The sequence below is a fragment of the Podarcis raffonei genome, chromosome 8 (genome assembly GCF_027172205.1).
Source record: "Podarcis raffonei isolate rPodRaf1 chromosome 8, rPodRaf1.pri, whole genome shotgun sequence".
Lineage (NCBI taxonomy): Eukaryota > Metazoa > Chordata > Lepidosauria > Squamata > Lacertidae > Podarcis > Podarcis raffonei.
In genome coordinates this window covers 89,451,918-89,524,006 of record NC_070609.1, presented here as the reverse complement: position 1 = coordinate 89,524,006, position 72,089 = coordinate 89,451,918, and the positions used below count along the sequence as shown (strand labels likewise).

Genomic DNA, 72,089 nt, shown 5'->3' with positions numbered 1-72,089 from the left:
CTATGTTTCTTCCTTCCACCACTGCCTCCACCTTCCCCCCTTCCAGACTCTGCCTGACTGTGTGTGCCTCCTATTTCAGATAGATAGCTCTAGGACCATGATCTGCTGTCCCTCTGAAATCTGCCACTGAACTGCCCCACCTCAGCCAGCCTCGTCCTAGACGGAGATGCAGAAAAACAGCATCATGAATTATGGTCCAGGTAAGCGAAGTCTGTGCCATGGGATAGATTAATGCAGCAGGGAGGAAGACGCTTGGTGAGTTTGCGCATACAAGTCTACAAGTGTGATAAAAGTTCCACAGGTGCCTTTGAGAAGTTTGGTGGTGCTTTTTTAAAAAGCTACATTACTGGGGGAGATGAAACATTTATTCCCAGCAAAAATGGAAGCATTTCACACCTGCTGGGGCTCATTAAACATTTCCTGCACCTGAGTTAGCCTTTGGCACTCTCCCAGCGATGCCACAAATGATCCAGAGCAAGCACGAAGTTTGACTAACTGGAGCACACGTCTTGGATGCCTGCCAAGGGAAGCCTTTCATCCTCAAAGGAGAAATGTCTCCAAGGATGAGTCAGTAAAGACAGCAACTAAGCAACACAGACGAAAGAGAGAGAGAGAGAGAAAACCTACCAGCTTTGAACTGCTCTGAAGTCTGGGGGATAAGAAGTCACAAAAATGACATAAGTGGGTTATTCATGATTCTGAACTTGAAAGATGGAGTTTGATGTGTTATTTAGGACTGATGAAAAGGGGAGGACTGGAGCTCACTGGAAGAGACCCAGTTTGCACGCAGAAGTTCTCAGGCTCTACCCCCCAGAAATCTCTTGGGTAGTGTCTGGGAATATCCCCTGCCTTAAACCCCAGAGAGCCACTGCCAGCCAGTGTAGACAAAACTAACCTATATGGACCAAGGGCCTGATTCAGTGGCAGCTTCCTGAATTCCTAATTTGGGATGCTGGCATTATGTCCAAATGAGCTCAGCAGAGACACTGCAAAGTGACCATCATCGCCAACTGTTAAACAACTGGGAGAGGAGAGCTCAGAAAATGCCCTCTTATGACATTAGGGACTTAAAACCAAAGACCCTGAAGTCTGAGCTGGCACTGACGTTTCCCTTCAGATTATTTCATTTCATTTCATTTCATTTCATTTCATTTATATCTCATGCTTTCCTCCAAAAAGCTCAAGGTGGTGTGAACAGTTCTCCTCCTCATTTAATCCCCAGAATAACCCTGTGAGAGAGATGTGGCTGAGATGCAGTGACTTGCCCCCAAGAGCACTCAGTGAGCTTCATAGCCAAGTGGGGATTTGAACCCTGGTCTCCCAAGTCCTAGTCCGACACTCTAACCGCTACACCACACTGCCTTGCCCTTGAAGAGAAGACTGGGGCTGAAAAACCAAGGTAGAGTGTGTGTGCATGGAGGCTTGAGTTTTTAGAGGAGCACAATACCTGAGATTGCAGAATATCACTGCTTACATTTATATATACGTGTATGTTTCTTCTTCTTATTTGGCGATCACTTGTAGCTGAGTAAGATTGTCTTCCATAAACACGGTTTTAACAATGAGTCCATAAGTGGCTGTGGAGGCCAATTCTGGGTCCACACGTCCTTCCACTGCGGGGACATTGGTTCCCGGGTAGGAGTTGATCACGGTGTGGATTTGCCAAGCGTGCCTTCCTCTTACTTAGCATGTTTCTCCCTTGCGTCCTGAGTTTGAGTGTCTTCAAAGCCCATGACACCTTTGGTAAAGGCTGCTCTCTAATTGGAGCCCTTGCAGGCAAGTGTTTTCCAATTGTTGGTATTTATACTACATTTTTAAAAAATTGCCTTGAGACAGTCTTTAAACCTCTTTTGTTGACCACCAGCTTTATGCTTTCCATTTTTAAGTTCGGAAGATGATAATCAGGCATCCGCACAACATGACCAGTCCAACGAAGTTGATGTTGAAGAATCATTGCTTCAGCACTGGTGATCTTTGCTTCTTCCAGTGCACTGATATTAGTTTGCCTGTCTTCCCAAGTGATGTGTAAAATTGAGTGTATGTTTTATTTAATCAATGTACCACTTCATATTTCAACAAAAATCTTTCATCAGTTTATGCATCCCATTATATTGCAAGTTCGAAATCAGTTCGAAAGCACCTCTGGGTGCAAGTAGATAAATAGGGACCGCTTACCAGCGGGAAGGTAAACGGCGTTCTGTGTGCTGCGCTGGCTCGCCAGATGCAGCTTCGTCACGCTGGCCACGTGACCCGGAAGTGTCTGCGGACAGCGCTGGCTCCCGGCCTCTAGAGTGAGATGAGCGCACAACCCTAGAGTCTGGCAAGACTGGCCCGTACGGGCAGGGGTACCTTTACCTTTTTATATTGCAAGCAATATAAAAAATGCAATGCAAGTTCTGCTTTCAAAGCCAAACAAGGAAGGAGCAACAAAGAAACGGATGTGGAACAACTGAGGTTTCCTACTTCTATGTGGGATCATGAAAGACCACATGAAGAAGACTGTTGGGTCTCCTTGTGTTTGCATGGAGAAGAGTGGTCTGCTCATTTCCCCTCTGCCACAGGACACTTTGTTAATATGTGTTGTGTCATTAAACCCCCTTTGTTTTCAGGAGGAGGAAGAGGCAGATTTCCACATTGCAATGGGATTTTAACACATACACGCCACCGCGAGCAGGTCTTTGCCAGTGGTCAGTCTGTACCCAGAGGTCTGGGTGAGAGGCTCACAGTATTAATCTGAGTTTGATCAGTACCCCGGTGGGAGTCCCAGATTTAGCCTTCTCCGAGTTTCCAAAAGGAAAGGAAGAATGAAATATAAGTGAACACACGATGCACCTTCTTTCACTGAACAACTGCAACACTCTTGGGTGATGACTTCCAAGTGTGAATTGGCTGCTGCAGGTAGAATGGCCACATCCCTCCCCCTTCAAGGCTTTTCAGTGGAGCCAATTCATACCTGGAAGGCCTGCATCCTCATTGGTGGGCGCTAAGTGACAACTTGCAAGACTGAAGGAACCATCACAGATAGAATGAGCACACAGTGTGTGTATGCATATGACATTGCAAGCAGCAACTCTGACCGACTTGTATGCCTATCAGAATGAAGAACGCCCTATGGTGCACAGCCCTTAGAAAACTTGGCACTGAAATGACTTTGCATCTGCCTCAAATGATGTCTAGTCTTTCGATTTTCACCTCCTAGAGCTAATAATTGATGGTTTGAGTCCCTGGATAATTTCCTTTCCCTGTTCCATTATTCTTTAAATCACTCTTCCTAATTTCTCAAAATGCCTCTCATATTCTTTTTGGCTATAAATTACTCACCAACAAATTGAAACATGATTTTATTTTGCCGTCACCTTGCTTCAAGAAATGTCGCTGGCACGTTTAAAGACAGGAACTTTCTCAAGAGCATGGGCGTAGCTACAATTTTTGTTAGGGGGCGGCAGAACCTCAGATTTGTATTGATTTGTATTGATTTAAGGGGGCAGCTGCCCCCTGCCCCCTGGCTACACCCATGCTCAAGAGTTGGCTCTGCTGATGATCTGTGATTCACGAAATGCCTCTTTATCAGCATCCTCACGGCCACTCGTAATTATTCCTGCTCATTCAAAGAACATGGTCAAAGCCATGAAGTGCAAAGGTGGCCTTAACCCCTTAGCAACGCCTGGTAACAGAAAGCACTTGCTTCTTCATTTGCAAGCAGAACTGAACTGCCCTCTTCCTTCAGAACGATAGCTAGTTGGTGCTGAGTCTGTCCAGCACCTCAATCCTGCCCTGTAAGATTGAGATTGAGAGGAATCTCAATCCTTTCTCAGTCCTTACTCAATTTTACCCACTGAGAGTAATTTCACTCTAGTTTACCCATTGCCATGCCAACACTGCCTGCCTTAAGCTGCTCAACATGGGGCTTGTGTACTCTGAATGAGACAGTGGAAGAAAAGCGAAATTTATGTGTATAAATTATGTACATTGGGCACAGTTGCAAAATTTCTCTTCATTTGCATAATTAATTCACCCTTCACAACTTGGCATAATTTATTTTGGACTTTGCTGGTCCACAATAAATGGGCAAGGAGGTGTACAGGCCACCAAAGGCCCTTTCTGCTACCAAAAGGATTTCAACGTTCAGAAAAGGGCAACCAAAATGGTTGAAGGGATGAAGAAAGGTTGCAGCATTTGGGACTTTTTGTTGTTGTTTAGTCGTTTAGTCGTGTCCGACTCTTCGTGACCCCATGGACCAGAGAACGCCAGGCACCTCTGTCCTCCACTGCCTCCCGCAGTTTGGTCAAACTCATGCTGGTAACCTCAAAAACACTATCCAACCATCTCGTCCTCTGTCGCCCCCTTCTCCTTGTGCCCTCCATCTTTCCCAACATCAGGGTCTTTTCCAGGGAGTCTTCTCTTCTCATGAGGTGGCCAAAGTACTGGAGCCTCAGCTTCAGGATCTGTCCTTCCAGTGAGCACTCAGGGCTGATTTCCTTCAGAATGGAGAGGTTTGATCTTCTTGCAGTCCATGGGACTCTCAAGAGTCTCCTCCAGCACCATAATTCAAAAGCATCCATTCTTCGGCGATCAGCCTTCTTTATGGTCCAGCTCTCACTTTTTAGTGTAGAGAAAAACCGAGTAAGGGGTGCCATGATAGAGGCTTATAAAATTATGCATGGCAGGGGGAAAGTGGAGAGAGAAAAGGTTCTCTCTCTTTCTCGTAACGCTAGAACTCATGGGCATCCAATGAAGCTGAACATGAGAAGATTCAGGACAGGAAAAAGGAAGTCCTTCTTCACAGAGAGCTGGTTAAACTATGGAACTCAGGAGGCAGTGATGCCCACCAGCCTAGATGGCTTTGAAAGAGGATTAGACAAGTTCATGGAGGAAACGGCTATCAAAGGCCAGTAGCCATGATGGCTTTGTTTTGCTTCCAGAGTTGGAGGCTGTCATGGTCCGGTTCAAGGGCTGGGGACGTCGGGACCGGGGACAAGATGGCAGGGTGGGAGCAGGAATGGGAGTCCAGAAGCCAGGAGTCAGGAAGCCAAGGGTCCGAGGGTCAGAGAGCCAGGAGTCAAGAAGCCAAGGGTCCGAGGGTCATAAAATCAAGGGTCCGAGGATCAAGAAGCCAGGAGTCAGGAAGCCAAGGGTCCGAGGGTCAGAGAGCCAGGAGTCAAGAAGCCAAGGGTCCGAGGGTCATAAAATCAAGGGTCCGAGGATCAAGAAGCAAGGAGTCAAATGCAGCAAGGCAGGGAACGTGTTGCGGTGGCAAAAAGCTGAAGGGAAAAGCTGACCTTATATCCCTTCCCGGCTCTTGCCACCAGGTGCAGTGAGTTACCAATCGGCCTCACCTGTGAGGCCGCGTCTTGCCTCTTGAGAACAAACTTAGGAAGGCCCCAGTCCCGCAAAGTCCTAGTGGTCACAGGGCCTGCCTCCTGCACGCACACCTGACAGAGGCTGCAATGTGTCTGAAAGCCAGGTGCTGGAAATCGCAGGAGGGGGAGAGCTCTCATGCTCAGGTGCTGCTTGTGGGTTTTTCCACAGGCCATTGTGAGACCAGGATGCTAGACTAGATGAGCCATTGGTTCCAGAAGGTTCCTCTTACGTTCTTATGAAATGCAAGTTCTAATACCAAAGGGATGGCCAATATCGTGCCTGCAGATGCCCCTGCCAATATATCATTTTTGCCCAAGAAATATCTCAGTACCTATTCTGAGCAACTCCCCTATGAGGAAATTACAACATTTGGCACTTTTGAGTTAAGGTAGAGGCAAGCAGGTGGAGACATGCTGCCTCCCAGTGGCAACAGAGCTGCATTCATCGGGATGTGGATGGGGCAGAGTGAGGCTGTGGTGGCGTGACTCTTGCATTGCAGGAGGTTGGACTAGATGGCCCTTGGGTTCCCACCCAATTCTACGGTTCCATGATTCTGTAATGAAGATGGGGGGGGGGGAATCTTGGTTGCTCCTTCCTTGTGCTGCAGGCTACAGAAGAGCAAAGAAAGGTGTGCTTGTATCATGAAAGGTCAAGACAAGGGGCTTCCATGGGGGAATAATGCACCCTCTGCTCCTGGCCGCCCACATCCCAGCGCTGAGAAGAGACTCAAGATGCTGCTGCCTCCAAGTACTTGGCCTCCCTTTTGTTTTTGTGATGCAGGAGGGGGTGGGATCCCTGCCAAACGGAAGATGGGAAGGAGTCTCAGGGTCATTTGTCGCTCTCTGGTTGGTGATGAGGAAGCCTCCCCTGTTGTGAAGCAAAGATGTTTGTTTCTTCTTGAAGAAAGAAAGAGAAGCTGCTTAGAGACGGCTTTGTTTTTCTCTTAGCTGAGTTGAGCATTGACTCCCTTCAGCACAGAGATAACTTTGGCCTTTGGCTAATTAATAATAATAATAATAATAATAATAATAATAATAATAATAATAAATTTTATTTTAACCCTGCCCTCCCCGGCCAGAGCCGGGCTCAGGGCGGCTAACACCAATAAAAACACAGTAAAAACATAATAGGGGAAAAAGAGAGAGGGGGGAACCCCAATTTAAAATACAAGTTAAAATGCAATTTAAAATGCAGCCTCATTTTAAAGTAGCTGATAAATCAAGATCATAAAGGGAGGGAAACATAAGGGTCAGAAAAAGTCCAAACCAAAGGCCAGGCGGAACAGCTCTGTCTTGCAGGCCCTGCGAAAAGATGAAACAATCGACGGCCTTTTAAACTGGGTGGTGGGGTCATTGTGCTTTTGTATTGTAAGCCACCCTGTGATCTTCAGAGGAAGGGTGGTATAGAAATTCAATTAATTAATTAATTGTAACGACTTCAGTGTACAGTATGTGCGTTTATTTCCATGTCTTGTTTCCCCAGGCTTAAGAGGAATCTGTAGCGGCTGCAGAAACCCTGCATTTGCTGGCATGGAGGAAGGCAAGGTGTCAGTATTAAAGCAGCACCAAGCAATATTAAAATCTTATCCATCGCTCAGTCATTGCCAGGACTTCATTCATTGCCTGAAACCACTGAATGGTGGATGCAGGATAGTCTCTCAGAAAGCAAATAAGCAAAACAGTAATTTCCCCACCTATTTGGTGATGTCACAGCAAAAGGGAATTCCAACTAAGACAACAGCAAAGAATTTGCCCATTGCTAGCTTACTTACAGTCTTCTTAGCTGTGATTCTGACATTGCAGGAGGTTGAACTAGAAGACACTTTGGGATCTGTGAAACTCTAGTCCTTAGCATTTATTTTCTTGATCTGTGTTTCATTCCACTTGCAGATGTTTTAATCCTTTTCAGAGAAGATTTATTCCGTCCACAATTAAATCTCTTCCACTGACAGGATGGCTTATTCTGATAATTGGCTACAGCATACAGCAAATGACATGTCAGCCTTGGAAGGCAGGGTGTGGGGGGAATCAAATCTTGTGTTCTGATGCATTAAATTAATTCTAATATTTTCCTGAATGTCAGTTTGCTCTCGGGAGAGCTCACAAAGTCTATTCATGATTATAATGTTTAACTGAATTGCACATTTCCATTCTTTGAGACTACAAAGGACCACTATGACCCGCATTCTAACTAGCATACTTGATTTAACTTACATGATCTTGGGTTGCTATTATTTGCACATACCTGATTTCATTTTGAAATCCTTTCCAGAAGGCATATTTCAATAATCCTACTCCTTGGGTGGAAATATTCTTTAGTAACAGACAAAGGTGGGTGGGTGGTTTTTGTTTTTTGCTGTTTTTAATGGACAAACAAGCAATGAATTCTGAAACCTTTTGCGATGAACGTTGGATGGATTTGACATTTGTTACAAACCTGTAGTAGACACTTGCCAACCATCTCTGAAATGTTTCTCAAAATATGAATGCTCAGTATATCTTTAGCATTGCACCATAAGTACTTGTTGTCCATTATAGCTGTATTTCTTACAACAACCCGATTATGCAGAGGCAGGCAATGTGGACAGGAATTCCCATCATTCTTGGCTGGGGCAGAAAGGAGTTGTATTTAATTATTTATTCATTGCATTTACCCTATATCCCACCTATTGCTCCAATGAGCTCAAAGTGGCAGACATGGTTCTCCTCCCCCTCTTCCTCATTTAACCCTCACAACAACCCTGCGTGGTAGGTTAGGCTAAGAGACAGTGATAGGCTCATGATCACCCAGTGAGCTTCATGGCTGAGTGGGGATTTGAACCCTGGTCTCCCAGGTCCTAGTCTGACACTCTAACCACTACTCCACACTGGCTGTCCAACAACATTTGGAGGACACCCTGTTGGCTACCCCAATTGTAATTTGGGTGTCATCATTAGGGAAGTACCTGTGCTTCAGGCCCTTACTGTTGTAATATAGTCACTGACTTACACTTGTGTGCATGAAAGAGTTAACCTGAGCCCAGAGCTCAGGTACAAGTGGGTGTGCCTTGACAGGCTCTGCTCCCACCTCCTTTCTTTTCTCTCTTTGTGCCATGCAGCTTTGGCTCCCGGCTCAGCTGATTCTGCAGGTGAACTGAATCTTAGCTAACTCAAAGATTTCATTACCTTTTTTGTAAGAAAACAAAGTCCTTGTGTAGTCATTTAGAACCTTTTTCATCTTTGTCTTACGGCCAGCAGGTGGAGACCTGTTGGATGTAACGTCTGGAAACACTGCAAGTAAAATTTTCACTTATTTGGAAAGCTAAGTGCCTGTGATTTATTCTAGCCTAAGTATTTGGGGGGAATTTTGTTTAAAGGTGGATGCGGGCTGGTGTAAATCTAAGTTTTAATGTGTTTGGAGCAATTGCTGAGTAAGAATCTCTTCCAACTCTCTCTCTCTTACGTAATAGGAAACCATCCTTCAGTTCCTAGGTAGGATTGGTGTTTTTAAACTGCAGAATTTCTGGGTTTGGTGCAAAGAAATGGCACCCTTGTATCCTGCTGTGTTTCATTCCCCAGCAATAGTTTGTTTCCATTTCAGTATCATCGGTGTGTACAAAATGCACAGGCTAAGCAGGATCTGATTCTTGTTTCCTAGTGCCTTATTCTCACTGCCCTTCCTGGCTTGCCACTCGCCTATCCACATGGCTCCTTCACTGAGGGCAGCCAGAGAGTGAAGCATGAAAAGAAGCCACAGAGACTTGGCTTGCTAGGTGGTCCATGCTGCAGCCTATTCCACAGGGGTGTTAGGGGCAATTTTATGTGCCGGTGAGAACCCTGCTATCCTTGGAGGAAGGGCAGCATAAAAACCCAGCAAGCAGTAATAACAGACAGTTTAATAAGTAAAAGTTACCTTGCACTCCCCTCGGTATATAAAAAAGCACCTACACTGAGGGCATGACACTATGTGCATGTACTGAAATGAAGTTCGTTCAGCACTGAAGGACCACGAGTAAAGACAAGACAAAATGAAACAAATAAAGTAGTGACCTCCTCCTGCTCTTTCTCCAGCTGCAGAGGCAAGGAGGGAAGCTCTTGCAGGAAATCTTGAAAAGTAGCCCTTCATATTACAGAGACCTGTTATCAGACAATAATACAGTGGCAAAGATCTCTGTGGAAGCCACGTTATAAGATCAGTAAAATTAACGGGAGTTCCCATATGGTGGAAGTTATAAAGGGAGATAATTACTATCTGTAGTAGTGATGTATTAAAATGCTAATTGCTGTTGTCAGCAAGGTGGTTTTTTTTAATATAGAGGTCATAGTAAAGTCTCCAGTGTGTCTCCTTAATTATATAGAAAGGTAAGCAGTCATACCAAGACGACTGTATTTCTTTGCTATTGTTACATGCATTAGTGGCTGAAATGCTGCAATTCACTGAAAACAAGAACAGGAACAATGAGGGTCTCAGAAATGTTCATTGCAGTTGGATTAGCGGCTCTTCAAAGACTCTTACGACAATATTATATTCTAATGGTTTTTAAATAGTGTTTCAACTACAGATGATCGTTATCTGAATTTGGTTATCTTTGCAACAATGACATTTTTATTTTAAAGTTTCAATAAATAATATTTGTAGGTTGTTTATTTTAAGGATGTGTGGATATATTTTTTGGTTTTACACTTGTAAACAGCTTAGAAGTCTTTCTGGCAAGTAAGGGTATATCAAATTAATAAAATAAATAATAAATAATAAATCAGCCTCCATCCTTCAGCTCCAGCGCAAAAATTAGAAGCCTTCTTCTGGTAAATTTCTGATCTGAATCCACTGCATCATTGCAGAAGTATCATCTGCCAGGTACTTAGACTGCAACCCTCTGGGAGTAAGTCCCATTGAACTCAATTGTATTTACTTCTCGATAAACCTCCATAGGAGTAAAGGTAAAGGTACCCCTGCCCGTAGGGGCCAGTCTTGACAGACTCTAGGGTTGTGCGCTCATCTCACTCTATAGGCCGGGAGCCAGCGCTGTCCGCAGACACTTCCGGGTCACGTGGCCAGCTTGACATCGCTGCTCTGGCGAGCCAGAGCCGCACACGGAAACGCCGTTTACCTTCCCGCTAGTAAGCGGTCCCTATTTATCTACTTGCACCCGGGGGTGCTTTCGAACTGCTAGGTTGGCAGGCGCTGGGACCGAGCAACGGGAGCGCACCCCGCCGCGGGGATTCGAACCGCCGACCATGCGATCGGCAAGTCCTAGGAGCTGAGGTTTTACCCACAGCGCCGCCCGTTGCACTGTTAATAAACTGCACAGTGTCTCCCTAGACGGCATGCAAGGGAAAATGCTCCCAGAAGGATAATTTGCAAGTCAAATTTAGGAATTAACTCCATTTCCTACAAAATAAAATAACAAGCTAAAATAACAAGAAAAACTCTACATGGAGTTCAGAAACCAAAATTAATTTCTAAATGTTAGCATCTATGCAAAGGGCGATTAATGAGCTTGGGTACTTCAAAGCAGGTAGTATTTTTCTCGATGTAGAATTAATGAAGAGCAGATGGAAGCCCAAGCTTCCCTGTGGGTGGTGGGCAACGGAGAAAAGTGATTCCTCTGTGAGACACACGGAGTGCATGCTTGACAGCAAATCCTGCCTGCAGTCCAGGGATATGGAAATGAGCCTCCAAATCACAAACCCCACGTCACAACAAACTCTATCAATACTTGTCTAATATCTATATTAGCTGAGGGGGTGCCTTTCTGGGCTGGTGGGCACATTTGGAATCCTGAGAAAGTGCCACAGGCCACCAATCGCAAAATGGCTGAAATGGGCCCCATGGCATAAGACAAAATGGCTGCCACATCTCACAGAGCAGAAAGAGGGACAGAAACACAAAATGGCAAAAGCCTACCCCACCTCCCTACCCACCCATTCTCATTCTCTCCCCCCCCCTCGCCCCCCTAGTTATATCAGTGGAAGATCTATTTTCACTCTTTTAAGAGACATTTTTTTATTACTTTGATATGATCCACTCAAAGCTTCTCCAGAAACAATATCATTGAAGTTCTGACCCATCAAATATAACACAATTTGCAGTTGAGTTGATCATATTGGAATTCCTCATATGGGTTTGTCAACACTTTGTAAACAAGAACATCATACAGATATACTCCAAAACAGGAAGAGCACACAGGTCAGTTATCCCATCACTTCTTCATTTCACAGCAAAAAAAAGCTACAACAATTGTTGCAAATTTAAGTAGAAACACTTAGGCACGAACAAAGTGGCCCAGAAATTTGTACAATATGCACAAGAAATTACAGTGTGTTGAGAGAGATGGCAGATTTATTGTCCTGCCTCCGTGTTAAAAATAATGATCTTCTGCTCTCAAAAGACATCTCACTTCTTTGGAGGGATTTTGCACATGCACATTACTTTGCTTTTGCTGAAGAATAAAAAGCATGGATGGGTGGACACAATAGACTGAGGCTCTCTCTGTGGCATTAGATGGTTGGAGGTGATGAGCATATGAACCAGCTCTTAGGGTGTCTTCACAGAGGCAGTGCAGAGATCAGTTGTGAGGGAATGATAGCCAGAGAGGGTTCTTCCCCTCTGCCTTGCTTGTGGGCTCACCACAGGCATCTCTCTGTCTACTTTGGTGGGAAAGAGAATTAGATGGACCTTTGATGTGACCCAGCAGAGCTCTTCTGACGCTCACCCTGGCAGCAGTTCAGCAATTCTGTGGTCTGCAATTGGGCTATGAGCTTTTCACACCATTCTTGGGACTCCATCCTCATCTTTCTTTGCTGCATCAAAGCGAGGGAGATACTTGCGCCTGACATCAGGCTATTTACCCTGCTTTTTGCCTTGAACAGAACTGGGCTGCAGAAAGTTTCAGCACCAGCAAGCAATCCCTTAGCTCAATCAATTGTCAGTTTAAGGGACTGTCCTCACAGTACCTAAGGCAGCCTTCTCCAACCTGATGCCATCCAGATGTTTTGCACAACTGTAATAATAAAATGATATCACCAACCAACCCCAGCCAGCACAGCTGTGTTGGCTGGGGCTAATGGCAGAAGTAAGCCCAAACATCTGGAGGGCTCCAAACTGGAGAATGCTGTCATAGGGAAGTGATCCACTACATCTGTGCAAGGATCTACATAATAGTGGAGGGATCCTTTTGCCCCCTCCCTTTGAGCATGTGTGCATTACAGTCCCTGGGGCCATTATGGGAAATCAATATCCATATGCACTTCCTGTCTCTTCACATCAGGTTGCTGGATTTTCCATGACTTCACTGGAGATGTGTTGCTCTCCACGCATTTTTAAAAATTGTTCCACCTACATTTCCCCCCACACCCTCTGGGCTATACAATACATTCCATCTTGTGCCATTATCTAATCCCATCTTTACTTATACTCCTGCTTTCCACAGATTCTTCTTGTCTTAATCTTATTATGGGCTGAGGCTATGCACCTCTGTCCTATGATGCCAGCGCTGGATGTGTATGACAATGGCAGGCTCGTTTTGGTCCTTTGCCAGTTGGCAATAATCACAAGGGATATTTGCTGCAAAAAGGCATCCTTAATGATGCACATCTGGGACTCACAGCAGGGATGCTCTCCACCTGAGCTGTCTCTTGCAAATGGCAAAACTCCACGGAAGACACCTGCATGTCAGAGACAGTTTTGACAACTGGTGGGAGGAAGAGCTTTGCTGGAAGGGTTCCAAGGATGCAACAGGGGAGTGTGGCTTGTGTGTGCATACAGTATTTTAATGTTTTGCCATTTGGGGGATGCGGTTGAATCTTCTCTTTCTATAGAAAAAGGACCATATAATTGAGAAGCCTAGGCTGAATTGTCCCCCCCCCCCCATCAAACTAGTTTCCTATCCTATCTGTAGGAATTCCAGATTTCTCACGAGAGGAATGGGGCAGTGAAACAGTACATTTTTTCATGGTTTGGTTCGGCTCTCTATCCCCTAAACTGGTGCATATGTAAAAACATGCCCTGAGCATAGGAACCTAGATATCTGTAGGGTTTCAGTGCAACCTTTGGGGCCTTTAAAAGGAATTTGGCATACCTCCATAAATTAGGTGATGGGCCTTTGGACCCTCAGCCAACCCTACAGAGGGCACATGCATTCACGCTCACAGGCCACTCCCCACAGCCGATTCACGCAGGTCAGTTGAAGAGGGGGAGTTATCATCCCTCGAGAAGAGAGGACTGAGAGGTGAGACAATAGCCATCTTCCAATACCTGAAGGGCTGCCTCATGGAAGATGGGGCCAGCTTGTTTTCTGCTGTTCCAGAGGAGAGGACCTGAACCAGTGGATTCAAATGACAAGGAAGGAGATACCAACTCAACATCAGGGAGAACTTTCTGATGGTATGAGCTGTTTGCAGTGCTTTTTTCTCAGCTAGAGTGCACCAGCTAGAGTGCACTCAGGTGGGCGCTATTGCGGGTCAACACTCCTCCCATCTGCTTCTTGCCTTCACATACTTTTGAGAAGCCCAAAACAAGCATTTCAAGTCAAAATTGAAGCAGGCCAATGTGTGCATGTCTTTTTTTTAGATCTATGACTCTGCCTACTTCCTAGCCGCTCCTCAACATGATTGCTTAAGCTACAGGGCGGGGCCAATTTGCGTTTCTTTTTCTTCAATCCGTCTCCTGTATAGCAGGAGGTTGAAGGCCATCTGTCAGAGATTCATTACTCTTCCAAATCCACAATTCTATGAATTTATCAGATGGGGGATTGTTTTCCCATCAGGAGGCTGTGCTGAACAGAGAGGTTTAAACTTTTCTGCCACCACCCCAGCCTCCATACGGACTATATTCCTCCCCTGCTTTTTGCCACCACCAAAATCTGTAGGGTCTTTTGCTTCTGGAGCTGGATCAGGCCCCCAGACTTGGGGGTTATCCACCCCTGGTATAGGCACAAACCAATATGAAGAGTTGAGGGTCTTTTCCTAACCCAACATAAATGAAGTGGAAGAGAAGTGATCTTGGAAGTACATCAGATACACAAAGTTGTAGGGAGGCAATTTGGAACGCTGTGCTATTGGATCAAAAACTGCAAATTGAGAATCCTCAGATTTGTATATGGAAATCCCTAACTTTTCCATTAAGGATTTCAGATACTGCCTGGACTTTAACTCTCAAAGAAAGTGGGGGCAATGCTGCTCCCCTCACGTGGTCTTCCCATAGGGGTCTGCTTGGTCACAGTGAGAGCAGGATGCTGGACCAGGCAGGCCTTTCATAAGAACACATAAGATCCTGCTGGATCAGGCCAATAGCCCATCTCGTCCAGCATCCTGTTCTCACAGTGGTCAACCAGATTCCTGTGGGAAACTTGCAAGCAGGATTTGAGCATAAGAGCCCTCTCGCCTTCTGCAGTTTCCCCAAGTTCCTGTGGGAGAGAGTTCCATAGGTTAACTTTGCACTGCGTGAATAAGCCCTTTCTTCTGTCTGCCTTGAATCTTTCAAAGTCCATCTTCATGGGATGTCCATTAGCTCTAGTGTTGTGAGAGAGGCAGACAAACTTTTCTCTATCCACTTCCTCCACGCCAGACATAACTTTAGGAACTTATATTGCCACTTAACTTTTCTCTAAACTAAAAAGTCCAAACACTGCAACTTTTTTCTCATAGGGGAGTCACTCAACCCCCCTGACCACTTTCACCTGATCCAGCAGGACTCTTACATTCTTAAAACTTGTTTTTTTGAAATTCAACTTTTCCAAAATGGTACACATACTACAAACATGACATTTTCGCTCCTCCTTTTTCCTTCAAGGAGCTTTTCAGTCCCCTCCACTCTTCGCAATAGCAGCGACATGTGGTCTCCCTTCCAACTCCACAGTTCCATGATCTTATGGTTCTATGTATGGAGGCTGGAAGGGAGAGACACCAAGAAGACCTGAGCATGTTGTGGGAAGAGAAGGTGAGATTTGGGGATGGAAAAACAAAGTCAAGCGGAAGGTGCTTGGCTGTTAGCCAGCACAGCCTGAGAATTGGCTAATGAACCTATCGCAATGCGGGCCCCAAAATGAGAATCCATTCTGATATATAGATCGTCTGAACATCCAACAGGGCATCACAGCAGAGGCTACACAAAGAAGGAAAACTCCATTCAGGGACAAAGTCAGAGAGGAAAGAGGTGACTTGTTACAAATGAGGAAGAGCTCCTTCGTTAGGGAGATTGGAAACTGAGCCACACTTTTGATGGAGATGCGTTGCAGGGAGGTTCAGGTTGCTTAGGGAGGAAGCGTGTTGGAATAGTAGCTCAAACTCTCCGACACGGTTTTGGAGTCACTACGGGAGGAGCCGTTGGAGGTCAGATCCACAGAGAGGCGCTTGGTTTTGCTGCTGGCATCAAGCTCCTCCTCTGGGTTGCCAGCGATGGAGGAGACCGTCGTTTCCATCCGGCTGACCTTGTACATGCTGCTCTGTGTCTGGAGGTACCTGGCTGACTTCATCTCCAGCCCTTCGTATTTGCTGGCTCTGATGAAAGGGCACCACCGGAAGGCATGCTTGAAGCCTATCCGGAACCTGGGAAGACAAATAGTAGAATCACAGAATTGCAGAGTTGGAGGCGACTCAAAGGGCCATCTAGTCCAACCCCCTGCAAATGGGGTCAGCTGTGCTAGAACCCAACCTGTGGCATTTAAGACATGGGTCCTGGCCAGGATTTTATATATGGTACAGGCACACCAGATCCATTTTGTAAACCCGTTTGCTTCTTCTTTATAACCTTTGCACTGAAACATTTAAATTTTCTGGGCCAAATACTGTACCAAAAAAAAAAGAAAAGAAAAGAAAAGAAAAGAAACTGAGTTCCCTGAGCTCTGTAAAAACTGCATAAATTAAGAAAATTTGCATAATTGATATTTTTTCTTTAAAATACCAAAGATTTATTGAAGAATTTGACAAGAAAGGGAAAAGAGAAAAAGATGAAATAAAAATTAAGAGAATATAAAATACTCATAACTGATAAACAATTAATATACAAATAATAGAAATGTGTCCATTCACATTGTAGAAACAGTGACCCTAAGTACATGAATCTGGAATTAAACATACAAGTTCACACAAGCTCCCCAGAGGGCCAAATGCAAAATTGATCCTCACTTTCATGAGTGATTCTGCTATTTCTGCTATTTTATATAATTTATCCTGCCTGGGAAGGAAGGAAGGAAGGAAGGAAGGAAGGAAGGAAGGAAGGAAGGAAGGAAAGAAAGAAAGAAAGAAAGAAAGAAAGAAAGTTAGTTCTGCATTTGTAAGAAATGGAACTTTTAGTGTGGCAGCACTTACACTCTGGAACTCCCTGCCTATTGACATCAGACAGGCATCTTTGCTGTATCTTTTGGGCATCTGACATGTAGAATGTTGACATGTGGTTTAATCTTGTTTTTAGCTTATTGTCGATTTTAATTGCTTAAAATGTTTTAGTTGTTTTCACTGATAATTTTATTGTTTCATTCTTTTTGCAAATCATTTTGAGGTTTTATTATAGTATATAATATTATGAAATTCTGGATTGCATACTCTTGATCCCTGGACAGTTATTTAGAGAGAAATGAACAATATCCTGCACCACTCACACCAAAAAGCCAATCTCCAAAAGGGGTGATGATGTTTTGATATGTACAAATCTGCTTTTGCAACTCAAACCTCAGCATTAGCTGAACCTGTCACAATACATCACAGGGACATGGATCTTACCTGTCATTGAGGCAGCAGTATATAATAGGGTTGTACATGGTGGAGCTCATGGCCAGCCACAAGATAGCTAAGTAGACCTGCTGGATGTACTTTTGCTGGTACCATTCTGCCTTGAAATGCTGGAGGAGGAAGTAGATGTGGAAAGGCAGCCAGCAGATGGCAAAGGTGCACACCACAATGATCATCATCTTGACAACCTGTCAGAGAAGGACAGCCTCTTACAGCCACAGCATCAACTAGCATTTAGAGGCAGTCAAAACGAAGACGTGACCGGTCCATTCATACCAGCTAGCAGGGGCTTTGGGTAAGCACTGCAGGGAAATCTCAGCGGGAAGAGTCAGAAGCTTGTGTAATTGTCCTGGGGCTATTTGCTCTTTTAGAGGTGACCCACAAACAATGTGATCTTTCCAGAGCCTTATTTCTGTGTCAGCATGTGTCCTGTGATGAATGAATGTTGCCCACATTGATCTGACTTTAAGGTCTGGTCAACGCTAACCCAACCAACTCCATTTCCTATTGAGTTTCTCATGCCCTTTTCTTAGATTGGCCTTTTTTCAAGAAGCACTGTGGATAATTCTGGCCACCCGTGCTCCTTTCTGGGATCTCCCTGTTCCCACTCCATTGGAAACATCAACACCTCCAAGCACTGGTTTCCTGACTAGCTTTGCCCATTCTCTTCCTGTTACAACCTCCTCAGAGGATTTGCGAGCCAGTCCGTTCTCTGTCTCCAGGGGAGTGGCATGCCCTTGGCCACAGAGTGACCATCTTCCTTGCTAAAAGGTGTGGCCCGCAACTTCTTGCAAATCCTAGGCTCTCCCTTCCTCATGTTTAGAAGTGCCCAGAGCAAATGGAAGATGTGCCTGACATCATTCTGGAACCTCTGAAATGAAATGACCCTTGTGGCAAATGAGATCTGGCGCCTTGCAAAATATCTTCAGGAGAAGAAAAGGCTAAGGAGTAAATAATGCGTGAATTCAGAGTGGGGTCCATAAGACAGTTTGTTGGTGCTTTACATGCCTCCTTCCCATATCTCCTGCAGCCAAGCTGGTGCCAAATGTCTTGCTCTGCTTTCCATCGGACTACACCAGCGAGGCTGGAGGCACACTCCATCGTCTCTCAAGACAGATGCCAACAACCAGGCAGTGGAGAAAAGCATTAGACCACTTCTTGAGATCTGTGTCAGTGAAGTAACCTCTTGGCTAAGAGTCATTGACGAACCCAAGATCACCCAGTGAGTTTCACGGCTGAGAGGGGATTTAAACCCAGGTCTGTGAGGCCCTCCTGTGAAACTTTACAACTACACCACACGGGCTCCACCATCCACTTATCTTGTCACCATTTGAGGATCTAACCTAGACTGGGATTGGTTCATCTGAGGTAGGCTGGACTTTTTCTTCCCGCTCTGTTCAAACTCTGTTTTGATTCTTCAGCCACTTACCTTGCGCTTGGCAGACACCTGCTCCTGGTAGCGGTCCGAAGTGTCCCCTGGGATCTCACTGGCCCACAGTGTAATACCGACCATGGTATAGGCGTAGCCTATCACTAGGAGTGGCAGGACGTAGCTTAGCACCGTCACACAAAAGTGGTACCTGGAATGAGTTGAAGAGCTTTAAGAATCATACTGCAAGTGGCTGTTAGAGGGCCTGGGTGTCCTGGGGCTACCTTCTCCTAAGCCCCAAAGCCTGTGGATCAGCTACAGTGCTTTCATAGAGAAGACAGGACTGCATGGGCATGGTTTAGGATGGGTCTACCCCAGGCTTGGCCCACCTTCTGCAAAGCAAGAGCAACCATCATACAGTTTTTGGCAACACACCTAGGAACCTGGAAAAAGGTTTGCAAGTCACTTCCACTTGAAAGAGCGTCTCCACCCCTGTCATTCTACCCAGACACTGAGATCCAGCTCTGAGGACCTTCTGGTGGTTCCCTCATTGCGAGAAGTGAGGTTACAGGGAGCCAGGCAGAAGGCCTTCTCAGTAGCGGCACCCACCCTGTGGAACACCCTCCCACCAGATGTCAAGGAGATAAGTAACTATACAAGCTTTAGAAGACATCTGACGGCAGCCCTGTACAGAGAAGTTTTTAATGTTTGATGTTTTATTATGTTTCTGTATATGCTGGAAGAGTGGCTGGAGCAACCCAGTCAGATGGACGGGGTACAAATAATAAAATTCTTGTTGTTGTTCCATTCCTCATAGGGCGGCCACTTAATGCATCATGCTACCCCACCCCTTAAAAAAAGGGGAAGGGGGGAAATGCAGTACCAAATAAGAGGACAGAAGAGGATACCGATTTGCATTTGCTATTTTTTATGTGTAGGTGCAAATTCGGAAACAAATTGCTATAATTTAAATAAAAACACACCTCACCATTGTGGGGAATCATGTGACCAAGGGTCTGCTCAGTCTGCCCTCCAGATGCTGGCTGTGGATGGGATCATAGGAACCTGCTTTATACCAAGTCAGACCATTGGCCCAAGTAGCTTGGTATTGCCCACACTGTCTGGCAGTAGCGTTCCAGGCAGGAACATTCCTTAGCAGGAGATGAAATGAGAAGGTGTTGCCCTGCATGCCTGCTTCACACGCCACCCCTGCCAAAGCCTTGCTTACGGGGGTTGCACAAGTGCAGCTTCTGGGTTGCACAAGAGAGGCAGGGAGGCAGGCCCATGGAGGCACCCATTGGATTCTGCTGCCTCAGTCTGCCTCACGGGTGGGCTGGCCCTGTTCCCTAGCCCTACCTGGAGATCCCATTGAACCCGGGACCTTCTGCATGCAAGCCTGATGCTCTCACACTCAGCTGCAGCCCTATCCCAAGCCTTCCCCTTCAGCTCTCCCTTCTCAGGGCTCTTAACTTTAAACCAACCTTGGGTTGAGCAGTCATTCAAACAGAGGACTGTCTTCTGTAAAGTGGGACACATGCTAGTCCCCCACCAGTATAAGTAACCAAGTAAAAGGACCATTGTCATTTTGATGTTTGCAAGTTCTCAGGTCATCATCAGACTTAAAGCATGGGGTGTTTTTGACCCTCAACCCCCTCATTAGCTTCTTGACAAAGACACTACTAAAGCCTAGCAAGTCTCTGCCGACAAAAGTTTAGACTGGAGCTACTGAGCAGCTCAGGTTTAAACAAACTGTACCCCGATGTGCAAAGAGTCTCCCTGAAGTCTCCCAAGAAGAGCTTTGAAGGATTTTGAAGGTCATCTTTGAATTAGCTTGCAAAAACTACTTTGCAACGCGCTTTGCTGTAATCCAGCTTGTTCTTAGGAAATGCCTCCGGAACCGAACACCACACGCTCACCTACAATCTCTTGCTCACTACAAATTCATTCACAAATATAAATCCCCAAACTGTAATCAGTCCTAATGCTTGGTTTCTGGCATGTTTTCTTAACAGCTCTTTCTCCCTGATAATGCTGGTTTCCCTTTACATGAATGTTGTTTGTTATGCTGAGGTCTTCCAAAAACCCTGGCGTCATATTGCTGTGATACTGATTTATGATAACAAATGAAGCAGATTTGCACTCAGTCACACAGGCCTGTCAAGGCCAGCACTGTCAATTACCCTTCCAGCTCTCTGTGTTCCAGTTATAATCCTTTCGGCTGGAGACGGCAGCAGCCACAGGGGGGTTCAGGGCAGGGGCTCTGCTGCTGAGCTATGCCCCTGCTTTGCGGCCTAGTCCACATTTCCACGGACTCTTTCTGGGCAAATGATCTCTCCAAGGAAAACCAGTTCCTAAAACCATCAATAATTCACTTTTAAACAGCGGCTAAAGGAAATATTGTCCTTGAACCAAAAGTGGGACTCGTAATAATAAATTATAATAATAATTTTTTATTTCTACCCCGCCCTCCCCAGCCAAGACCGGGCTCAGGGCGGCTAACAACCAATAATAAAAACAAGTTGATTGAAATATAACTTTTTAAAAAAATTTAAAATTATTAAAACATTAAAATGCAGCCTCATCACTAGAGGAGAAAGGTAAGAAAAAGGGGAGGGAATCAAATTGACTCCAAGCCAAAGGCCAGGCAGAACATCCCTGTCTTAGAAATCAGATCTCACAGGGCCCTGGTCTAATAATAATAATAATTTTTATTTATACCCCGCCCTCCCCAGCCAAGGCCGGGCTCAGAGCGGCTTACAAGCAATAATAAAACAAGATGAATGATTACAACTTAAAAACAAAAATAAAATACAACATTAAAATAATGGAACATTAAAATATTAAAATGTAGCCTCATCGCAGGAGGAGAAGGAAAAGAAAAAAGAAAGAGGGGGAGGGAATCAAATTGACTCCAAGCCAAAGGCCAGGCGGAGCAACTCTGTCTTACAGGCCCTGCGGAAAGAAATCAGATCCTGCAGGGCCCTGGTCTCATGAGGCAGGGCGTTCCACCAGGCCGGAGCCAGAGTTGAAAAAGCATATGCTGTTGGTGGATTCTTGTCCTTGTCTTGTTGGGCTGTGTATGTGATAAAGGGAAGCCATATTGGGGTGAGGTTGACAGCTATGACCGCATCTAGAACACAAGGAACACTGGACACCTGTGGAATGCGAAGACATCAGAGGACATCAAAAGAGGCAGCTTTTTCTGTTTAGATCAGCAGAGGGAGCCATTTTGAGCCCATTCTCCTCAGCACCTGATGAAATGGCCCAGGAGAGATTCTGGCAGTCCAGCCTCCGCAAAGAGATGAAAAGGGAAAATATGGAGACCAAATCCCCCTCCCAAACCTGCCAGTCCTCCACCACTGGAGAAACCAGAAGAGAAAGAAAATTGCCAGAAGAGAAAGAAAATTCAGACTCCCACCAATTGTGACTTTGGCGGAAGTCTTAGAGGTGGAAGGAAGGAAGATTGACTTGCTTTGGGAAAGGGCGCTGATGGAACAGCGGAAAATGGAACCAGATGGAAAAGAGCCCAAGAAAGACTCTCCAGCTCCCCCCCCAACTCAAAAAGAAGATCCCTCCCCCTCCGTGTGGGAAAGATTGTCAAGACCCAAGAGAAGATTTCTACCAAAAGAAGACAAGCCCAAGAAGCCGCCAGCACACACAAAAAACCAAGATAACATAATGATCGAACCCCTCCCCTCCTCCTTCCACTCCAGTTATGTCCTTTCCTTCCTGCCCCCTCCCTGATAATTTGCCCCCCCTGCCACCAACCCCGACCACACTAAATACCGTATTTTTCGCCCTATAGGACGCACTGGCCCATAGGACGCACCTCAATTTTTTGGGGGGGGGAATGAATTAAAAAAAATATTCCCCCCCCCCAGCCCGAGCTTCCCCCGACCCTAGCCCCCAGAACAGGCTGCTATCCGCAAGCCTTGAGTTCCCCCAGGCGTGCAAGGCTTGCGGACACCTGCACAAAGCATGGGCGTCCTCCGGAGGGCTGCTGCCCGCAAGCCTTGCAAGCCCGGGGGAACTCCCGCCGGGCGCGCAAGGCTTGCGGATAGCTTCCTGAAGCCTGGAGAGCGAGAGGGGTCGGTGCGCACCGACACCTCTCGCTCTCCAGGCTTCAGCGAAAGCCTGCATTTGCCCCATAGGACGCACACACATTTCCCCTTCATTTTTGGAGGGGATAAAGTGCGTCCTATAGGGCGAAAAATACGGTATATATGAAGTCCATGTTTCTTTCAGTTTGGCGAAGAATTGTTCATCTGCAATGCCCTTTAAAGGTTTTAGATTCTGAAAAATGATTTTAAAAGATTTTTGAGTGTTCAACATTTTACAGCAGATTTTCAATTATTTGTTTTCTGTACTGTTTAAACCAGATCAAAATGTAAGTCTATGGGTAGAGATGTTAAGTATTTATTGCTACAATTTAGTTGACAAATTGATGTTACTGCAAAGCCATACGTTCTGTTAAGTCTTGTTTGCTTTAAACACTGGAATATTTTTGAAGTGCACATGGCTTGTTGTGTATTTTAAGAGATTCACCTTTTTTAACATAAGATTCACCAAGATGTACTTTACTTCAGGGCATTAAAAAGTTAAACATTTTTGGAACAATCTTCCTATTTAAAACACTATAATCCTTTTGACAAATAAACTAAATATAATGAATGTCAAAAAAAAAAAAAAAAGAAAAAGAAAAAGCCCTGGCTCTGGTTGAGACTAATCTAACTTCCTTAGGGCCCGGGACCTCTAGGGTGTTGCTATTTATGGACCTTGAGGTCCTCCGTGGGGCATACCGGGAGTGGCGGTCCCGTAGGTACAAAGGTCCTAGGCCGTGAAGGGCTTTAAAGGTCAAAACCAGCACCTGACCAGCGCATGGATCAAAGGCACTGTTACATACCATTAGAACAAGAGAAGCTCCAATAATTAAGGCACATCAGGGCTCAAGCTCAGATCCTGTTTCCAGTGCCAGGATTCAGATGAGGGGGGATGTGAATTAATTCTTAAAAGAGTACTTCTGAGCATGTGTAGAACATGATTCCCTTGTCATTGAGTAATGAAAGCCAATCCTAAAACTTCTATAAAGTTAATCCAGAAGAGATTTTGCCTTAGCCCAGCCCACCAGGGTCCACAGGACAGGACACGTGATCCCTCAGCACAGCTGCTTTAAGTGTTTATGCATTGTGTTTGTGAGAGAGATGTATGGCAGGGGTGGGCAAACTTTGTCAGCTGAAGGGTCACACTGATGGTCAGCATCCCTCTGAGCCCCCTCCCCCACTACACCTACAGACCACCCACATGTGAACCACATATGCACATTCACCACCCACCCACCCACCCACCCACACGATGAGCAGTCATACAACACTCTCTGCCTGACACATACACAGCAGACCACCTTTATCTCCGGCCTCACAGCTGTGGTGCTTAGCACCAAGATCTATAAGAAAAAATCCCTCTGGCTGCTGTTCAGAAAGGATTGCTCCAAAGCAGGCAGGGAGATCTTATCTCCCGTTCTTAGGGCTGAGATAGCAAAATAAGGCACTTCTGCTGATCAGCACCTTCTGCAAATCCCAGCCATTGGGGGGGGGGGCGTTTTACAACTGTGGAAACTGACAAGTCACTTCCTCCAACTGAAAAAAGAAGCAATGAGAGGCAGAAGCTACAAGGAGGCCATGATGATGATGATGATGATTTATATACTACCCTTCATCAGAAGATCTCAGGGTGGTTCAGCACTCTGAAATTGCTCAGTTGCTGCCAGGCTGCTGCTGCTGCAACACCTCCTTCTGCCCATCTCCTTGTTCTTTTCATCATTTCCTTAGCTGGACAGCAGCTCCCCTGCTGATTCAGCAACTTCACCTCCACTGGCAGTCTGCTTCTGAATGCCAGTGGCTGGAAGTCACAAGGGAAGGAGAATACTCTTGCACGCAGGTCCTTTTTTGGGCTTCCCACAGGCACCTGGCTGACCGCTGTGAGAACAGGATGAGAACTTTATGGGCCATTGGCCTCATCCATCTGCAGGATTTTTCTTATTTGCTCCTTTATCTGTTGCCGGACTAAACAGCTCCCTAGCCTCACTGGTGCCGTTGAGTCAGAGCTGGTGGAAATACAACACATAGTCCTCACTCAATCTCTGTTGCCATCTGTAAAATGGGTAGCTGCTTAGCATGTCAGCCATATAACTCTTGCAAGAATTGAGCACACCCCTAAATAGAATGCTCTCATGTTTTCTAACTGAAAAATATATGCCTAATTCAATTCTAAAAGTTATCTCTCCAGACAACCGGAGTATGCTCTGCATCAATTTGGCTTGAACTGATTCACCTGGCGATGGGGAATTCATGAACAATACACAGTAACGCATGTTTTACTCATCACCTGGGACCCTTGAGTACGGCAAATGCAGTAATGTGAGACTGACTAGCATCAAGTTAAGAATAAATAAACGGTGGCATCACTCAGAGCTCAGACAATAGCTCCCTGTGGGATTGGAGTGTGCCAAAAGTTATTTTGGGGCCAACCTGAAGTCACGCTCAGCGGATGTTATTCTGAACTTAGGGACTCCCTGGAGCCATGCGGTTGGGAGCGGACTGAGCTGTGCAGCAGCTGACAATTGCTTGGACTCATCAAATGTCAGACTCTGCCAGGAATGAATCTGAGCTACGTCTCCACAGAGCGCAGCCGCAGAATGGGCTTTCAGCCCATTCTGGGTTTCAGCGCCCAGATTCAGCCTTCAGACATGCAAAATAAGGAGCAAGAAAGAAAGTGCCCACGAGCTTGTCCTGTTTGCTTCTCTCTCCACTCCTGGGATTGGAATGAGAGCAAGCAGGGGCAAAGTGCTAGCTTACTTTCATGTTCAATTTCTGCCCTTTCATATACTTATAAGATTTTATTGAAGCAAATAAAACAAGTCAATACAATAAAAATAATAGAAGTACAAAAAAGCAGCACAGTATATCTGGAAGAGACTTAATATTAGGTTGGTAAAGTACTTAAAACCATTAGGAAAGCCAAATTTGACATCGTATTGTGGAAAGGAAGTCCTGTGTGTCGGTATTTGCTGTATATAAGCTAAAATCCCACCAAACAACATAGGATTTTCCAAGGTCTCCCAAGCCTTTGGCAACACATAATTTATGAGTCATTTCTTGCAGCTATTGCTAAGATCCACATATTTATATACCGAAGCAAAAGTTGCAAATTCTGTAAGGTTTTCCATTTGGAGGCAACTGAGATTCTGGCAGCCACCAGCATCCGTGTCAAGAGTTCCTGAGAGCTGAAACCTTTGGAACAGCCCAGATGGGTGGACCCATATGCAGGTCAACCATCACTGATTGTGAGTAATTTGCAAATGGCTTGCTGAAGAAGAAAGGGGGAAATGACACTTTGCTCCCATCGACGAAAAGAAAATGAGCCAGCAGCTGGGCAGTGTCACTGCAAAGCTTCACTGTGACCACTGGTGCAAGCAGAGGAACCGAGCAAGAGGGAAGGGTGGAGAAGGTCTGGCTCTGGCCTGCTGGCTGGATCCATTTCCTCTCACCCTGGTCTGGATCATGCTTTTCATTGTGATTAAGAACTTAATGCACTTAGAGAGCTTCCATATGTGCCTGACAGAAACATTTATACAGGCAGAGGAGTAGAGTTGATGCTATTAGGAATCCCCTGCCTGCTGCTTTCCTTCTCGGCAACTGACTTCCAATTAACCACCTTTCTGCAGAAGAGAAGCCAAGTCTTCCTTGGAGCTCTCCTGGGTCAAGAGAAGTACTGAGTTACATGAGCCATGACCACTTCTCACAGCTGCTGCTGCTGCTGCTGCTCTGCATCTTGGCTGACAGGCTATCTTTGAATGGTTGGTGCTAAAAGCCATTCAAACACAGGCAGAAAGGAAGCTGCTGACACTCTGATAGCAAGTTGTCACCAAAATAGAAATATATCATAGAATCATAGAATCATAGAGTTGGAAGAGACCACAAGGGCCATCGAGTCCAACCCCCTGCCAAGCAGGAAACACCATCAGAGCACTCCTGACATATGGTTGTCAAGCCTCTGCTTAAAGACCTCCAAAGAAGGAGACTCCACCACACTCCTTGGCAGCAAATTCCACTGTCAAACAGCTCTTACTGTCAGGAAGTTCTTCCTAATGTTTAGGTGGAATCTTCTTTCTTGTAGTTTGGATCCATTGCTCCGTGTCCACTTCTCTGGAGCAGCAGAAAACAACCTTTCTCCCTCCTCTATGTGACATCCTTTTATATATTTGAACGTGGCTATCATATCACCCCTTAACCTCCTCTTCTCCAGGCTAAACATGCCCAGCTCCCTTAGCCGTTCCTCATAAGGCATCGTTTCCAGGCCTTTGACCATTTTGGTTGCCCTCCTCTGGAAACGTTCCAGTTTCTCAGTGTCCTTCTTGAACTGTGGTGCCCAGAACTGGACACAGTACTCCAGGTGAGGTCTGACCAGAGCAGAATACAGTGGCACTATTACTTCCCTTGATCTAGATGCTATACTCCTATTGATGCAGCCCAGAATTGCATTGGCTTTTTTAGCTGCCGCGTCACACTGTTGGCTCATGTCAAGTTTGTGGTCAACCAAGACTCCTAGATCCTTTTCACATGTAGTGCTCTCAAGCCAGGTGTCACCCATCTTGTATTTGTGCCTCTCATTTTTTTTGCCCAAGTGCAATACTTTACATTTTTCCCTGTTAAAATTCATCTTGTTTGTTTTGGCCCAGTTCTCTAATCTGTCAAGGTCGTTTTGAAGTGTGATCCTGTCCTCTGGGGTGTTAGCCACCCCTCCCAGTTTGGTGTCATCTGCAAATTTGATCAGGATGCCCTTGAGCCCATCATCCAAGTCGTTGATAAAGATGTTGAATAAGACCGGGCCCAAGACAGAACCCTGTGGCACCCCACTAGTCACTCTTCTCCAGGATGAAGAGGAACCATTGATGAGCACCCTTTGGGTTCAGTCAGTCAGCCAGTTACAAATCCACTGAGTGGTAGCATAGTCAAGACCGCATTTTACCAGCTTCTTTACAAGAATATCATGGGGCACCTTGTCAAATGCCTTGCTGAAATCAAGGTAGGCTACATCCACTGCGTTCCCTTCATCTACCAGGCTTGTAATTCTGTCAAAAAACGAGATCAGGTTAGTCTGACATGACTTATTTTTCAGAAATCCATGCTGACTATTGGTGATCACAGCATTCCTTTCTAGGTGCTCACAGACTGTTTGCTTAATGATCTGCTCCAGAATCTTCCCTGGTATTGATGTCAGACTGACTGGGCGGTAATTATTTGGGTCCTCTCTTTTCCCCTTTTTGAAAATAGGGACAACATTTGCCCTCCTCCAGTCTGCCGGGACTTTGCCTGTTCTCCAGGAATTCTCAAAGATGACTGCCAGTGGTTCTGAGATCACATCTGCCAGTTCTTTTAATACTCTTGGATGCAGTTCATCTGGCCCTGAATACATCTAAACTAGCCAAGTATTCTTGTACTATTCCTTAGTTATTCTGGGTTGTGTTTCCTCTGCTGAATCATTTGCTCCAATCATATATGCCCAGTTAGCAAGTCATTTGGTAAATATATTATCCAAATCTTCTCTTCCGCTCCCCCCGCAATCTGCAGAATATTTAATTTACAGCAGCATTCATTCATTCATTGCATTTATATCCCACCTTTTTCGTTAAGCAGCTCAAGGTGGTGTACACAGTCCCCCCCCTTCTCCTATCCAGGTAGGTTAGAGGAAGTGAGAGGAAGTGATTGGCCCAAGGTGACCCAGCGAGCTTCATGGTGGGCATTTGAATCCTGGTATCCCAGGTCTTAGTCCAACATTCTAACCACTACGTCACACTGGAACACCACAAGAAACCATTCTGAAAAGTTATAGGGACAAGGATTTATCGAGTATAAGGGCTCATTCACACCAGTGGCGTAGTGTGGGTTGCCAGCATCCAGGGCAAGGCAAGTATTGCACCCCTACCCATGTTAGGGGCCAGCAACTTCCTCTACAAAGCCAGGATCAGTTTCCCTTTGCAGAGATACTTGGGGGGGGGCAGGTCGACAATAACTCATTCTCCTTGGCACTGTCCCCTTACCCCAACTCTCTCTTCTGATTGGTCTGCAGCTGATAACCCACTTGTCATCTTATTCCATGTTGCCTCTGGCACCACCAGCAGACCAGCTGGCAAGGGGGGAGTGGTGTGAGGTGGAGCTCCTCTGCCCCATCTGCTGATAGGCTAGGAAGAAGGGGCAATAGCTTGGCAACCTACCCAAGTGGCAGTCGCGTTGCCACGTGAGCGTTGAGCATGGCGGAGAGAAGGACAGAGGGTTGGTCAGCAGCAGGTATCTTTCTAAAGTGGAGGGTTCCCTAGCAACTGGGCATCACCAAAATCTGCTCCTCAGTTTGCCCACATGAACTTCAGGAGATTTTCTGTGTGAAGGAGAGGGCACACTATTTTTTATTCATTATTACTACTTTCTTTTCTTTTGAAATTTTGCATCCCTAAGAACTTTGTGTCCAGGGCAACTGCCTCCATAGCCGTGCCCACACAACGCCACTGATCCACACTTCCCTTTATTCTGCTATTGCTCTGAGATTTCTAGGCAGGTTTTTCTTTTGTCCTGCCACTTTCCCTGGGAAAATCAGCTCTTTATAGCTGAATCGGAACAAACATCAATCTGTAGAAAATGTGGTTGATGATTGTTCCTATTCACACTAAACAGTGGGTTTTCCCAGGGAAAGTGGCAGGATAAAAGAAAAACTTCCTGGATCTATGCCTAGAAATCGCGGGACAAATGGGAGTGTAGATGATCCCTAAGTGTCAGAAATGCAAGATATCCCTTCCTAGAAAACAGGAATCCCTGAGGCCAAAGTACTGGTGTGATGAATAAGCTTGCCATGGGTGTCTTTTCACCTTCAAAGAAAACTTAAAAAGCCACCCATGCAATCAACCAGTCACCTCACAAAAACTGATTACACTTTCATACAAAACCCCATGAGTAGCCCTGGTAATAAACCAGGTTCTCCGCCCTGAAATGGGTCTAAATTAGTTGTTAGAATCCAGTACTAAGAATTTGTCAAAAATGTATAATTTGCTGCTGAAATGGAATACACAAGATGAAACGGTTAAATCAACTATGATTAAATGGGCTCAGGACATTGGTCATAATATTTTGTTTGCTGACTGGGAAAAGTTGTGGACCACCGGGATGAAATTCACGGCATGTAATGCCTTAAGAGAAAATATTATGAAAATGATTTATAGGTGGTACATAACCCCAGTCAAGCTTGCAAGGATTTACCATTTGCCTGATAATAAATGTTGGAAATGTAAAGAAAAGGAAGGTACATTTTTTCACCTTTGGTGGACGTGCCCGAAGATTAAGGCATTCTGGGAAATGATCTATAATGAACTCAAAAAGGTATTTAAATATACCTTTAATAAGAAACCAGAGGCCTTTCTCTTGGGCATTGTCGGCCAAGGGGTGTTAAAGACGGATATAACTTTCTTTATGTATGCTACAACAGCAGCTAGAATACTCATTGCAAAGTACTGGAAGACACAGGATCTACCCACACTGGAAGAATGGCAGATGAAGGTGATGGACTACATGGGCTTGGCAGAAATGACGAGCAGAATCCGAAACCAGGGAAGAGAAGCAGCGGAAGAAGAATGGAAAAAGTTCAAGGACTATCTAAAGAAATACTACAAAATTAATGACAGTTAGAATGATGTTGGACTGGAAAGTAAATGGTTACTATTAGTAATGGTTAAGACAAGGAGAATAAGGAAGATTAGCTTAAATTTAAAGTAAAATAAGGGAAGATTTGCTGAGTAATTGATTAGAATTTGGAATACAGAAAAGGGAGGCATGAGGAAGTCGAGGAAGAAAGGTTTAAGAAATTAGGATATGAAATGGTACTTGTTTTTTGTTTTGTTTCTGTTATTGTTTGTTTATGTATTTGTCGTTGTTATGTTTTGTTTGTGTGGCTATAAAAACTGTTTAATAAAAATATTTAAAAAAAAGAAAAAAAAAGAAATGGGTCTAAATTAGGAATTGTCACAAACAAAAATCCACTGAATTATACCCTAGAAACTCAGACTACCAAAGGTGAAAGGTGATACTGTGTCATGCTTTATTATTATTTTAGGCTATCTATTAAGCCTGCAAAGCTGCAGAGTGAGAGGAAAATACCACAGCATAACTTAATCAAGTTGTTTGGCAATCACAAAATAGCACGCTACAGATTAGTCTAGATGTGTTCTTTTTCATTTTGCAAATGAAAAGGGAGGAGGACAACTTAATTGCAGCAAGCTGCAAATGGTGGAAGCTCTCTCTTCCCGGGCTGAAACCATTTGATCAGCTAATAAAATTGGGACAGATTAGACTTCAGTTTGAAAAACAGGGGGATAAATGTTAAAAGGCAGTGGCACTAAATAACCAAGATCATCAGGGGATGGCAAAATGGAGCTAATTTGTAGTGACATCCACAGGCCTTTCACTGCATGTGTTGGAAAAGAGCTTTAAAGAGAATGCCCTTTAAAGAGAAAAAGGATGCAACTCTGCCTCTCTTCTACTAGGGGAGGGGAAAGAGAGGTTGTCCGAGACATTTTCACCCACAGACCTGCTCAACAGACACCTTTATCAAATGCCCTGACCTTTTAGATATAAAGGCAGTGGCCTGTTTTGTTTTTCTTGTTTACTTGGTGAAACATCGCTCATCAAATGTCAAGGCGATGGAGAAACATCACAAAGTCAAAGGCCATAATAACCAGGAAGACTGGTGAACACAGTTCACAGATGCTGCTCTAATCTAAAGTCTCTGTGCTTGAAAATTTTCACAATCTTCTCTGTTTCATAACCTATGTCAGCATTTTAGATCTCACAGGAGCACAGTGATTAGACACAATTTATTGCAGAGGCCATCTAGGTCACCCAGTACCTACTTCAACCAAAACATTCACCCTAATCCTTTGGCTCAAGACAGTTGGCTGACGTTCAGTTGGTACTTGATGTTTATCAAATTTGCAGGTGACACCAAACTGGAGGGGTAGCTGATAGCTCAGTAAATAGAATCAGGATTCAAGATGACCATAACAGATTGGAGAACTGAACGTAAGCTAACAAAATGAATTTCCGTGGGGACAAATGTAAGGTTAGGCAGGAAGAACCAGATGCACAAATAAAGGATGGGGGACACCAGGCTTGCCAGCAGTACGTACATTGTGAAAAGGATCTAGGGGTCTTAGTAGACCACAAGCTTAACATGAGTCAACAGTGTGATGCAGCAGCAAAAAAACACTAATGCAATTCTAGACTGCATCAACAGAAGTATGGTGTCCAGAAACCCACATTCTGTATGCAGTACAAGGGCAAAATGAGTGGGTGGTTGGTTCTTTTAATGGAGATTGCTAGGAAAGCCTAGGAGCTGTAGGACTGGCTACACATGCTAGGGTTTGCAATCCTGCATAAGACATAGACTTGGCAACACAGCAAAACTAACCACAGTGGTGGTGGTGAGTCGAAGGTCCCCCGTGCCCAAGAAGCTGTTCATCTTAAGGATTGGACCTGTACACTGGGCACATGAATTGCAGGACCAGTGGAAGCAGGAAGAGAGTCGGCAGCAGCAACATCTTCTGAGATGGGGAGAGGGAAGAAGCTGGTGACAAGGCAAGGAAGATGAACAGAGGTTGTAATTGGCTCAAGGCAAAAGATGCATATATGTGTGTGGTGAGATCAAACACGCAAGAAGCTTAATGTTGTAGAATAGGAAGTCCCTGTTTTCATCAGAGAAATGTTGGGTGGTATGTAAGCCTGTGGGATTTATAGGCCTGGAGACTCTACTTTGGGTGGTTCCCCAGCGACTGCTGCTATGACAATATAAAGCTGACTAGAACATCACAATTGGTGTGGTTAATTGAAGAAAACCCATCACACTTATCTTCTATGAATCTGTTCTATCTTCTTTTAAAGTTGTCCAGTTTTTGAGAAGGGAAATTGATTGCATGTGTACTATACTGCATTTTCATAATAGATGCACAATGTATCCAAATGCAACCTTGGAACAAAAAGTTTCTGTATATCCCCACCTTCTAGTGGAATGCCAGCCAGCCATGCCCTCCTCCAGGTTATCTATTCCACCAGCACCATGGGTTTTCCATATCAGCTGCTGAGCACGCTTTACCTTCATTGGGCTGTGTCCCTCCCTCCCCAATACACACTCTTTGTAGGTGTTTATTTGTACTTTTGCAAACTTCAGGGTTCCTCTCACCAGCTCTGGATTTAGGAGAATGTGGGCAGTTTCCCCGCACAGGGTGCCAAGTCGAGGGAGCTCAAAATAATAATAAATATTGTGAAAATAAGAAATATTTAGGAGGAGTGCCAAAAGTTGTCCTGGCTCAGGACATCATATTACCAAAATCTGCACCTGCTCTGACCATGCCAAAACCACCATCTTGTTTCGTGGTGGCTCTATTTTGACTACATAGCCAGTGGCACTCACCACCCGACTTGCAACTGGGTTTCACATTTTATTGCTTTTGTGCTATTTTAGCACTGCTTTGCATGACAACTGGTAGTTTTTCAGTGGGTTTTCTTTCCTGCTTTTTTAAATATATTACTATGCTGTTTTGTAAGCATTTGTAGAAAAGCAGGATGAAAATAATAAAAGAGAATAAATGAATGCATACGATAATGAGAGCTTTTCTATCTGCATTGTTACATGATTGTGCTGTCATGACACACACACCCCTTCCCCTTTGGGTTGCTTGGTGGGTTGGCGTATATTGTTTCAGAGGCTAAAGTTTAGACACGGAAGTGTCTGGCTATCACAATGGAAACAACAGGCTGGATGCAAAACTCATCCTCGTTGAAAAAGCCAGAGGCTTCAGACTCCATGCCCCCAGAATCGTCCTTAGCTGATATGATGCTGAATGACAGGGCTGGGAGTTGGAGGGAACTTTGGAAGGAGGTCATGAAAGCAGCACTCTTTAGAAGGGATGGGGGGAGGGAGGGAAGGAAGACATTTGTTCTTTTGCTGCTGTGGGTTATCCTCATGGCATTTTTGCAATATTTATTAGGAATATTTCTTTGGAGGGGAGTAATAGTCCCTTTATTTACAAATAGCCGCAGCCTCATATCCAACATTGCTCAGTAATTCTAAGATACAAAACAAAACAAATCAGTGCCATTTTGAAATGTTCAGTCCATCATCGCAATTCAAAATGGGATCCAATTGTATCCAAACACAGGCATAAAACCAGCTCCTTGTTCTCAGGAACCATCATGCAAAAGTTACTTACAAAGATGTGGGTTTGTGGGGTCTGCATGATGCCCGATCCTTCCAATTCTTGGGGTCCTTCACCCAGGGAGGGTTAGAATTTAACAGAGGAGGTTGCTGAGCTAGTCAGCTAAGTTTCCTAGTAAGACAATTACCTTAGCTGGCCACTTATATGCCCTCATCAGCATCCAAAAGAAGGAAATCAGTTGCAACAGTGGCGTAGCGTGGGTTGTCAGCACCCGGGGCAAGGCAAGTAATTTGCGCCCCCTAGCCCGTGGATTTGCACCCCCTAACCCTAACCCCCAGATGTTGTGCCCGGTGCGGTTGGCTCCCCTGCACCCCCCACGCTACGCCACTGAGTTGCAATGAGCTACAACTAAGTGATGGGGCCCCCCAAGCTAATGGGTGGGCCTTTCCTCCATCCTGTACCACCTAGCTGCTAACTAGGAGAACAATGGCATGCATAGCATGTGGGGGCCAAGCTGTAAGCAGGCTGGAGGATGGAGAAACAGATACCTGCTTGCTGTGTGCTGGATCCAAAGCTGCGACTAATGGAGAAGCAATATCTTTTGGGGTGTTAATGCTGTGAGTCCCTCCACCTGATGCTCAGGTTGTGGATATTTGTAAATGAAATCATACATCCTAAAGACACTGCAGTCTCCGCTGACCTTCAGTCCAAGGAAACTGAACTTGAGTTCCGTATTTTTCGCTCTATAAGACGCACCAGACCATAAGACGCACCTAGTTTTTGCAGGAGGAAAACAAGGAAAAAAAATTCTGAATCCCAGAAGCCAGAACAGCAAGAGGGATCGCTGCGCAGCGAAAGCAGCGATCCCTCTTGCTGTTCTGGCTTCTGGGATAGCTGCACAGCCTGCATTCGTGCCATAAGACGCACACACATTTCCCCTTACTTTTTAGGAGGGAAAAAGTGAGTCTTATAAAGCAAAAAATACGTAAGTGCCTGAAACAGCTGGATTCTGTCTCTGCTTGGAGAGTGGGGTGGCATGGAACAATATCTCAAGAGGTGTCCGAATGCAAAGCGAACAGATGAACTACTTTCCAAAATATAAGGTAGACTAAGTGGATGGACAAGGCATGGGCTCCTCCAAGGCTGCAGATCCACCACTCTGAATTAGCTGGCTTCTGAATGCAGCGTTCATACTCCCACCCTGTGCATCACTGGATGCCCAGAGAGAAGCAGGCACAATTTGCTCATGCCCCACACTGTGACGTGTGAACATGGTGCTTTGTGTAACTTGTTCTATTTTATTGAGCTTGTGGAAATATAACACCTTGTTCCATTAAAAATGACTGCATGAATAAACCCTGCTATACTCAGAACATTTTAAAAATTATGGCTGTCATCCTATTAAAGAAATAGTGGTCTCTTGATTGTATGAATTATTGAATTTGCATATGTGTAAAATAGTCTGAAGGGAGGAAAAATTGTTTTTCTAGATTTGCTGTCACCTTGGAAGATGAGAGCAAAGCTTGCCCTCTGCTAAGATGACGACAAATCTAACAAAAGAAAATACTTGTTTTTCTTCAGAGGGGGAGAGAGACAGCTTCTTGCCACCTGCAGTTTTTATAAGTAATGGTAGACAATAAAATAAAATCTGCTACCATTAATTGCGGATACCTGTTTTGTTGACTGAAAATGAATTGCACTAATTAAGCATGGCAGTTCTCATTTTAATGTCCACAAAGCAGATTTCTCAGTCCTGGAAAGCACAGGAACAGGAACTACACCACACAGGTTCTCACAGATGGCCATGGAAAGGTTTAAATACAAAGAAAAGGCCTCCAGGCTTGGAAGTTTGCTTTGTCCACAGAGCCTGGAAGGCAGGCAGGCAGGAGAGATCCTGACGGGTTTCACAGAGACCATGACCTGCTCCGGCTGGCATGGATCTGCACTGAGACGAAACTTTAGCAGCCACAATAACTCAGCTGTGGAACCCAGGAAGCTGGCTTATGGAGTCAGACCACTGGCCCATCTAGCTCAGCACTGTCTACCCAAACTTGCAGCAGCTCACTAGGATTTCAGGCCGTTTCTCTTGGAGATGGTGGGGATGGAACCTGGGAACTTCTGCTTGCAAGGCCTTTCCAGCTGTGGTTAAGGGGGCAACTCTAGCATTCCAGGAGGAAGCCAAGAAGGTCTGTATTCTGCCTACCTTACATCCTGCCTCCAAGTGCCAGGGCAGGCACTGAACTGATCGGATTTCCTCCTCCCCCTGGTCAGCTGGTCTTCAAGGTACATCCATAAGCATTTCAGTTCCCATTTATCTTCCTATAGACCAGGCATGTCCAAAGTCCAGCCTGGGGGCCTAATCCGGCCCACTGGTCGATTTAATCCAGCCCCTGTGGCAATTTATTTCCTGGTGTATAAGTTTTTTAAAAGCTGCATAACTTCAATCCTAAAAAAGTCAACAATTTTGGTGTTAAATCTTTTTAAAAAGCTCAACAAACTTGGGTAGCCAGCTGTTGTTGGACTACAACTCCCATCATCCCTAGTTAGCAGGACCAGTGGTCAGGGATGATGGGAGTTGAAGTCCAACAACAGCTGGCTACCCAAGTTTGAGAAACATTGGATTAAAGGGAAGGGTTTGCTATTCAGAATGCATCGCAGCGAATAAAAGACCCTTTTGGGTCCCTTCCAACTCTACAATTCCATAATGTAGATGTATCCAAAGAGAACCAGCAGCTAAAAGCTAGTAAAATATGGCCATGGAAGATGCTACAGAATGAATATGAATGCTACCTTATATTGTGTAACTTAGAGCTGTCAGTTCTTGGAGTAATGTATAATTTCTGCAGCCTCCCGCCCTTCCCCCTCCAATCTGTATCTGAAATTCTTTCAGCCACCTTGACTCTGGGACCCTACTGCCCAAGACATCTTACCTGTCCTTGGCATGTTGCAAACCTTTCTTTCTCAAGGACCCATGTAAAGTTTGGCTCTTAGCCAGTCAGACAACTTTCCCTTCCCTCACACAAATCTGACTACAAGCATTCTGACAGCTTTGTTCCCTGGAAACAAGCCCTCCAGACTGTCATACCAGTGCAGCCAGTCCATGTCAGAGACTTCCCTAGCACAGTATCAATTATCAGCACAGGCAAAAATAAAGGAGGACACAGAGGACTGAAGAATGCTACTTGGGGTCTCAGTAAAGCAAGACCTGGACTCTCATCTAAGCAACAGTAAAAAGCTACTGAAGTCAATGAGGATTTTTTTTTTAAAAAAAACCTTATTCAAATTCTAACCTACATAATTCATTTTTTGTACTAGATTCTACCTGCGCTCCTGATTCTAATACACTCCCTTGGGGGAGAATGGAGATTGCCAAAAGGAAGCATATCAATTTCCAGGGACGGGTTGCTGTGCTCTAAATCAACAAGTTTTATGCTTTCATTGACCACCTTATTGACATGGCATCCAGTGCAGCCAGCTTTCTCCTTTCTGTGTAAGAAAATGTGATACCTTAATTAAACCAATGGGTTTTTTAGATTTCAGCAAGTTATTAGTCTCAGTCTCTGCTTGGAGGCAGAGTGTGAATCTAATGCCTGTTATCAAGCTGGAGGCCTTCATCGTCACATCAACGAACAGATTATGCTTTGCATTCATAAATATGTAATGAAAGGACACTGCAATGACTTCAGCCTCCTCCACATGGCAGAGATGTTCTTCATCTTGTCCTCCGATCAAACCGAGGAAGTAATGAGTATGTGCAGGTCACAGCTGGGGGCATGTCATGAATTTCAACCCCAGAATGTCCTCATCTGTGTCTGTCTGAAGGGCTCCTACACTGCACTGGCCTTCCTGGTGACCTGCATCTAAAATCAAGGACCACATATGGAAATTTCAAATCATTTGACATTGCTTTCAGATACAGGACTTTAACTGCAGTCTGGTCACACATCCAACTCAGAATCAGCAAGCGATGAGAGAATTTCCTGAAGTGAGTGATGTATGTGGCATGAGGAATGTACTAGATCTATGCATGTTGAGACAAAATCCCCTTTGAGTTGAGTAAATAACTGTGCCAATTCACTTCAATAGAAGGTTTTCTTGTACAGTGGTACCTCAGGTTACTGACACTTCTGGTTGCAGACGCTTCTGGTTACAGACTCTGCTAACCCAGAAAAGTACCTCGGGTTAAGAACTTTTCTTCAGGATGAGAAGAGAAATTGTGCGGTAGCAGTGGGAGGCCCCATTAGCTAAAGTGGTACCTCAGGTTAAAAACAGTTTCAGGTTAAGAACGGACCTCCGGAACGAATTAAGTTTTTAACCGGAGGTACCACTGTACAGGAGTAACGATGACATGACAGGAAACTGAGAAGCCAAGATTTTTCTGATCCTATGTCACTTCCAAAAGTTACACCAAATTTTATATTTATTTGTGTTACCTGCAAATAATATTTTATAGAGAGCACAGGAGGAATGGATGAAATGGTGTGCCAGTCTAGACTTCCATGGGGCTTGTTTCTGCACATCATCGTATCAGCAAAGTTGGCATGATATATAATATCCCCCCAGTTGTTAAACTATTTTAGCTCTGGTACAAGTCTTGATCGTAAATGTGTTTTGGAAGGGATAGGTAAATATTCTGACCTCTTAACATTTAAAGCAAAGATCAGCATACTAATCTTGTGTTATCAGCAAATTTTAATTATCATCTCTCAAACAAAAGCACCATCCACATACTCTGTCACTTTCATTTCATGTAATAAACCAGCCTCTCTCCTTTCCTCTTGTGCATGAACTTCTTGGGGCACAAGGTTAAGGGCAAACACGTATTCATAACAGACACACACACTAACTCCAGAAAAAAGATCCCAACCTCTCAGGAGTGTGTGTAGCAATATAGATAGAAGCATAGAATTGTAGGGTCATCTAGTCCTTGAGTTCCAAGACACACATGTAGGTTCAGACGTACAGCTTGTAACATGGGCTGAATCTCATCTGTGAAGAAGTGTTTCATACCCATGTCATGATTCAAGGTCATCATGAAATGAGCTTGAATAGCCCTGAACACCTGCCTTCAGGTACTTCAAGGTAGCTTCCTCCTTCTATTCTTCTTGGCTGCCATGCTAAACAAGCAGAGATTTTTAAAAAAAATAAAATGTGATTCAAATGAGATGTAGATTTTTCTTCTTTTTAAAACCAGCCTTCCTTTCAGAGCCGCCTTTGCCTGAAATGATCCCGCAATCAAAATCCTACAAGTTCTTGATCATGTTTCTGTGAAATGAGTGCCAAGCTCTCTTTCAATGTACACTTCCTGCCTGAATGGAACCTGTTTGTGGTGATGGCATCTCTCTCTCTCTCTCTCTCTCTCTCTCTCTCTCTCTCTCTCTCTGTGCAGTCGAATTGTGGAAGGGAGAGGGTGTCTCTCAAACCAGGATTTCCAGCAGACAGACTCCCACACCTTGCCTCCTGCAACCCCACTGCTCTACAAGCCACCTACAAGCCCGGGAGGATGCCTGATCTAGGTTCTGCCATATCTGTCAGCCTCAGCATTCAATCATCTGACCCCAAGGGCCCGTCTCCAGGGCACCTGGCTCTAGAAATCCAGGGCCTCAGAACCTGCCCTTCAAGCTAAACAACATATTGCTGTGGGATGTGAAACACAAGAGCAGTCAAGTACAACATTCCTAGAGTGAACATGTTTACACATGGGGAGGAATTTTTGTCCAGCCAGCAGGTAAACTTCCTGTTTCCTTCTGGGCTGAGACAAACTTCCTCTGCATGTGACTAGAGGTGGGCGTGGCCTCACCTGTGCAGGTAATGACAAAAGCACAGGGCAGGGCAGCCATCTCTTTTTGTCCACATGCATCGAAGAAGCAACATCTGCTTAGCCAAAGATGCTCTCCAGCCAAGAGAGGACAAAGGGACTGTCTCCTTATGAGATAGCTTAGAAAAGTAATATACACCTGGAAACTAAGTCTGCCTTCAGGGATCCGATTGTAAACAGAATGTGAGTGAGTAAACTCTTTTTATACTTCTATAGAAGACTGTGTCATGTCTTATCTTTTATGAGTGAATAAGGGGAAAATACCAGAACAGTTATTATAGAGGCTTTAGCGAGCCTGAGCAAACGCATCCGCTGCGAGTTTAAAAAGGGGAATGTTACTCTGCTAAATTATGGAACTTGTTAACACAAGTTGGAAAGGCTATAATCAAACAATATATCCTCTCCTGCATCCCTGAACATTCCTACAATTGCCAATGCGTGGACCCTGTCTACACCAGCCTCCTTTCCCCAACTGTTGCCTTGAATTGGGACCCACCTCATACTTTGAGCTCAGCTCTACTCCTGGGCTCCCAGACCTCTACTGCTGCTGTTCTGTTTATGAGAGCCAGTGTGGTGTAGCAGATAGACTAGGACCTGGGAGAGATCAGGGTTCGAATCCCCACTTGGCCATGAAGCTCCCTGGGTGGGTGACCTTAGACAAATCACTGCCTCTCAGCCTAACCTACCTCACAGGGATGTTATGGAGATTAAATGAGGAAGGCAAGAACCCTGTGCACCACCTTGAGCTCCTTAGGAGAAAGATGGTGGGGTATAAATGAAATAAATAAGTGTAGACACTCACTACAATCGGAGCTGATGGTTAACACAAATGTGATTTCTGCTGAGATCTGGGAGCCTGCATAGCAGGGCAACAAACTTCTCCTGAAGAACTGACTTGGAAGAGCTGCCCTCCTGGGTTATAGCTGTTTCTCCTACGTGCCATATATTTACTTGATAACGCACACACTCCTGCTGCCTCACATCTTGACCTTGTTCCTGGTTCTCACTATGTAGAGTGATACAACTGTATAGCTTGAATGGGTCCCAAGGGCCATCTAGTCCAACCCCCTGCAATGCATGTGCCCCAGGCCCTGAGAGCCTGAGCTGTCTTTCTTTGGAACTTGATCTTGTCTCTTTGGCACTATCCCCTGCCTCCAGCCCATGGCCTGGAGCGGCCCCTGCTGAAAGGATGCTGTTTTGGGACAGTGAGTTCAGTGAGTTGACTTATCTCTGGACCAGCAACCATCCAGCATCTGCCTCCTACATTGGAAGTGCTCTCATACCACTTTAACAGCCGTGGATTCACCCAAAGAATCCTGGGAGCTGTACTGAGCTACAATTCCCAGAGTTTCCCGGGAAAAAAATAGTATTAAACCACTCTGGGAATTGTAGCTCTGTGAGGAGAATAGGGTGGTGGTTTTTCTAACGACTCTCAGCACCCTTAACAATTTACAATTCCTAGGATTCTTTGAGGGAAAGGACGTGTTCTGAATGTGCTTTAAAGGTATGGTTTGTACACAGCCTCAGATGATGGGGCTCTATCTCTTTGGCTTTGTGTCCTACACACTTAGAGCTCAGAAGAGGGAACCTGAGGAAAGGATATGTTGAACAACAGAGGAGTTCTTTGCACAGAACAGCCAGTCTCCAAAACTCACAATGGGAACCTGAGTACATGACTCACACTTTTCTGCCTAGATCCCTAACAGTTACTCCCAACAGCAGTACTGTAGCAAGAATATATTTCTCTTAATATACTCATTTTTGTGTGTATCTTCCCCTCTAAACAGTTTTATAAGCCATTTCTTCAAATTTAATATATCTCTGTATGTTATTTACACTAATATATGAACTTTCCCCCTAATATACTGTGTATCTGAAGAAGTGTGCATGCACACGAAAGCTCATACCAAGAACTAACTTAGTTGGTCTTTAAGGTGCTACTGGAAGGAAAAAATTTTTTTGTTCCCCCTAATATACGTTTTTAAAGATGCATTTCTGGTTGGATAGCTACGTCATAAAAATTTAAGAAGTACAAATTTCACAGGATAGCTCTGTTTCAGTCTGCATAGCGGTTCAGAAGGTGTGCAAACTGAACTACTTTCTCCCCCATCCTCACCTTGAGCTGGACCTGGAAATGGACCCTGAGCCAGTAAAAGTCACATAAGCATTGGACCAAAATGCTTAGTCCCAGTTAGTGGCCTGGGTGCTGCACTGGGAATAATCTGCAGTTGCCAAACTGTCTCCAAAGGCAGCCTAGTGTATAACACATTGCAGCAGTCTAACCAGGAAGCTGGCAAAGGAGGACTCCTTTGGGGGAATGTGCAGGGTATAAATCTAAGAAAAAACAACTACCTCACTCAAGTCCTGCTTTACGAACATTTGCTATGTGAAAATTCACTTAATCTGAACACAAGGAGTTAGTACCTAAACCTTGTTAAATGCACCATAGATTCAGATATGCAGAGACCATTTCCTGGTTAGCTGAGGAAAGGAGGGAGGGAAGGTGAGTATTTGGACAAATCAAAGAGGATTTTCCTGGGTTTTCCTGTTTGTTTGTTTGTTTTGCTTTTGGGACTCAAAATTTCGTGGTCAGAAATGTATTAGAAAATTTCCCATAGGAATCAATGGAAATAATCAACTCGTTATATGAACACTTGACCCAAGGAACAATTTCCAGGGAACACATTAGGTTGTCTTTCCTCACAGTGAAGAAGAAGAAGAAGAAGAAGAAGAAGAAGAAGAAGAAGAAGAAGAAGAAGAAGAAGAAGAAGAAGAATTTCTTCCAATGCTACCATTGTGGTGCCTTACAGGTTAGAAACATAGAATTGTGGAGTTGGAAGGGAACCAAAGGGTCATCTCGTCTGACCCCCATGCAAACCTACCTGGATTCACTTAACATAAGGCACATAACTACTTCTGTGGCTGTGTGTCCTGAACATGCAGTGCCCATAGTTGGCAAGATGAAGCTACTCCTGGGAATAATGAGACAGGTTTCACCTACCCCTAATAAATATCACATTATAAAGCTCAGCCTGCAAAAGAAGAGTACATGGCTTCATTCCAGACCTCTGCATGCTTCTGGGAGCACACATAGATCAGCTGTTAAACTAGCCTTCAGTATTGGGACGCAGCAGCTTGTACATTCCAAGCAGTTCTCTCCATTATAATGCATGGGAAGCTCTTGTAAATGGAGGCGAGGGGCTCCGTGAAGACAACAGAGAAGGGGCCCCTGAATGAGAGCAGCAGGCTTCACATTTAACAACCATCTCCCGACATTCCCTGTCCCCACCGACCAGTTGATTTATATGCCTCATATTTCACTACAGCAAATCAGAGAGGCAGGAAATAGAATGCTGGAAAGCATTGCAATATCCACAGTGACATCTGAAATCCAGTTATAAAAACCAACATCTAAAATGCAAGCTGCGGACTCACTAAAATGCTTCAACTAAGGCAGATAATCAGATTGGTTATGGGAACAATGTTTGCTAAGCACAGAAAGATGGATCATGACGGTAATAAATTGGCTGCCGAGGAAACGAGCCAATTTCTCTGAGCTGAATGAAAATATGATGTCAAAGCAAATGACCTTCTGGTAATGAAAACTGGTAATATCTCCATTCCTGGGGGCGGGTGTCAGGGGGCACTTGTCTCCAAGGCAAGAGCAGAGTTGTTTCGGCATCCAAACCAGTGCGCCACAAGTTATGGATGGTGGGGCAGGTCCTCTGAGAAGTAGCCAGGGATCCCAAGCATGATCTTATGTTGATTTAATGGGGCATCTAAATTTATTTTTAATAGTATTCATACATACATACTTACATTCCATTGCGTCTTACCACCGAGAAGCTCAAGATTGTATAAATGGCTCTCTCTTTTCCTGTTTAATAACAAACAAACAAACAACAACAACCTGCCCATCTGGCTGGGTTTCCCCAGCCACTCTTAACATAATAAAACATCAAACTAATAATCATAATCTTATTATTTATTTTATCCTCAGATACCCAACAGACAGTGACAGCCTCAAGGTCACCCAGCAAGTTTCATGGCTGAATTTGAACCCTGGTCTTCCAGGTCATAGTCCAACACTCTGAACCCACTGATTCCCTAGCTGGACAGTGCTGCCCCCTGGGGACCAGTGGAATTCACCTAGGGAGTGTTAAGAGGCAAGGAGGCAGCAGGAAGGTGCTGGACGTACAAATGACTAGCAGACTTTGAAAAGTTGGTATAAAGACAGTCAAATAAACCTGCAGTTTGGGAGCAAGGCTAAAACATGCAAAGGTGGGAATGCCCTAAAATCCAACCCTTCCGGAGAGCAGTCCTACAAGAGATATGCAAAATAACTAAACAGGTATTAGAACTCATCCCAGAACTGACCCTACTGAACATCTTCCAAAATCATAACGACCACTCACATTATACAGAGCTTATAACCCACCTACTCTCAGCAGCCAGAAGACTCATATCCATACACTGGAGAGACCTGTCAGGAGTAAACATGGCCCAATGGTCTCAAATTGTATGGGAAACAGCCTTACTAGAAAAGCTAACCAATAACCTGAAACTGACACTGGGACAAATAGAAGAGGACGCCTTCACCCCAGTATGGCTCCCCTATATCACATACACAGCCCAACAAGACAACAACAAGAATCCACCGACAGCATATGAATCAATCTGGCTTCCCTGACCCAACAAGTCCTCCCCCCACTCACAAATGCAGCCATCTACAGACAACCAGCCACACCCTGGACTCCCCCAATCCCTCTCACTACCAAGGAAATGTAATAAGCAAATAGAAAGAGAAGCTACCCAGTTGACGCTGACACAAAACATACACTATACAAAGCCTCACCACCCCACCTCTCCTCTCTCCCCTCTTCTTCCCCAACCTTAGACTGTACTCAACACTAATGTCTCACAACAAACGTAACTGATGTGTAAGAAAGACTGCACAACCTGAAAAAGAGAGAGAAGGCATGTACTTTTGTAAACCAAGAAAATATTTCACATTAATAAATAAATAAATAAATAAATGCAATCCTTTCATCAGCTCTCTGCAACCATGTGCTTTACTTATCCATCACCCTGCTTCAAAATATTATGACATATCCACTGCCAGTGAAAGTGGCCCTGGTGAACCTCCTTTTGCAAAATGCACAGCTTGTCATGTTTGTGTCAAGAAATTTATCACTGAATTAGCAGCAGTGTGTCCAAATGGGGAAAAGAATGTCTAGCAATCGTGTTTTCCTTGGAATCAACCAGCATAAAAGAGGCCAAATTTCTATCTCAGTTGACACAAAGCTCATAAACCACTGAGAGCCATTTTAAAGAAGCTGTTATTGTCCAGTCCAAAATGCTCCCAACACATGCAACACTATCCCTTAGGCTTAGAAGCACCATCTTAAAAAAAAAGAAAAAGAAATCAGATGTTTACAGAAAATTTGCTGTAAAAGTCACACTGGTTGCAGGAAATATAGACAGACAAACGAGACTGTGAAATATTCAATTTACATGAAGCAAAAGAAGTTCCAGAGGAGAAAGAAGGCATTAATCAAAATACCCCAAAGTCTCTTACCAGGACAAGATTTATAAAGCTACATAACTGGACAATGAGCTACAAATCCTGATATCTGCCATTTTAGCAGGGCAGCCAAACCCCCAGCAGGTGTTATTGTTGCAAGGATGACCTCAGTGTCTGAGATGGCATCGTATTTACATGGAACTGCATGTCAGAAAAAGTGATGCTCCCACAGATTCCCAATCAGGTCAGGTAAAGCAGTCACAGGGAATATGCAACACTGCTAAACAGGCTTTGGATCCAAATGGGAACAGACCTCTTTGTGGAGAGTGACAGTCCTGTTTGAACCCAATGGATTTCAGAGAAGATTTGGGATTTCAGAGAAGCTGCTGGATATCCCCAGAGTAACTGCAGGAAACAAAGGGCTGAACTAGATGTAGCAATATTCATTACTCAGGGGAAAGTGAGGCACTGCAACATGACTGGAGGGCGACCAAGATGATAAAGGGTCTGAAAACCAAGCCTTATGAGAAACAGTTGAGGGAACTGAGCATGTTTAGACAGGAGAAGAAAAGACTGAGAGGAAATATGAGAACCAAATATCTGAAGGGCTGTCTCATGGAAGATGGAGCGAGCTCGTTTTCTGCTGCTCCAGAGGGCAGGGCCTGAACCAATGGACTCAAATAACAAGAAAGGAGATTCTGACTAAAAATTAAGAACTTTCTGACTATCTCAGAAGGTAGTGGACACTTTTTCACTGGAGGTTTTTAAGCAGAGTTTCGATGGCCATCTGTCAGGGATTCTTTAGCTGTGATCCAACATTACAGAGGGTTGGACTAAAAATCAGTGTTGGCCAAACTTGGCCCTCCAGCTGTTTTGGACTACAACTCCCATCATCCCTAGCTAACAGGACCAGTGGTCAGGGATGATGGGAATTGTAGTCCCGAAACAGCTGGAGGGCCAGGTTTGGCCAACACTGGACTAAATGATCCTTGGGATCCTTTCCAGCTCTGCAATTCTGTAATTCTATGGCTATGCTGCTCTGATGGGCACAGGGGAAGGGACCCCAATTCTGCCAGGCCCTCTTGGCTGTGGTTTGGAAGATGCTGCTTTCTCAGACTCATCTGAGGGCTCCCCACCCCTGAGAAAAACTGTGCGCTATCTTTAAAGGGCCTGTGGTCAGTTCTGCAGCCACATGCTTCTGAATGACTATAGAGCAAACACAGCTTCTGGGGTAGTATCTTCAGACTTTGGAGGTGATGGGAGAATCACATCCTCAGGCCAGGAAGTGCAGGAGGAGGTGCTGAGGGCTCCCCCGCCCCCCAAAAAGGTAAAGTGACTATAGAGTTGCATGGGTTGGAGCCTTCCTCCAGTTGACATTGGGAACCTGAGCTTGATTCCACCCTAGGACTTCTTCATGCAGCACACAGTTAAACTATGGAACTCCCTCCTACAGGAAGCAGTGATGGCCCCCCCAACTTGGATGGCTTTAAAAGAGGATGAGACAAATTCGTGGAGGAGGAGAGGGCTATCAATGGCTATAAGTCAAGATGGCTTTGCTCTGCCTTCTTCGTCGGAGGCCATAATGCTCCTGAATACCAGCTGCTGGAAACCACAAGAGGGGAGTATGCTCTTGTACCCGGATCCTGCTTGCTGGTTTCCCTTTGGGGCATCTGGTTGGCCACTGTGAGTACAGGATGCTGCACCAGATGGGCCATTGCTCTGATCCAGCAAAGTCTTCTCATGCTCTTATGTCTTGTTCTTTGCATCTTCTAGGATAATCAGGACACTGCTAGATTGGGACAATGTCATGAGTTCTCTTCACAACCCAAGGATGATTCTATTGCAAAGAAAACACAAGAACTCACGTTATTTGATAGGTCTGAGTTGTATTTTCTGGCCAATCCACCAGACACACCACTCGGCCAGGGAGCTCGGCTGTTGCTGCGTAGTAGCCTTGTGGGAATGACAGCAATAAAGCCAGTAACCAGATGACACAGATGACGACCTTGGTGGCTGAGGCCGATAGCCTTGGTTGCAGCGGGCGGATAATGGCCATATACCTGGAAGAGGGAGAAATTAAAATGTAGGAGCAGAAAGTAAAAAAGGAGAAGGGGCTTCTCACCCCCCGTATGTTTCCCCCAATTCTTTAAGGCCAACTTTGCCACCCAGGTGCCCCCCAGATCTGTCACACTACAACTGCTCTCCACTCCAGGACAGCGTGGCCATATGAAGTTGGGATTGATGGGAACTGTAGTCTAAAACACCTGGAGGGCACCAGGTTGTGGAAGGCTGACCTAAGGAATGGTGATGTTGGAAGATTCACAACAGATAGAAGAAAGTCCTTCTTCACACAGCACATAGTTAAACTATGGCACTTGCTCCCATAGGAGGCAGTGATGGCTGCCAACCTGGCTGGCTTCAAAGGAGGATTGAACAAATTCAGGGAGGAGAAGGCTTTCCATGGCTACTAGCAAGTGGCTCTGCTCTGCCTCCACAGCAGGAGGCAGCAATGCTTCTGAATATCAGTTGCTGGAAACCACAGGAGGGGAGAGGACTCAGGTCCTGCTAGCAAGTTTCCCACTGGAGCTCCTGGTTGGCCCCTGTGAGAGCAGGATGCTGGACTAGATGGGCCCTTGGCCTGATCCAGCAGGCTCATAGTGTTGTTATGATGCAGCCTTCCTCAGTCACCCTCTATTTCCTGAGGGGTAATCCAAGGGAAGATGGAGTAGGATCTTTTTGGTGTTGGCACCCATGATGCTTATTTATTAAATATCAGTGTTTCCTGATCCTGATAGAGGCAGAATAAAGTTAGCTCACCAATTCCACCTATGCTGTCAGATTGGAAAGGTTACCTGTTTTTAAAATGTTCCAAAATCTTTATTAAGCCAATACCTTTCCGAGAACAACCAAAATGTCCTAGAATTGTGTGCAAGCTTTTCAGTTCCCCAGAACTCTTCATCAGGCTAGATGAAAGGAAGTAAGGAGCAGGAGTAAAGAGACAAAAATGACTGGTTGTGTACCATCTGTGTCTGCCCAAAGGTCTCTTTAGAAGGAGCAGCAGTAGCTTTCATACCCCCCAAAAGAAAAAAAACAAAACCCTCTACAGTACTTAATTTGTATCAAGCTGAAGTCTAGTGTGTGCTTTTTGAGAGGAGTGAGCCAGATGCCTCTGGATCCCCACATAAAAAGAAGAGGGGAGCCACAGCTCAGCAGGGCCAGCCCAAGGCACCTCTCTCTGCTCCGTGCATAGGAGTCAAGCAGACCGGCAGCTGACTCTAACTTCAACACTGTTGAACAAGCAGCATCCGCTACGTCACCTGAGGCAGCAGGTGAGTTCAGGGTGGTCAGCACAGTCCATGCACCAATCCCAGGTCTCCCCTCCAACAGAGGGGGGTGGCTGAGGGGAGCTCAGGAGGAGCAAGCAGGGGGCAGCCGACCCCCAGCAGATACCACCTGAGCCAACTGACTCACCCCAACCAATGGAAGAGCCAGCTGTGCAGCTCAGCAGACCAAAGCACAGCATGAGGATTCGTGGGCACTGTGTTGCTGACTGCATTATAGGAAATAAAGCTTTTCTGAGCTGACGTGCTTTGCAGTGGTATAACCTTCTGAATCCTCCTTGGCAATGTGTCAGCTTAGCCAGTTGTTGCTTTCCTTGCCTTGGCAGCTCGTGTGATACCCAAGCAAAGGCCAAAAAGTCACATGAGTGAGATGTCAAAGAAAGGCAGGAGCCACTGCTAAGAAGGCCCCCTGCCTGGTTCCCTGTAATTTCACATCTCGCAATGGGTGAAGACCTTCAGAGCCGGACCTCGGTCTCCGGGCTGAACGATGGAGGTGGAGACCAGGTATACAAAGCTGAGGCCATTTAGGGCTTTAAAGGTCAGCACCAAGAATATCAGAGGAGCTGGCTGGATCAAGCCAACAGCCCATCTAGTCCAGCATCCTACCCTCATAGTGCCCAACCAGATGCCTTTTTGGAAACTGGAAAGCAAGACCTGAGCACAAGAGCAGCCCTCTCCCTTCCTCTGGCTTCCAGCAACTGGTATTCAGAAGCATTCCTGCATCTGACCTTGGAGACAGAGCAGAGCCATCATGGCTAGCAGCCACTGTTTGCTGTATCCTCCTCCATAAATTTGTCTAGCCCTCTATCTGGTCATCATCACTGCCTCCTGTGAGAGTGAGTCCCATGTGTTGTGTGAAGAAGTGCTTTTTTGTTATTTGTCCTCAGTCTTCCAGCATACCCAGCTGTTCCTCTGCAATCTGCCCAGGGTGGCAAACACATCCACAATAAAACTTTTTTTTAAAAAGCATACTAAAAACAGTTATCACATTCTAAACACAATCACAGGTTTGCAAACCCACTTTAGAAAACCATGTGTAGGCAAACTAATGCCCGGGGGCCGGATCTGGCCCAATTGCCTTCTAAATCCAGCCCGCAGATGGTCTGGGAATCAGCGTGTTTTTACATGAGTAGAATGTGTCCTTTTATTTAAAATGCATCTCTGGATTATTTGTGGGGCATAGGAATTCGTTCATTCCCCGCCGCCAAAAAATATATAGTTCGGCCCCCCACAAGGTCTGAGGGACAGCGGACTGGCCCCCTGCTGAAAAGATTTGCTGACCCCTGATCTAAACAAAGTGACTCTGAGCAAGAATCTTCCATTGGACCTTAATAGTAGATGGGAGCTTATGTTGGGTGATGGTTTGGAACACCACAGTTGTGGTGACCGTTCCCAGTCCGCCCTCCTCAGCAGTGACCTGAACCTGCCCAGTGATGGGAAGAGGCAGAGCCCCACCTTCCAGAGGACTCCAGATCTTGAGCTATGAGTGAATAGAGCTGTATTTATCAGCAGCACTGAAAGAGAATGGGCCCACTGCCAAGCACAAAAACTTAACACTCCAGATATTTCCTCCTCAAGTAAAAGAGGAACGACACATAAAGCGACACCACTTTTTCTTATTTTACTATTACATTGTGGCTTTTCAGATATTTCCATGACAACAAAGCATTTCTCAAGTTCAACATGGCACCCAGATGGTCCTTAGCACAAGAGGAAAACAATTGGAAGGAACTGGGTTGTTTGTTGTTTTCTGAAGGGTGACTGTAGAGCTAAAAGAAGGGGCCTCATTCCAGCCTCAATGGAGGCAAGGAGAGGGGCGCAATAAGCACATCTGACATTTTTATGAGATGCTATCCATCCCAAAGGGTCCTGAAATGTTCACAGACAAAAGGCCACACGTAAAGGCTATTTGTCCACAAGGGTGATCAGGAATCAGCAGACTAAACTCCACCACACCCATCATAAGAGCTGGATCAGGCCAATGACCCATCTAGACCAGCATTCTGTTCTCACAGTGGCAAGTCGGATGCCTATGGGAAACCTCAAGGAGGATTCACAAGAGCCCCATCCCCTCCTGTGGTTTCTGGCGGCTGGTATTCAGAAGCATTTCTGCCTCCAGCTGCAAAAGGAGAGGCCCGAGATTGTGTGAGAAATTGAGCAAGTATTTGCAGCAGCCTTCCCCAACCTGGTGCCCTCCAGATGTTTCTGCTTCCAATTCCCATCAGCCCCAGGCAACATGGCTGTGCTCCCATTGGCCCTTCTGCCTTATGGTTGTGCTGGCTGGGGCTGATGGGAGTTGATGTCCCAAAACATCTGGAGGGCACCAGGTTGCCAAAGGCTGACCTATGGTTTTCTATGCCTGTGGTGCTGGATGCACACACCCAGAGGAGTCTTGCAAATATAAAACATTAGGAGAATAAAATCTTCACGAGGAAACTGTGTGATGCTTCATTAGAGGTTATTGCTGAAATGTCAGGAGAGGGAGAGCACAAATGGAGCAAGTCCCTTTTCCCTTGTCATGCAATCACTTTCTCATGAAAGTTACGAGTTGTGGAATGGGCCATCGCTTGTGTGCAAACTACAGAAAAGGAAACAATTGCAAGTCAGCTGTGATAAACAGCCTTTTTAAGCCACTGGGAGAATTTTTACAGCCTGACTCCCATGTCAGATTTATAGGCTATCAAACTGGGGAACAGCCTCGCACAGCAGCGATCCAATTAAATTATGAAAGCCCAGCCCTAAATGGACTTAGTCGTAAGTCCCCTTGATTTCCATGGTGTTGACTCAAGAGGAAGTGCACTGGGAATCACAGTCAAACACTCCCGAGGCATATTCCACACCAGCTGTGCATCATTTAATTACCGGTATGTCTGCTGCTTGAAATGTTCTCTGAATATTTGGGGAGAGAAGTCACAGCACACAGCTGAACCCTGAAGCATTTTTCATTCCCTTGCCAGGGCCTTGCAAAAGAAGAAAAAACCTCTCACAACAAGCTCAGACTCCATTAGGCCAAGAGACCTCACAATCCAGACGTACCCAGGTCCTGAATGCTGCTTTCATAGAATCATATACTGTAGTTGGAAGGGACACCTAGGGTCATCTAGTCCAACCCCCTGCAATGCTGGCATCTCAGCTAAAGCATCCATGACAGATGGCCATCCAACCGCTGTCTGAAAACCTCCAAGGAAGGAGAGACCACAACCTCCCAAGGGAGACCACGGTCAAGCAGCTCTTACTGTCAGAAAGTTTTTGTGAATGTTTAGTCGGAATCTCCTTTCTTGTAACTTGAAGCCATTGGTTTGAGTCCTACCCTCCAGAGCAGGAGAAATCAAGTATGCTCCCTCCTCCATGTGACAGCCCTTAAGATATTTGAAGATGGCCATCATATCTCCTCTCAGTCTCCTCTTTTCCAGGCTAAACATACCCACCTCCTTCAAGCGCTCCTCATAAAGCTTAGTTTCCAGACCCTTGATTATCTTGTTTGCCCTCCTCTGCACACCTTCCAGCTTGTCAACATCCTTCTTAAATTGTGGTGCCCAGAACTGGACACAGTATTCCAGGTGTGGTCTGACTAAGGCAGAATAGAGTGGTACTATTACTTCCCTGGATCTGGACACTAGACTTCTGTTGATGCAGCCTAAAATCACATTAGCTTTTTTTGCTGCTGCATTACCCTGTTGACTTGTGTTAAGCTTGTGGTCCACCAAGACCCTTTTCACATGTACTCCGAGTTTCAACCCTTCCCTCTCCTCTGCTGCCCTCTTCCGCCTCTCCTGCTGGGATTCTCAACCTCAGGTTTCCTCTTGCACCTTTTGAAATGTTCTTCAAGACTTTTCCCCTCTGGTTTTTCCTCCTTCATATTTGTCTTTCATTTACATATTTTTATTGTTTACCGAGGCCTTTAATAAAATAAGAAGAGCACCTGCTGGATCAGGCCAATGGCCCACCTCACCCAGCACCCTCTTCTCTCAGTGGCCAACCAGATGCCCCACTGGGAAGCCCACAAGCACAAGAGCCACTGTCTCCTCCTGCAGCTTCCAGCCACAGGCATTCAGAAGCCTCAATGTCTCTGGCCATGGAGGCAGAACACAGGCCTCATGGCTAGTGGACACTGATAGCCTTCTCCTCCATGAGTCTGTCCAATCCTCTTTTAAAGCCATCCAAGGCTTCAGATGTGAGCCATTTGTTTTGACCGTTTAGGCTACTTTTTGTACTGACAGTTAATGCAGCTGGAATTATTGTATTGTTATTGTATTGTGAACAGGGCTTATTTTAATCCCCCCAAGATGTTTTCATGATAGGTGCTTGAGAAATAAAAGGGCACCCTCTCTTTCCTCGGCTCCCTTTTCTTCCATCCAAAAGGTCCATGATGACTCACATCCTTCTCTGCTGCTGCTGCTGCTGCTGCCTCCTCAGAGCTCCAGTGGGCGGGCAGAGCATCTCCAAGTGGAGCACTGCACATCCCAGAAATGTGGGGGCGGACTCAATGGCGACAAAGGATCCATGCCCAATTGGCAGGGAGAAAAAGCCACAGAGGTGTGGGGTGTGGGGGCGTCCCCAAGCAGAGAACCAAAGGAAAGCCAAGAGGCCTGAGGAGCTTACAAGCTAAAACAACATAGCAGAAACACTTGGAAAGTCAGGAGTCAGAAATCAAGCAAGAGTGCAATAAGCAAGGTAGTCGGGAGGAGAGATGGACAAAGGGTCACAGAGTGGATAGGACAGCATCTAGGACAGTTGGGGGAGTGATAGAGAGGAGAAAGGGAAGAGTGTGTGCTATGAAGAAATGATTCAGAACATAAGAGCCTGCTGGATCAGGCCAATGGGCCATCTAGCCCAGTATCTTGTTCTCACAGGGGCCAACCAGAAGAGAAGCTGAGCATGCAGGTACTCTTGCCTCCTGCAGGGGGAAGTGCAGCTGTGGAGGCAGAGCAGAGCCATCCTGGCTAGGAGCCATCAATGGCCCTCTCCTCCAAGAATTTGTCTCATCCTCTTCTAAAGCCATCCAAGTTGGTGGCCCTCACCGCCTCCTGTGGGAGGGAGTTCCATAGTCTGTGCAGAATGAAGAAGTGCTTTCTTTTACTGGGAGAAGGTGGAGGAGGGTGAATATGTGGGAAAGAAAGGGGGTGATGGAAATATCATGGAGGAGAGTAAAAAAGTGTCGCGGTGCTATAAACACTTGAGTGAAAAGAATGAAATTCAGGTGGTGGCAGTGAAAGAACTGTGACTGATGGAGGAGCTGTCAGAGGAGTCATTTGGCAAGCTCTGACTAGGAGAGAAGAGTCCTAAGGGAACACTGACGGGTCTGAGGGCCATTTCTACATGGTCAGTTAAGTATAATTGGTTTAATTCAGGTAGGTAGCTGTGTTGGTCTGACGCAGTCTATGTGTGTGTGTGTGTGTGTGTGTGTGTGTGTAAATGTCCAGTAGCACCTTAGAGACCAACTAAGTTTGTTCTTGGTATAAGCTTTCGTGTGCATGTACACTTCTTCATATACACTGAAACAGAAGTCACCAGACTCTTATATATAGGTGGGAGGGTGGGGTGGGGTTTTTCCTCAGGAGGGTAGTAGGAGATGGGTGATTGATTCAATGGGTATGGTAAACCTGTTGATGACTGTTAACAATTGCAATTAGTCCTACAGGAAAAAGCAAGGGGTAGTATGCAAATGATTAGCATATGTAATGAGACAGGAATCCAATATCTCTATTAAGACCAGGTCTCTCCATAGTTTTCAGTTTAGTGATAAGTTGTAATTCAGCAACTTCCCTTTCAAGTCTGTTTCTGAAATTCTTTTGTAATAAGACAGCTGCTTTAAGATCCTGTATTGATCTCACACAGTTTAATTCACACAGAAATGGGAAAATGCTTATGTGTATTAATGAAAGTTTAACATGAAGAATAACTAAATGTATATTGCTACCATTTGGGTCTTTCCACAGTAGCTTTCTAAGTGGTTGCTAAGCTCCTTAAAGGGTTAATGATTACGTGTTGGTTGCTTTCTAGCTCTAAACTGAATGCAACTTTTGATCATGTGATGAGGCTGTTGTCTTGCAAATTCGCCATCTTGAAAAGGTGGTGGCTTTTCTTTCTCTGAATCCCACACAGAACAAAAAGGATGTCAATGGCTCTCCAAGAGCAGCATAGCCTTAAGCAGGGTAAGGCAGGCTGGAATAGGGGAGAGAGAGAGAGACACCTTTTAATTATTGGAGTTGTATTTTATTTCTAAGATTCTGGGTCTGTGCTGGACAGCACAATACATTGTATGGATATGTTGGATGTATCATTTGATGTTTCTGTTTCGTTCTGGAGATTTCAGTAATATTTCATGGGTCTGGACAATGCTTCATTTCCAAAAGGTGTCAGTGATGGTGCCCTCAAGGCTAAGGGGTGGGCCTTTCCTCCACCCTCCTCCTCCAGCTGCTACCTAGGAGAAAAATAGCTGGTGTGTGTGCATATAAGCTGGAAGAAGGCTGGGAGCTGGAGTCACAGAGACCTGCTTGCTGTGTGCTGGATTGTGACCAATGGAGAGGCAAGATCTGTTGGGGTGTTAATGCTGTGAGTCCCTCCACCTTATATGTGTGTAAATAAAACCATAAATCCTAAAAACAACCACAGTCTCCTCATTCCAAGGAAACCAGAACTGGGTAAGTAGCTGGAACCCCTGGATTCTCTCACCACTCAGAGATTGGGGTGGCATGTAAGAGCATGTCTCTGTTGCCTGGTGATGAGAAGAGCCATGATCTCATCGGAGTGAGAGGGTCACTAGTTGTCCCTGGCATAGAAGAGACATGCCAGTGCTCTGGAGACACTTGGAACCCCCAGAGATGAAGAGGGGAAACTGTTTCTCACAACTAGCATGTTTCCTTGTCCTTCCTTATTTCCAAGCAGCACTACAGAGGAAAGATCCCAAAATACCCTGATCCCTAATCCAGTGGGAGCAATAAACCAATCTGTCACTGGCCCTTCAAGGCCAAAGAGAACCAAGCAGGATGGCATACACAGTGCGCTTGGTTTCCTTCAACAAAAGCTGGGGGAAGGCTTCTGCTTCCTGCATTTGTCTAAGGGAAATAGTCACCTCCCCTTTTTGTGTGTAAAAATGCAGTAATAATCAGGTGGCAATGACATTATGCTTTAGTGTGTTTAGTGTGAGATTCGCAGGTGGTATCTCACAACAACTCTGCAGAGCGGCCAATATTTCTGCTCTGAATATAATCTGCTCTGAACCCTGAGATAATCAATTTCAGCCAAGAATGCTTGCAAGTGTGCTGGCACAACCCTCTCAGTCACCTTCTCCAAAAAGGGGGAGCCTGTGACTGGGCATTAGTTGTCACAAACCAGTAAGTCCAAGGTGGCTGAATGTTGATTCAAGGTGGTTGAATCAACACATCTTTTAAGATGTCAACATGTAACTCATCAGGATATACTGACATTTTTGCTGGTCGTTGTTCATTAAATGTTGGCTTTCTATAACAGGCCTGTCGACAGACTCATGTTCTGCTCAGGTGTAGCCTGCTGCTCTGGTTGAGAAATTGACCTGTCCAGTCAAGGCAGTCAGAGGCAAGATCCAGGGCCAGCCCACCCATAAGACTGGGTGACGCAGCACACTTCAGGCAGAAGAATCCCACAGGGCTGCCCTGACTTTATTCTTTTGCAACACGTGGCATCCATTTATCTCCCATATGAGACACAACAATCAATCACCACCCTAGAGAGACACTTATTGCATTTGTTGTTGTTTAGTCGTGTCTGACTCTTTGTGACCCAATGGACCAGAGCACGCCAGGCACTCCTGTCTTCCATTGCCTCCCGCAGTTTGGTTAAACTCATGCTGGTAGCTTCGCAAACACTATCCAACCATCTCGTCCTCTGTCGTCCCCTTCTCCTTGTGCCCTCCATCTTTCCCAACATCAGGGTCTTTTCCAGGGAGTCTTCTCTTCTCATGAGGTGGCCAAAGTATTGGAGCCTCAGCTTCAGGATCTGTCCTTCCAGTGAGCACTCAGGGCTGTTTTCCTTCAGAATGGAGAGGTTTGATCTTCTCGCAGTCCATGGGACTCTCAAGAGTCTCCTCCAGCACCAGAATTCAAAAGCATCAATTCTTCGGCGATCAGCCTTCTTTATGGTCCAGCTCTCACTTCCATACATCACTACTGGGAAAACCATAGCTTTAACTATACGGACCTTTGTTGGCAAGGTGATGTCTCTACTTTTTAAGATGCTGTCTAGGTTTGTCATTGCTCTTCTCCCAAGAAGCAGGCGTCTTTTAATTTCGTGGCTGCTGTCACCATCTGCAGTGATCATGGAGCCCAAGAAAGAAAATCTGTCACTGCCTCCATTTCTTCCCCTTCTATTTGCCAGGAGGTGATGGGACCAGTGGCCATGATCTTCGTTTTTTTGATCATAGAATCATAGAGTTGGAAGAGACCACAAGGGCCATCGAGTCCAACCCCCTGCCAAGCAGGAAACACCATCAGAGCACCCCTGACATATGGTTGTTAAGCCTCTGCTTGATGTTGAGTTTCAGACCATATTTTGTGCTCTCCTCTTTCACCCTCAATAAAAGGTTCTTTAATTCCTCCTCACTTTCTGCCATCAAGGTTGTGTCATCTGCATATCTGAGGTTGTTGATATTTCTTCCGGCAATCTTAATTCCGGCTAGGGATTCATCCAGCCCAGCCTTTCGCATGATGAATTCTGCATATAAGTTAAATAAGCAGGGAGACAATATTCAGCCTTGTCGTACTCCTTTCCCAATTTTGAACCAATCAGTTGTTCCATATCCAGGTCTAACTGTAGCTTATTGCATTAGAGACTTTAATATTTATCATAAACTTGGTTCTACCTTTAAGCTGCTGTTACGCTTGTTTCCTAAGAAATAAGACTACTTACTTGCTATTGATGTTGTTTATTACATGTGAAAAAGCAATAAAAATATACTTTTTAAAAAGAATGTATTGATCCTGGACCCAGACAGCCATCCCCCTGAAGACATGCCTTAATAAACCAAGAGGGGTTAAGTTTGAGGGAGGCGCCTTGTCTGCATCCTCAGGCTGCATCAGCTGAAACTGAGCCCATGATGTCAAAGATGCTGTTGTGCGGGAGATTGCTGCAAAGTCAAGATTCCAAAGGAGGCGAGTTCAAACAAAGGCTTCTGAAGGGTCTAAATCTTCACTGGGAGCCCTTTTTAGCTGAGCAGAGGGCTAAAAATCTCAGCAACATCAATATGACAAGCAATTCCTAGGCTTGGCACTGTCAGTAGAAGCGCAGGAGGGGCTGGGAGGACCTTTTATCTGCTTAGGCTGATTTGCCAGTTGCAACCTTATCGAGAAAAAGCAGAGCTTGCCACAATCTTGATTATGTCCAGATTAGACTGGTGTTATGTCTCTACGTGGGGCTGCCTACCTGAAGCTGTTCATTTGAAGGCAATTGGAGTATATAACATTTATTGGGCATGAGTTGAACTAGTTGCCAGTTTGTTTCTGGGCCCAATTTAAAAGCTTTTAAAATTTTAAGCTCAAAACAAATTATTTGAAAGGACTGCCTGTACCTGAACAAACCTGCCTGCACCTTAGGATTGCCCCCTGCGACTCCTCAAGAGCCCACAACCAGGAAGGTCAGATAGGGATGATTTAGCTGTGATTCCTGCATTGCAGGGGGCTGGACTAGATGGCCCTTGGTAGCCCTTTCAACCCTACAATTCTGTGATTCTATCAGAAGTATTGCACTGGCAGGCATAAAGACTGGCTCATTTTCAGTCATGTCCCCATCTTTATGGAGCCCCTTCCCATGGCAGGTTTGTGTGGACCCTACACTGATGGTTTTTTTAAATGGACTCCAGAGACTTTGCAACAAAGAAACAAAGTGCCTTCAACTTGATATTTTAGTTAGTTTGCATTTTCCTGCTGCAGTTTGTAAACTTATTGGATTTATTGGTAGCATTTATATTTATATGGGCTTTCTGCTTATACTGCTTTATTGCTGCCATTATAATGTTTTTAGATGTTTTAGCATTTTGTTGATTGTGGTTTTACGGTTTGCAGTTCTGTAATGAATCTGTTTTATCTTTTTTATATGTTGTGAGACAACTTGGGAGCTGTCATCCTTAGTTGCCCTTCTAAGGCATGAGACCTTGGAAATGGCACCAAAGCTCATCATTTTGCTTTCCTTGGTCCTTAGTACATTCCCTTTGGAAGCCCAGTTTTCCCTACACAGTGCTCCATCTATCTCCAAAATGATGCCCCGGAGCTTTGGGGTGTTCAGAAATGGGCCACCAAAACAACATAGGGGTTGGTAAACCTTCTGTATAAGGAAAAGATAAAGCGTTTGCAACTTTTTGGTCAGGAAGGGAGTGAAAAAGACAATTGGAGGAGCATGATAGAGGTCTATTAAAAAAATTACAAGACATCCAACCCCCTGCAGCGCAGGTCATCAGATGAAACTGATTTTCATGAGCTTCTGGTCAGACAAAAGGAACAACTTCTTTGCACTGTGGACAGTTGCTTAGTAGAATTAAGCTGCCTTATCCCATCAACCCACCAATCCAGCACAATCCACCACCCTTGTGCACAATGGCTCACAACAGTTCTCCAGCATTTCAGGTGAGTGTCTCTTCCAGCCCTACCTGGAAATGCTGGGGCTGAACCTGGCATCTCCCCCCAGCATGACCATGCTCCCATCAGCCCCAGGATCATATGGTTGTGCTGGCTGGGGGCTGATGGGAGTTGCAGTCCACAAAGCACTGGAGGGCACTAGGTTGGGATACCACTGGGTTCCAGAGCACCATGAAACCCAGAAGGACAGGCAGCTAATCCCAAAAAGCACAGCCAAAAGGAAACGGACCTATGAAATCGCCAGAGTTAAACTGCGGTGTTAGCCTGTATTGTACTGCCTTGTTTTGCAAAGCGTTTGCCATTTGGGTATGGAAAACCTTCATTCTTTACTTGATATTCAGAGGAGCTCTTGTGCGCAACCAGCTGAGACCTTACAGATGTTCACGGCAGACCAAACATCTTGTTGAGAAGTGATTCAGACACTCATTAGAACATATCAGTTCAAGCACATGAACAGCATACTGTATTTCCACATATTTATCACGACACACACACACAGAGTACCATTGCGAGTTCCTAAGGTGCACACCTCTTGCATTTCTGGGATGAAGGACGGGGTTGTAGCACAAGGGCTGCTTATGAGGAGCTGAAGGGGAGTCACAGGGGCTTTTTGCTCTGCCAGTCTGGGGAACCCCACCTTTACCCCCACGGATAGAGAAATGTGCAAATCTCCATGGGGCTCACCGCATAAGAGGCCAGTTCTTGTGCTGCCACCCTTCGGACCTCTTGTGGAGGAAGCACACAAAGAAGGGCCTCCTAAGATGATCACAGGTCCATCTGCTTGGGGGCTTTGATGGCTGGTAGCTGCTAACCTGGGCACAAACCCTACTTCCTCAGGGGAAGGCAGAAACAATTTGGGAATTTTAATATGGCCCACAAAGGAGACAAAAGGAGGAGCTGGTGTTTGCTTGGGAGGGAACCAATGTTGCTTTAAAGATCAGCTTTGCCTGATCTTCTAAATAAACACATATTCCTCCCCACCCCTAAAAAACAACATCCGATGGTGAGTCTCTCCTCAGACGGATCCTGATTTTGTTCCTGTGAAAGGTTGGCCAAGGAACTTTTGTTCCAAGAAACATTAATAAATTTCTAGCTCTGCTTGTATGCTTAAAAGAAAATTTGGAAGCACCAGAGGCCGTCACTACTTGCAGCTGCTACTCTCTCAGTACCACAATAATCCCTAAAGCAAATCAAGATATTTTTTAAAACAATGCTATTGCCCTTTTTGTAGAGCATCAGAGAGCATTGTTTAGAGAATTACTTTGAAAATGCTTCTCAAAAGTTGGAGTAATTCAATGAAAAATTTTGGTCCTCATCAGGGGATTTGTTCACCTCATTGTCATCATTATTTGGGATATGAATTATAGGAAACCATTTTGAAGGAGTACATTTTGAAAGCTCAAAATCACCCAGCCCCCTGCGATAGAATATTATTCCAGAGAACAACTGCCTGGCTCAAACTTCAAGAAGCTTTCAGAATACAAACACGGCTGCTATTGACAGAGATTAATCACTTGCACTAGGAGAGCATCGGTGATGTGATATTCTGTGTTTCTTTGCCATTTTTCCTGCTGTGGATGAGTAGCAAATGCAGTTGTCTTTGATACTGGTTCGGTATTTTCATAGCAGCTTTTACACAGCTGTTGTGTGCCTGCCCATCTGAGTCATTGGGAGAGGTGTTAATCTTCTAGGGCACATCAAAATTGGAAACACTCTTCTCCCTTTGATGCAAGCGCTAATTTCAGATTTGCAGTTTGCAATCTCTGATCCTTGCATTTGCTGGGATGTGTCAGTGTTGTGAGCTTTGAGCTTGGTGTCTTGTACGCTGAGCATATTTATGTGCATGGTGCGTTTGTCCAGAAAATTAAGTTACTAACTGGAACAGCAAATGTTTCCTACGACCAATGACAAAACCTCTAAGCATGACCTTAGAGGAGCTTTCTGCAACCCAGTGACCTCTAGAAGTTTTGGACTACAATCCCCATCAGCCCCAGCCAGCATGTCTACATGACATGGGAACTGATGTAGTTCAAACATCAGAAGAGCTCTCAGTCGGGGGAAGACACACAGTGGCTGCACATTTAGCCCTGCCCTCGGGCCGTGCAAGTCCCCCTTCTGAAGTGGGGAATCTGGCTGAATTGTGCTGTTAGCATAGGTGTGCGTGTGTGTGAGTGAGCGTGCATGTCTTATTTTCTAATTGTCTTTCCGTGCATTTTGAGACTTGCAAGACTCCTCGTGAGGGCAGCATGCCCAGGAAGGTGGGCTAAAAATCTTTTAAAGAGATACATAAAAACAAATCTCAGGATACACCCCCTGTGCAATTTAGAGCTCTATTCTTCTATAGTTTTAAAGCACATGAAGGAACCTAAAGAGATAGAAGAGTCTCCCAGTTTAAGAACATAAGTAGAGCCTAATGGATCAGGCCAATGGCCCATCTAGTCCAGCATCCTGTTCTCACCATTGACAACCTGTGGGAAACCTGCAAGCAGGACCTGAATACAGCAGCTCTTTCCCAATTTGTGGTTCCCGGAAACTGGTGTTCAGAAGCATTCCTGCCTCTTGTTTGAAATGGCATTCAAACATAACTATGCATGAGTGTTAGTTAGTGCACGAAAGGGTTAAGACCACAGAGTTAGATTCCTAGAGTTGGCTATGTCACACCCCCTCTTTTCCGATGAGGGAGGAAGTCAAGCCTTCTCTTCCTGTTCCCTCTCTCATATATCCTCCAACATTTCTCCAATGAAAATAGGGACATCTCATTCCTTAATGATAATTTTACTATTTATACCCCACACATCTTACTGGGTTGCCCCAGCATTCTGGGTAGCTTCTAACATATATAAAACATAATAAAACATTAAACATTTTTTTAAATTTCCCTATACAGCTTGGGGGGTCAGATAACTCCATACCCTCCAGTGAAAATAGAGACGTCCTAAGGAAAAGCGGGACATTCCGGGATCAAATCAGAAACCGAGATGGCTTCTCTAAATCAGCGATGTCCCTGGAAAATAGGGACACTTGGAGGTTCTGCTCTGTTTCTCTCTGCACCATGTAACTGACCGAGGAAGGTGTGTCCAAGCTAAGCTCCAAGCTTAGAACACCTGTTTGAAGCTATCTTTCTGTATTTTCTACCCAAGGGTATTCTGCCTGTGTTCTCCTTGCTGCTGCTTGGATAAATGCATGACTCTGACCTTTGTGTGGTCTGTTCATTGCAGGAGGAGTAAAAAGGGAGAAGCACTTTGCTAGTGGACGAGACAGGAAATGCAAAAGGTTTAACAGCCTAAATTCCCATGCTATACTGCAGCTTGACTTTGAAATTAAACTCTACTACTAGTCTCCAGAAGTTTAGCCGCATGTTTTGAATCTAGACTGACCCTGCCAATTCTTTGACACATGGATCACAGAGATTCATATGTTTTTTCTTCCCACACCTCTGACTGTGGAGGCAGAGTTTATCCCTTCACAACCTCACAGACAGGGCTAAACACACAGCCCCTTTGCACACGTGCGGCTGCTTTGTGCGAGTAACACAGCTCCAAAGGGAGTATAGTCTAAAGCCTCTGGAGAGTCTCAGTTGGTGAAGGCTGCTCAGAGATATTATCTGCTTAAAGCTGATCAAAATAAGAAGTTGCAGATGATCTGACAGGCAGTGGAGAAACAGAGCAGCAGAAGGAATTCTCTGCTAAGTCTTCCTTTCCAATCTCACCTGTGCTCCAAACTCAAATAAGCAAGTCACTCTCCTCGCGGCTTTTTCCTCTTCCCTCTGCAATGTGGGGAGAATAATACTGAGCTAACCCACTGGCCTTTCAAAAAGATCATGAAGAGAACGTGAAACAATTCCAACACTCTCAAGCCCCATGCAAATGCTGTGGCTGGCATCCAAAGAACTATTTTTGGCACATTTTGAGGGCCTGGGCATTATGAATGGATTTTTGTCACATATTTGTTTCCTTTCCACAAACAGCAGCCTCCCCCTCCCAGTCTAAAGTCAGTGTAGAAACTCCCCTAGGTTTCAATAAAAGTTTGCCATGAGGGATGGTTGCCTGAGAAACAGGAGACCCCCATCAGCACACGCCCCCCATTTTGCAGTTCTTTGGATCTAGGCCTTAAGCATTACGACATCAGGGCTGGTGGGTGAGATGCAGACGGACAGTTCAGGGCCAAGGGGAATTTCACATTAAGCCCATCTGATCTTCTCTCTTGCAGTTTGTCAATAAAAAGTTGTGTCCTCAAGAAGACCAAAGCAACCATGGCAGAGTAGATTGCCCCACTTTCCTCCCCTTTTATTTTAATACAGAAGCAAAGCTGGAGAGAGGCTCCGGTTTTCATCAGAGTATCATCCTGTCCCACCTCCCAGGGCAAAGGCAGAAGGCGACTGCACTCAGCTCCTGCTCTGGAGCTTTTCCTATGCCTCTGGTTGGCCAGTGTGAGAACAGAATGCCAACCTATATGAACTGAAGGCATCCCTGTTTAGGGAAGTTTTTAATGTCTGATGTTTTATTGTATTTTTAATGTTTTGTTGGAAGCTGCCCAGAGTGGCTGGGGAAACCCAGCCAGATGGGCAGGGTATAAATAATAAATTATTATTATTACTTTTGGCCTGACCCAGCAGAATTCTTCTGATGTTCTTGGGCTCTTATAAAGGGGATGTTTAATCCTGCTCCCCTCTGCCATTCCTTGTTATTTACACAGGGGTGGGGAGGAATACATGTTCTTGTAACATGCCTGCAATTTTTTCTTCTTCTGTTGCAGGACTGATAGCAGCTTGGGAGGTGGGGAAATGATTTAGGTTGGGGAAATGGTGCAGGAGGGAATGGGTTAAAAGTCTCCCTCCCAGCACTGCTGCTTTGATCAGAATCCCCCATGGCTGCTCTAAAGAGAGACAGAGAGACACGGAAAGAAAGGGAGAGGGAGAGAGATCAGAAGTTCCTATCAGGAACCTCCCATATCTTGCTTGTTTTATTCCTCAGCTAATGCCGGCCCTGTTCCATGTCTTCCTTCCAAATCTGGGAGCAAAGCCTTTGCTGACTGCTGCTGACAAGTACATCTGCTACTCCAACAGTAAATTCTGCTCTAATGTGCATTTTGCACAGTTGTGCTGGCTGGGACTGGTGAGAGCTGTATTCCCAAACATCTGGAGGGCACCAGGCTGGGGAAGGCTGTGTGATGTGTTGTCATTGCCCAAATCTCGCCTGCACCACACTGGCGGCTTCTTCTTTCTCATCCTGGCAAGTTCTTTGTTTCCACAACACACACAAAGATCAGGCTGAGTCCAGCACAGCCCATCATTACAACGTTCAGACAATTATTCCAAGCCACACAATATAATTTGGGACTCTCTATTGGCTAAATTAGGAAGCTGAAGGACTATGAAAGGGAGGGGAGGGGAAATGCAAGGAGTCTTTGAGGAGAAAGAATTAGACATGGATGCAGCATTCCATCAGTTGACACTTCTATGAAATCTCATCAGAAGGGTATGAGAAGGGAGACAGCCCTTCACCTCCCCCCCCCCCGTTTTATCCCTTATTCTGCATTCTGCTCCTCCACACCCCACTCTTCTCCTCTCTCTCAGCCAGCACACCAAGATCTGCAACAGACGCCTTGCTATCGGTTGACACCTTATGCCCGAGTATGAGACCTCGGTGTGTGACAAAAACCTGCCTTGCATCTGCAAGATCATTATTTGATGCCTATTACCATCAAGGGGAGGGACGCGGGTGGCACTGTGGTCTAAACCACTGAGCCTTGGGCTTGCCGATCAAAAGGTCAGCAGTTCAAATCCCCACGATGGGGTGAGCTCCCATTGCTCGGTCCCGGCTACTGCCCACCTAGCAGTTCGAAAGCACGGCAAAAAGTGCAAGTAGATTAATAGGTACCGCTCCGGTGAGAAGGTGAACGGCATTTCTGTGCACTGCTCTGGTTTTGGTGTTCCGTTGCACCAGAAGCAGCTTAGTCATGCTGGCCACATGACCCGGAAAAACTGTCTGTGGACAAACACTGGCTCCCTCGGTCTGTAAAGAGAGATGAGCGCCGCAACCCCAGAATCGTTTGCGACTGGACAACTGTCAGGGGGTACCTTTACCCTTTTACCATTAAGGGGTGACTTGGAACATGCAAATGGGCCATTGCATATGGATGTGTAAACCAGCCCAAGGAAAGATCTCATTGGGAACTACCGTATTTATCTGTAACTGGGCAGGTTTAACATTAGTCACAATCCATGGAGGAATATGACTCGTGTTCATGGATACAAGTTTCTGGAGCCAAAATGGCCATATTTTGCATATTTGCTGAATCTTCATAGAATTATGGCATATACAGAAACCATCTAAATGCTTCTATTTGGTGTCACAAAGACAACCCACTCTCTTACACATCCCACATAGGATCCGTATATCGGGACTAATTCTGTTGTCTCATTCTGATGACACTGCAGATGAGCCTTTTCCAACACAACATGCCTCCTTTTCAATTAACTCTCCAAGTGAAAACTAGTTAACTTGGAGAATGGAATGAGCAACACTCTAGAAACGAATCTTTTCCAGAGATAACGAGAATTCCTTACTTTATACCTTGGGAATGTTTTATAGTCGTCAACGGGGAAACCACACTGTTTTCCAATTTAGCTCCAATTGTGAAGGGCAGTGTGTATTCTATTCTGCTACTGCTCTGCAAGAACAAATGGTTTTCATTTCACAAAATGATATTGTGCTTCAAAATGCACATATGCATGCACACAAGAACCTCTTACACGAGGAATATTGGAAAGTGGAGACCTTTTCTAAATTAAAAAGAAGAAGAATGCTAAAGCCAAGAAGAGCCTCACCACTGATAAACAGAAAGCTTTGAATTCCACCAGGTTACAGAGAGATGTTTACAATGTATGGGTGGCTAACAACTCTCTTCCCATGGGAACTATTAAAGAGGATTCTTTTCATTAAGGCAGCAGGTACTATTCTGCCACCACCACTCCAACTCTACAGTTCTATGATTCTTTCTCCCAAGCTCTTCTGAAACAGATGGAAGGTGAGGATGGTCCAAAGGGTCATCTAATCTTGGGCCTAGCCAGGATTTTTGTGGGGGGGGGGAGAACCTCATATTTGTATTGATTTGCATTGATTTTGATTGCTCACCCCCCTTGGCTACGCCCATGCATCTAATCCAGCACTCTGCAGTGCAAGAACCACAGCTAAAGAACCATTGAGCCTAGTGGGACTTCCTTCTGAGTAAACTGGCATAGGAATGTGTGGTGTGCCTTTTTAAAAACCTGTTTTTAACACCATGTTTTAAATCATTGCAACCCACTCTGGGTCTGTAGAGTGAAGGACAGTCATAAACTAAAACAGTAATACCACCACAACAAAAAGATGAGTTATTTTCAAGAATCAGTGGGGTATACTGAACACAGTGATATTCTTGGACGTAGCCAGAGTGGTCCAGGTGGTGACTGGTCCAGATGTTGTTGGACTCCAGCTCACATCAGCCATGCCCATTGGCCATGCTGGCTAGGGCTGGTGGGAGCTGGCGTCCAATAACTTATGGAGGGCCACAGGATAGACACCTTGCTTGCATTGCCTACTTTGTAAGGTTTTTGCAAGGATAAAATGGAATCATAATATATGTGGCTCTTGGAGCTCCTTGGATGAAAGGTTAAAAGACACCTCACATTTTTGCAATGCTTTTTTTAGTGTTTGATGTACTTTCCTTGTACTATTTCAATCCTATAGTATAAATCATCCCCGCAGGGGGATGAGGTTGAAAGAGTCACCAAGTGTGCTCTTGGTTGAGGTGAAATTCCAACCAGAGATGTTCTGGTCGCTCTTAACGACTCAGTTGAGTCTCATAAGAGTACAACAAGCTGTGATCAGTCTTTGGTTTCTTCATTTTAGGGCAATGATGCAAAGCCTGCCATTCCACAGGTGTGGAACTGAATGTGGGAGGTGCTAGTTTGCCCCAGGCATGTGTGAGACCAGGGAGGGATTTGAAGCCATATCTCCCAAAAGTGGCTGGGGAAACCCAGCCAGATGGGTGGGTATAAATAATAAAATTATTATTATTATAAAAGGAATGTAACCCAAAAGAGTGGACTTTAGACAAATACATGGAGGGCAAGGCTCTCAACAGCAACTAGCCATGATAACTAGGTCCCACCTTCACTCTCAGAGATTAATATGCCTCTGAATAACAGCAGCTGGGAATCGCAAGTGGGCAGCGTGTGCTGTTGTGCTCATGTCCTGCTTGCAGGCTTCACATCTGGACATCTGGTTGTCCACTGTAAGAAGAGGATGCTAGACTAAAAACGGGTTTGCTTTTGCCTGATCTGGTGGGGCTCTTCTGATGTTCTTATGTGCGCTTCCAACATTACCTTTCTGCTGCATGTAAGGCTTTTGAATCTTTGTCAGTGTTGATTTGAAAACACCATGTCTATATCCAATCTATATCCATTTCATCCTGAGGCAAGCTGTTTAGCATGATGTTTTTATTTACCTTCTGTGTTTTTGCACCATTTGTAAGTCAGGCTGAGACTGCTTGTAGAAGGCGCATAACATAAGAAATCCAATAAATTCTAATACCTAAAAAGCAGCAGCAGCAGCAGCAAGAACCACTTTGCTGGGTCAGCCCAGAGCTCCATTCTAGTCCAGCACTGTTTCTAAGAGTGATCAGCCACTTTCTCCTTATATCACACACATGCATATGCCTCTCCATCTTCCATCTTGCCATGCAAGAAACACAACCAGAGTTCAAGAACACTTTCTAGGCAGCTAAAAAGTGGGGCTGGTAAAGGCCGCCAACAGAGAGACATGAAGGGCCACATCAGACCCTCAGGTTTTTTATCCCTAGTCCAAAAGCACCCTCTGATCCAGAAGGGCCTCTCCCAAGTCCTGACAGGTGACCTTTTTAAACGTGGAAGGAACAGGGGGAGAGGCAGTCAGTCAACCTGAGAAAATACACTCTGCACTTGCGCAGGGACACTCTCCACTACGGCTCTGCCCTGCACGCAACAAACAAACCAGCTCCCCAACTTTTGTCAGGACTTGATCCCAAGCTGGCCAACCTCTCACTTTTCACTCCAGCCTCTTCAGCCACCGCCCCTGTTTTTCCCTAGCACGTTTCTTCGGGCTCTCTTCCCGCTTCGACGTGCGTCTTCCCATCCTATCCCGACGCTCAGAACCCAGGTTCCGGCGCCCAGCCCCCGCGCGCCGGCGTATCTTCCTCACCTGTCCACGGCGATGGCCGTCATGGAGTAGATGCTGGAGAAGACGGCGGCGACGGGGAAGAAGTTCTGGAAACGGCAGTAGAAGAGGCCGTAGTACCAGACGCCGTGGACGGCGTAGGTGAAATTGACCAAGGTGTTGAAGGCAGCCATGGAGGCTTCGGCGAAGGCCAGGTTGACCAGGAAATAGTTGGTGACGGTGCGCATCCGCTTGTGCGCCAGGATGATCCACATCACCACCAGGTTCCCCACCACCGAGACCAGCACGATCAGCGCGTACGCCACCGCCCAGAGCGCGACCTGCCAGCCCGGCTGCACGAACTGGTTTCCGTCGAGGGAGGCGTTCGTCGAGGCGTTGGAGCCGTTCGAGGGGGTCCCCTCCATCGCCCTCAGGGGAACTCGGGGAGCGCCAGCGGGAGCAGCATGGGGGCCGCCTCAGCAGCAGGCTGTGGCCCTCGCGCGGAAACTTGCGCGGGGTTTGCGTAGAGGCTGCCGCGCCCGTCGGGCAGCGGGAGGGGGCCCAGGTGTTCTCCGCAACCGGTCACTCGCCTCGCTCTCCGCGGCGCCCGGCAGCGCGGAGCTCTCCTGCGGGGAGCCGCCCCGTCGAGGCTCGCTTCGGCTCTCGCACCGCCCGAGTGGAGCGCCCGGCTGCGTGGCGGCGGCGAAGCGGCTTTTTATAGCCCGGCAGCAGCAGCGGCGGCGGCGCGTCAGGGAAGGTGGGCAGCGGAGGCGGCGCGCAGGCGGCCGGGCGCGCTCCCGCGCGGGGGATGCAGCTGCGGCAGAAGTGGAGGCGTCTGCTCGGCGAGGGCCCCCGGGGGCCCCTGAACCAGGACCGTCCAGCCTTAACTCTCGGCGCCCCGCAGTGCCTCTCCGTCCAACCCCGCGATGGGGAATCTTTTGCCAACGGAGGGCCACATGTTTTCTAGGTAACCTGCCGGGGGCCGAGGGTGAGCGGGGCCGGGGGCCAGAGAGGGAAGAGGCAGGCAGAGCCATTTGCCCTTCCTAGACTTGGCTGGTTTGACACACACCCAGACCCAGACCCACGCTGCTTTTAGCGTGCAAAATGTGGAGTTGTGGGGCGGGTGCAGCTGAAAAGCTGATAACGTGCAGTTTGAAAAATCGGAAACTGGAGGGAACCCAAAGGGCCTCCGCAATGTAGGAATCACAGTTAAATACCGGTAACATTGGACAGGTTAGGCTTGTGTGTTTATTAAGAGGTTCAGTGGCAGGCAGACGTGTCAGCATCCACAAAAGCGAAATAAGGGTAGAATTAAATCAAGGATTGCATAAATTATATCAGTATTAAGAATGCTTCAGATAAACGGCCCAAACTTTCTTCTCTGGGGTTGGCACTTTGGGCAGGGCAGGTTGCATCGCAGCCTCCTAAAAACCCTTAAAGTCCTTCTGGTTCTGGTTCCTGAACTAAGTCGGGTCCATTAATGAATACTCACTGCGTGGTGGAGCAGAACTACCACGGACAGAGGCTGGAAGCCAATGGAGCAGAGCGGGCTTCGTGTGCCTTTGAGGTTCTTGTTTGTTTCCCTGCTGTGGGGGGTCTGGTGGGGAATTTGTGTAGTTTAGTTTGAAAACCTGCTTTTAAAAAACCCTGACACATGCTCGCCACTGCCTCGTCTTTCCTCCATCCAGGCTAGCCAGCGGCATAACCAGAGTTCAAGAATTCATTCTAGCCAGGCAAAAACCTGTCAAATACAGCAGGCCAGTGGGGGGGGGGGTCACCTGGGGAGAGTGGGTCTGGCTGGGAAGGGGTGTGGGGCAGAAAGAGTTCCTCCCCTATAAAAAGCATTATTCAGAACCGTGGTTTGCCTGACCTCCTAAGGAAGATAATAACACTAAAATTCAAAACAGTAATAACCAATGGCACATTTATTCAAAATCCAATTAAGACTATTTGGCTTAATTAATTCAAACTTGTTCCAGTGAGATCAGCTTTGCAAAGTCTGATAGTCATTTACACCTCCAGCTCATCAAACATATTCTTGTAGGGTCTCCTGGTGTCTGTAATACTACAGATTATCTTCAAGCTGTACTCTACAATCAGATAATTCTGTGCTTTATGACTTGGAGGAGTTGGGGAAAATTCTGCAGTTGCCAGTTCTCTGGCTCCTGCTCACCACCCTCATCCTCACATTCTGAACTCAATCTGACCAGTTTCCCCAGCGCTGCCACAATGAGCTCTTTCACTTCTTCCTGGATGAGGCCAACAAAGCCATCCCTGCCCACATGCCTGGCAATGTGCACTAGGTACTCCACCTCAGTGTTAGGGTTTAGAAATCCCTTGAAATTGTGCACACTTTCCTTCCAAAGGTTCCACCAAACATGCACCCACCGTTTCAGGCTTGGTTGCATACGATTCTGCGATCCACTGCCTGTTTGATGTAAGTGATACAGTGAGCAATATTGAAGGACTCCCAGAATGCTGTGAGATCAAGATCTGGCTCAACACCCATCATCCAGAAGGAAGTGAGCTTTCTGTAAGCAGCTGGAAGCAGTGAATCAAATCTGTGGTGGGAGATGCAACCTCATTTTTTTATAATAATATTTATTAAAATTTCAGAGGAAATACAAAAATATAAAAAGAAAAGAAAAAAGAAGACAAAAAGATACAAAATACAGAAAAATAAAAATAGTTAAAAACAAATCATTCATTCCATATCCTATCTTTCATCTGCCTATTTCCCTGACTTCCTCACACCTCCCTTTTTTTGTATCCTGATTCAGTCATTGTTTCAGCAAATCCTTTCTATATTTTATCTTATAACCAATTAATTAACTCTATACATCCTATCCATCTTTCACCATATTCTGATGTTCAATTTACCTTACTTTATTTAACCTTATCTTACCATAAAATACCTTAACCTTATCTTAGCATAAAATACCGTAAAATACCTTAAAACTTTAAAACTTAATACTTATTTATCCTTATATCATTTCTGCTAAAGCCAGACAATTTCATTCCAACATTCTCCCTACTATTCATTAATTTTACACTAATTCCCAAAATAAAAATTTTTCTTTATAAACTCTTCCAGTTTTCATCCAACGTCCCTTCTTTCTGGTCTCGGGTTATGTCAGTCCTTATTATCCAATTCCATCTAGTCCATCAACCTGGTAGTCTGATATCCGAGGCTCTTAAGTCTCTTCCATGCCCCTTCTGCAGATCTTTTTCTTCTTGTTTATGCTTGCACTTTTCCTTGTCTTTTGTTGGTCTCTTTCTTAGTTTCTTTCCTTTCTCCTTAGGGAGTAGGTCTCCGGGGAATTTCCATCCATACTCATGTCCATCTCCCCACGTCAAACCATCCCATTCCCCACAGTCCCACTCCCCACAGTCATCAATATAATCCAAAAGATCTTTAGCAGCATATTTCAAAATCTCTCCAAAGTTTAGATCCTCCTCAGCTCCAGATTCCTTCAGGCCTAATTCAAGTTCATTCTTCCAAAACAGCGGCTTATACTCCTGCAGGGCCTCGGGTCTCACCATTTGTGTTGCTTGAGGTAGCACCGTCGCTTCCTCCATTATTATCTGGCCTTGCATTTGCCCAGTCGAACCAGTTTCCTGGATTGGTCCCTGTATAATTTCTATGTCAATATTCCCTATTTGTCCACATTCACTAGTTGCAACAGTCATCGAATCCAACTTCTCATTCATCAAATCCACCTTCTCATGCAACTGCTCCAGCAAAGCACTTGTCTTGCAAAAAGCAAGCACCAGGACTTCTTCCAAACACATTTTTATTCAAGGTCACAGTCTGGTCCCATGATGTTAATCTCGCAGCTGTGAAATCCCCAAGTAAACTGCAGCAACAATTTGACAAGCTCCCTCTAGAGGATACAATTTGTGTCCATCTTTTTAAATCATGTCCAACAAAG

General features: G+C 45.5%; 1 protein-coding gene across 1 annotated transcript; it reads right to left on the bottom strand.

The window, feature by feature from the left end:
• Positions 1-15,041: 15,041 nt before the first annotated feature.
• TACR1 (tachykinin receptor 1) lies at positions 15,042-68,637 on the bottom strand. The gene is made up of 5 exons (XM_053401484.1): positions 68,203-68,637; positions 46,899-47,093; positions 18,499-18,649; positions 17,061-17,257; positions 15,042-15,887 (listed from the first exon to the last, which is right to left on the bottom strand). Exons 1-5 carry the CDS (start codon positions 68,580-68,582, stop codon positions 15,593-15,595), a joined length of 1,218 nt encoding a protein of 405 aa, XP_053257459.1. The 5' UTR covers positions 68,583-68,637; the 3' UTR covers positions 15,042-15,592.
• Between the last annotated feature and the right edge of the window lie 3,452 nt (positions 68,638-72,089).

Bases quoted from the DNA above. Each gene is read 5' to 3' on its own strand.
- TACR1 (XM_053401484.1), bottom strand. From the start codon at position 68,582: ATGGAGGGGACCCCCTCGAACGGCTCCAACGCCTCGACGAACGCCTCC. The intron at 47,094-68,202 runs GTGAGGAAGATA...TCCCTCTTCCAG, and splicing joins ACGGCCATCGCCGTGGACAG to GTATATGGCCATTATCCGCC. The intron at 17,258-18,498 runs GTAAGTGGCTGA...CTTCTCTGACAG, and splicing joins AGGTGTCTGCCAAGCGCAAG to GTTGTCAAGATGATGATCAT.